The 72,089-nt window shown below is 34.8% G+C and overlaps 3 protein-coding genes, 1 non-coding gene and 1 pseudogene across 5 annotated transcripts; all 5 read left to right on the top strand.

The window, feature by feature from the left end:
- Positions 1–36,978: 36,978 nt before the first annotated feature.
- On the top strand, positions 36,979–43,779 carry LOC141718929 (putative membrane protein At3g27390). 2 transcript variants are annotated; one of them, XM_074521298.1, is made up of 10 exons: positions 36,979–37,257; positions 37,450–37,558; positions 37,813–38,014; positions 38,119–38,249; positions 40,149–40,437; positions 40,607–40,713; positions 40,962–41,100; positions 41,406–41,598; positions 42,134–42,377; positions 42,771–43,779. In XM_074521298.1, exons 1-10 carry the CDS (start codon positions 37,173–37,175, stop codon positions 42,907–42,909), a joined length of 1,638 nt encoding a protein of 545 aa, XP_074377399.1. In that variant the 5' UTR covers positions 36,979–37,172; the 3' UTR covers positions 42,910–43,779. The 2 variants fall into 2 exon arrangements, with proteins under 2 accessions (XP_074377399.1, XP_074377400.1); XM_074521299.1 differs by lacking the exon at positions 36,979–37,257 and having other exon boundaries at positions 37,860–38,014; positions 42,771–43,778.
- A 2,115-nt stretch (positions 43,780–45,894) lies between these two features.
- On the top strand, positions 45,895–48,183 carry LOC141718927 (cytochrome P450 CYP82D47-like). The gene is made up of 2 exons (XM_074521297.1): positions 45,895–46,916; positions 47,098–48,183. Exons 1-2 carry the CDS (start codon positions 45,975–45,977, stop codon positions 47,722–47,724), a joined length of 1,569 nt encoding a protein of 522 aa, XP_074377398.1. The 5' UTR covers positions 45,895–45,974; the 3' UTR covers positions 47,725–48,183.
- A 129-nt stretch (positions 48,184–48,312) lies between these two features.
- LOC141718928 (cytochrome P450 CYP82D47-like) lies at positions 48,313–50,354 on the top strand (annotated as a pseudogene).
- An 800-nt stretch (positions 50,355–51,154) lies between these two features.
- Positions 51,155–51,741, top strand: LOC141718843 (uncharacterized). The gene is made up of 2 exons (XM_074521222.1): positions 51,155–51,407; positions 51,503–51,741. Exons 1-2 carry the CDS (start codon positions 51,155–51,157, stop codon positions 51,739–51,741), a joined length of 492 nt encoding a protein of 163 aa, XP_074377323.1.
- Positions 51,742–68,462: 16,721 nt separating this feature from the next.
- LOC141723233 (small nucleolar RNA R71) lies at positions 68,463–68,569 on the top strand. Its single transcript, XR_012576219.1, has one exon. It is a non-coding gene; the product is annotated as a small nucleolar RNA R71 (small nucleolar RNA).
- The last annotated feature ends 3,520 nt before the right edge of the window (positions 68,570–72,089 follow it).

The following is a 72,089-nucleotide window of genomic DNA, read 5'->3' as shown; positions in this document are numbered from 1 at the left end:
ATCGTCAGGATGAGGGTGATTCACCATGAGTTAAAGTTGATGATTGAAGGAACAGGAGATACATATATTTTATCCCCTGTAAGTTGGGAGGATTCGAGGAAACCTTGAGATAGTTCGAAGGATAAATAATGAGACGCGGATAGACTGAGGAGACAAGGAAGTAAGAAATTAGGAAAATTGGATGAAGGAAGTGACCTTCAAGAATGTGAAGTGTAAGACCGGTGGCTTGATACCCAGAAAGGGAGACGCCAGGTATGAAAGATATCCCAACATTGAGATGACTGTTGAGATAAACAACAAAAGTAAATAAGGAATTATTAAGAAGAAGTTCACGTTGAACACGACCAATATCTTCCAGAACATCCTTGTTATCGTTACCAGATTAGGCAAGAAAAGCGGATAACCGTCGTTATCTTTTGGAGGCCATTTTGATTAAACTCATTTTGTATACAGATGTTATTGTGAAATTAGGCATATACTATCGAGGTGGGAATGATTGAATAAGACACCCTTATCAGGGATATATGACTTGATTTATCCATGGAAGGATGCAGGTACCTTTTAAAGGTGGAATTAAGGATAGAACATCGGTAACTTAAAATGAATCCTAGGGGAATGCATAAAGGTTGGCATTCCACCCTTAATAGGGACAGTATGAGTTTTGACAGTATGATTTGGAAAGGGTTAAGGTAACAACAACCTTTAAGAATCAGTGGAGAAATTTTTCAGAAGTATATAGATAATGGTTTTAGTATTAGTAAATGGTATTTTGATATGGCCTGTATCTAGGGAATACAGGAGGAACGATTCAAGGATAACCTTAGAGGTTTTACAAGGAGAAAGGTAAAATTCAAAATTTTCAAGAATAGAAATGTTGATAAAGGAAATATGACGTAATTATATTGATGCCAAGTGAGGCACGTGTTAAACCACGAGAAGGTATGGATCGAACCAGTAATGGTCGAAATTGTTCAGGACAATTAGGACTTAAGATAAAAGATGTTCTAATTATGATTGAGAGTCAGTCATGACAGTGATTAACCTCTAAAGACTGAGGCAATAACTTATGGAAAAATGGTGATATATTTTTTTACTCATCAGATTTTAAGGAAGACATTTCACATAAGCAGTGATTGAAATGAGGTAGAAAATTTATTTGGAGGTGGTTAAAATGACATTGACTGTAAGGAAATTTTACTATCAGGAAAGGCCAAAGAGGTGGCCGACACTTTAATGGTAAGAGGATAATTATAGGAGCTTGTGCCAGAGGAATACAGTAATAAGGATTAAAGCCATGAAGGTTGTATTATGGTTTGGAAGATTGGCATTCCTTCAGATGACTGTGCAATACCCAACCGTAATAGTAGTTGGTAGAGGTTTAATTCGTGTAATCGCCATGAGCGGGCTATCTATCTCAGAAGATACTATCTTGAGATAAGCCAGAACCATGTTTCAAAAAGGACTAGACGAAACCTTGAGTTAAGTCTTCTATTTAAGGCATACGATTAAGAATGGTATTAACCTGTTATCGTTGCTTTGATTGAAACTCTTCTGCAATTTTATCTGCTTCATGTCATGTATGTATGTCAGGATCAGGAGTGTTCTTCATGAATCATGATTGGTGATTATTTTAACTCCTTAGAAGTATTCTATACGACATGTATGGACTCCGTATGGTTAGATATTAAGATTTCATGGAAAGTGAATGACGACAGTAGGTCAGTGGTGGACCATAGTAATGCAGCAATGATTCTGCGAGTAATGAGTTGATTACAACCGTGAGAGTTGTATTGGAATGGATGTTGAGATTGAGTACCACTAATCTGGTCGTGGTAGTGTATAAGTTATCATTGATAGACTAATTAAGTAGAGTATCTACCTATTGAATATTTATTCCCTCTTATGAAAAGAGAGTTGTATTACTATATGAGGAAGGTTGCGGTGCAAGCATAGAATTCTAGTAACAATGATGTCTAGAATGAGATCCCAGATTCGATTTTCGATATCGAGGGAGTTTCAAAGGTGATTGTGTATAAGCTCGAGGAAGAGCATGGGTCCATAGAATGATGGACGGAATAGCAAAAATATTTAGGCATGTGAAATACGATGCGATAATACTTGATATTGATATAAATACATATATGTTTTGTTCTCCTATGACAAACCTCTATAGTTCAGAGGTAGATTCCAAGCCAGATATTTTATGGCAATATTTTTTACATATATACAATTCTCTTCAGTTCGTTCTTTTCTCTTCTTTTCATTTTGTATAAGCTGAGAAGAACAACCCTTCCAGAAGGGGAGGTATTGCCGAATGACTATTTATCTGTGTGATAGAAGCCTAGTAGGATACCACATGTTGTTTAATTGCTTGTCAAGTACTAAAGGCTGGCCACCTTCTGTACTAACTATGCGATATAACAAGTGTTCATGATCATAGTGATCTCTCAACAAATTCCTTTACTTCTATGTGATTGACCAAATTTTGGAAAATAGAAACAGCTGAAAAAGGAGTAGTAAAGTTATGGTGGTATTCGGAATGGAAACACATTCGTGATACTAAGGTTGACGTGGTTATTAAAAGGTTATAGAACGCTAACGAGCAAAAGTATAACCAGTATAATATTAGGAACGGAAGGTAGTAGCGACTACGAACTGGAAAAGGATGGGTAGTGAGAAGCAAAAGCTATAATGCTAGAAGCTATAATGAGAGTCTGTGCAATAGACTTGAAAGAAATTGGAATGATCACTTAACGCGGATTGAGTTTTCTTATGACAATAGATCATATGTCAGTATTGAGATATCGCCTTATGAGATCCTTTAGGGAAGACAATGTCGATCTCCCTTATGTTAGGATGAAGTTGTAGAGCGCAAGATGCTCGGACCAACAGTGGTCCAAAGGACCAAGGATATGATAGATCTAATCAGAGGATGGCTGGTAGTAGCCCAAGATGGACATAAAAAGTATGTTGATTTGACACGAAAGGACAAAGAATAGGAAGTAGGGGACCTAGTGTTGTTAAAGGTATCCCCTTGGAAACCCTTGGAAAGGAAGGATGAGGTTCGGAAAGAAAGGGAAGCTAAGTCCACGAATTGTTGGACCCTTGGATATATTAAGACGTATTGGGAAGATATCATATGAGCTAGCCCTACCCCCGAATATGTAGCAAGTTCATAACGTGTTCCACGTATCAGTGTTAAGAAAGTGTAATTCGGATGCCAGACAAATAGGGGCATATGAGCACATAAACATGCAACCCGACGTAACCTATATGGAGTGACCAGGAAGGGTTATAGATTGAAAAAGGAACAAGTGCTTAGGAGAAGGGTTATCAAACTATTCAGAGTTTGATGGAAGAACCACAATGTGGGAGAATTTACTTGAGAGTTAGAAAGTGTAATGCTAAGAGAGTATCCCTATTCATTTTCTATCTGATTCCGGGACGGAATCCTTTTAAGGAGGGGAGACTGTAATAACCAACCAATTTTTGAAAATTTTTGAAACCCTTATGAATAGTGTTTTGCTTAATGAGAAAACTTTTCATGCCACACTATGTAGGGGTTCTGTTATTGGTCTTCTAGGATATTATTAGTACTCTATGTGGTATATAAGTTTATGTAAAGATCGTCAGAATCCAATTCCGAACACTTTGATTTTTCCCGAAAATCCACTAGATACGGAAAGAATTGAGTATAAGGTAACAGGATAAAAAGGATTTAAATTAAAGGATTATAAGAGAGGATCATAAAAGGAATATAATGTATTGAGAAAGGTTAAGGAAACCCAAGTAATAAGATCCCGGGTATGATCCCTCAAATGATAAACGAAAACGAAAGTTAAGCGAACCGTATAACAGATTAGCGGTCATTAGGCAAATAATTAGGAAGCTAATCAAAGAGATTAGAGGGGATGATGTCACCCAACCAATGAGAAGAGGGCAAGTAAGGGATGATGACATAACAAATGTGACATAAGCATGACATGAGGGGGAAGGAGGTGTGGTTGATTTTGAACCACACAAAGTTGATGGTTAAAAAGGTAATTAACCAAAAGCAAGCTAAAAACAACCAACCAAAACAAATCAAAGCAAAACACAAAATTTTTTTCATCTTCATCATCTTGCTCTCGGCTTTTGAAAGAAAAACAAGGAGGAGTTTTTCAAAAACTCAAGCTACACACCTTCAAAAATTATAAGGTTTGTTTCTTTAGCTTCCATAATTCATAACTTAGTTATGCTATAAGTTTGGATCCAAGAATCCAAGGTTTACCTAGTTAATAAATTCCTAAAAGTTTAGGGTGAATAGTAACTTTCAAGAACAAATTTTTGATTCTTAATTTTATTTGTAAGGACAAGGTAGCTTAAGCATAGATCAAGGCTTCCATGGGCATTCCAAGGATCTTTCATGGATTAAAAGCTTCAAGGAAGGTATAAACTCCAAACCCTAGCTTTAGTTTTGAGTATTTAGGAATGGTTATGAGTAGTATAGTATATGTGAAGCATGAAACTTGTTTGTTTAAGAGTTTGGGTTGGAATGGTGGTGATTGATTTGTTGAAATCTTAAGATTTGGTTAAAGAATGTAGTATAGTTTAAATTCAAGTTTTAGGAGTAAGTAAATGGATTATAATGAGTTAGTTTGGGGCTGTTATGATGTAGTTTGGATGGAGTTTTGATTGGGTTATGAATTGGGGTTGAATTGTGGTGGATTTGGAATGGTATAAATTTGGGAAATCGCGTAAACATAGCCGTCGTAATGTCCGATTTACTTTAGACTGCTTTTGTTCATAACATTAGGACCCGAGAACTCCCTGCTAGGTTTTGACCATTGCCATGTTTAGATAGTTCATTTTATGAGCTTCGTTTTGATATGTAGTTCGTTTGATTCCGATATACGGTTTAGGAGAAACGACCGTTTTAAGTAACGGCGTTTCGCGAACGAAACTTTTCCCCTCGCCTTACTTTGAAACATAGGTTAAAGACCAAAAAGGGTTAATTAATGTATGAAACAATTATGGTAAGAGTGTTAGGCAGTTGGTAAGACACTCGCGAAGGAATCGCCTTAAAACTCGTAATGGTTAAATTATTAAAAATGGTGGAGCCGAGGGTACTCGAGTGACTTAAGAGAATCAGTAAGCGCAAAACGAGCGTTAGAGTCTGAGTTGGTTAGAGTATAGATTTACAAGTGACTTTGGTTTAATTCCAACTTACTTGTTGCTTATAGGTTACCAGACTCGTCCCGAGCCATTCGTAACCCCCAGTCGCTCAGGCAAGTTTTCTACCCGTTATACTGTTGTTGTGATGTATATGTGTATATGCATGATCTTGCGATAAATGCATATTTGTTATTAGCAAATTCTTGCGATATATTGTAGCATGTGATATGGTATATATGCATGCCTGTCTCATATTCTTGGATTATATATCTATTGGTTAAAATGCTTACAGTTGCATAATACCTATGCTAGAGATAAGCGGTATTGAGTTTACCCTTAGTATAGGGGATCAAAAGGTGAACATATTTCTAAACCGGGAGTCGATGTTCCCGAGTATAATATATATATATATTTTTATATATATATGGTTATAGTTTTCAAAACTATTAATCGAATAAGGTTTATTCGATAACTTTAACTTTATTTTATTATTGAATATTATTTCGAATATTCATCCGAGGACTTATGACTCCTTTATATTATTATTGAATATTAATTCGAATATTCATCCGAGGACTTATGACTCCTTTATATTATTATTGAATATTAATTCGAATATTCATCTGAGGACTTATGACTCCTTTATATTATTATTGAATATTATTTTGAATATTCATCCGATGACTTATGACTCCTTTATATTATTATTGAATATTATTTCGAATATTCATCCGAGGACTATGACTTCTTTATATTATTATTGAATATTATTTCGAATATTCATTCGAGGGCTTATGACTCAGTTTATATTATTTAATGATTATTAATTGGATAGTCATTTGAGGATGTATTGACTCCTTTATTGTATTTAATTAATATTATTTATAATATTCATTCGAGGTATTATGACTCCGCTTATTATTTAATAATATTCTTTATTTTATTAAAGAATAATGTTTCGATAATCAAACTTATTTTCGATTATTCAAATAAAGATAGTACTTTCGTATAAGTATATCTTTGGTTATTTAATACTCATTTCAAGTATAAGTCTTACAACTTCTACTTCAATTATTTGTATAAAGATTATTCTTTATGGGAATATTATTTAAATAATAATATTCAGACATTTTCTAAAAATATTGGGACTGATTTATTTTAATAAATAAGCAGTACTCCAAACATTCTTAAAAATATTTTCGAGTCTTCAAAATGATTTTTAAAGTTAGAGTGGACCCCAAAACTCATTTTTTTATATATTTAAGATCTTCCTTTCAAAGGGGATTTAAATACTCGCTCAAAACCTGGGGGATCCAGCTATGTGGTGCATTTTACATTCGCAACGTGGTTGCTGTTTTGAGAAAAAAAATGAATTGATTACTTACCCAACGTTCGGGAAGTAAGCCCATCTAATTGAGTCGGCATAAGCGACAGGCCGGGGTACGGTCTATCAAAGTGTAAGTGGCTGGGTGGCAGTCCATCAACGCGTAAGAGGCCGGGTGGCGGTCCAGCACAAGGTCCTTATGTGGCCAGGGTGATGACCGGTGGGGGATTCATCCATCTATTAGTAGAAAAGGTTACTTAATGGGTATCTTTGCCTGATCAGCAAGATATCAGGTTTATGCCAAAATTCTTTTCTTTCCAAATTCATTGGATATTACAACTCTGTTCATACTTTACATGACAGAGATTTTCAGGAAATGTATGAGATATATATATATATGGATATATATATATATCAGGACTTAATAAAGTATCTAGTAACTTCATTATTTATAATGGTATTTCAAAGATTGAATCTATTCAAGTCTTATCTTGTAGTCTCATCTGGGTGATGAACTTTGAAACTGATTATAACTTGAACGGTGGTAGTTCAAGTAGTATTTGGATATAAGTATATTGGAGTATCTTGTAACTTCATTTTTTTTAAACTTATATCTAGTAAATGATTATCTTATGCATGACAAAGATTTTCAGAAAAACGTTGAGACAAGGTTAGATATATGAGATCACCTTGCAACGGTATTTTTATACAGTTATACACTGGAACTCTGTGTGTATTATACATGGAAGAGGACTTCCAAGATTTTGAAAAGTATATATGTATATATACTGAATATTTTGCGACTTCATCGCATTAAGATATCAAACTTGGTTCATTTCTTTTGACCAAGACTTTCATGAGTACTATGAGAAGGCTCATATATTGTTAATCATTATACATATTATTTTGGTGGGCTTGCTACTCACCCTTGCTTTCTTCTTTCATCACACAACAACAGATAGAAAAGATGAACAGGACCAAGCTCCCGATTCGCGAGCGGATAGGAAACATTCCACAGTTTCCTATAGGCGTTGATGCCGTCGTAGCTGAGGTAGGAGCTACCAATAGGCTAGGCTTTCAACTTTTGATGGACCAGATTATGTATATGTATGAATTGTAATAATGGCAAAGAAATGTAAATCTATTCAGAAACCCTTTTAAGGTGTAATGGCATATAATTTTGGAATAAAATGATTCGTGTTACTTTTGGATATTCATCTCTGAGACTATAACTTGTGGTGTGTGTGTTTATTGTGGGGTCACAGTACAGAGTAGTTGATTGTTTATTAAGATTGGGTGTTATTAAGGGAAAATGGAACTCGTGACAACCCGGATTCCCGACCCCGAATTTGGGGGTGTTACAACTTCTGACAAATTAAAACAGGATAAACCAACTGAAGTAAATATAGGCTTAATGACAAAGAAACAGCTTAAGCATAAGCTGAAAGAGATTAGAAATGTGAACAAAATAAGGGAAGCTAGGAAAAATAGGAATGGAAAGGAAGGTGTGAATAAAAGCAATAATTATATGCATGTTCCTAATGCTCCTAGAAAGAAATGTTACAACTGTGGAAACTCTAACCATCTTGCTTCTTTTTGCAGGAAAAAGAAAGATATAAACTCTTTACCTGCTAAATCAGGAGTTAAGAGTCAGTCTGTTAGGTTTAAACCACAAAATTCTTATTTTCATTGTGGCAGTTTATGGAATTCCATTTATACTTGTAAGGAATATCATTGTTTGTACAATGACTATTATCAAATAAAACCTTCTTTGAATAAAGTTAGTGTAATTCCTTCTAGTGTAAATTCTGATGCAAAGTCTGATAATCAGCAAGTTAGCACATAAACTCTGAAATTAAATCCGCTGCAAATGCTAACAAACTTAAAAAGGCCAAAGGATCCAAGCAAGTATGGATCTGTAAAACTAACCAATAGTGGTCTTTGTGATTGCAGGGCAACAGAAAAAACATCCTAGTTCTGGACAGTGGATGTTCAGGACATATGACTGGAAATAAAGCCCTACTATCATACTTTATGGAGAAAGCTGGCCCAGAAGTTTCTTATGGAGATGGCAATAAGGGAAAGACTCTGGGATATGGCAATATCAATCTTGGAAATGTCATCATTGAATCAGTAGCTCTTGTCTCTAGACTTAAACACAATCTACTAAGTGTGAGTCAAATCTGTGACAGAGGTTATCATGTGGATTTCTTTGAAGAACACTGTGAAGTTGTAAGTAATTCTACAGGAAAAGTAGTTCTGAAAGGTTACAGGCATGGTAACATATATGAAGCCAGACTTTCAACAAACTCTGATGGCTCTGCAATCTGTCTGTTGAGTAGAGCATCAATTGAAGAAAGCTGGAATTGGCACAAGAGACTCTCTCATTTAAATTTCAACAACATAAATGAGCTAGTAAAGAAAGATCTTGTGAGAGGACTGCCAAAATCAGTATTTGCTCTTGATGGCCTTTGTGATTCATGTCAAAAGGCAAAACAAAGAAAATCTTCATTCAAGAGCAAAACCGAATCCTTAATTCTTGAGCCTTGTCACTTACTGCATGTTGATCTATTTGGTCCAGTAAATGTCATGTCAATTGTAAAGAAGAAATATGCTATGGTTATAGTGGATGAGTTCACAAGATACACTTGGGTGTATTTCTTGCACAAGAAGAATGAAACCACATCTACTCTAACTGATCATGTCAGACAGCTGGATAAGTTGGTCAAAGATTCTGTTAAAATAATAAGAAGTCATAATGGTACTAAGTTCAAGAATTCAATCATGGAAGAGTTCTACAAAGAGTATAGAATTAAGCAGGAATTTTCTGCACCTGGAACTCCACAGCAAAATGGAGTTGTAGAAAGAAAGAACATGACTCTCATTGAAGATACACGAACTATGCTTGATGAAGCAAAGCTGCCAACCTACTTTTGGGCTGAAGCTGTGCAGACTGCTTGTTTTACACAGAATGCTACACTCATAAACAAGCATGGAAAAACACCATATGAGACGGTGAAGAAAAAGAATGCCAAATCTGAAATACTTTCATGTATTTGGATGTAAGTGTTTTGTTCTTAAGACTCATCCTGAACAACTTTCAAAATTTGATCTAAAAGCTGATGACAGAATTTTTATTGGATATCTACTTTCCACAAAAGCCTTCAGAGTCTACAATTTAAGAACAAGAGTTGTCATGGAATCTATCAATGTATCTTTTGATGATAAAAAGATTACTAAACTTGAAGATTTCAATGATCATGATCAGCTGAGATTTGAAAATGAAGATTTAAATTATGATTCTGTAAATTCTGATGGCTTAAATCTTGATCCTGTAAGTTCTGACGGGTTAAATTCTGATGTCATTGAAACTGTGGTAACTACTCCAAGGGAAAATGCACATGTTCAGGGGGAGCAAGCTGAAGATCCTACCACAACTCAAGATTCTCAAGAAGCATCAGAACCTGTCACTGGCTCTTCAAGTTCTGAATCATCAAGTTCTGATGAGCCAAATTCTGATAATTCTGGAACCTCTGATTCTTCAAATCCTGAAGGATCCAAATCAAATTCTGAAGTCTCGGAGAGCATAACTATAGTGGGAGCATCAGAAAATGTTGATGGAGACAACATGGATCATGGGGGAGGATCCAGTTCTAGAAATCAACTTTCATCTGCAAGGAAGTGGACCAAATCATATACACCTGACTTAATAATTGGAGATCCTGAAGCAGGTGTCAGAACTAGAACTGCAACATCAAATGAATGTCTCTATCATTCATTTCTATCTCAGACTGAACCAAAAAAAGTGGAAGAAGCTCTTCAAGATGCTAATTGGGTGCAAGCAATACAGGAAGAGTTAAATGAATTTAAAAGAAATAAAGTCTGGACTCTAGTGCCAAGACCAAAGAACAGATCCATTGTTGGCACAAAATGGGTGTTCAGAAACAAAACTGACAGTGATGGCATAATTACAAGAAATAAAGCAAGGCTGGTTGCTAAAGGTTACTCTCAGCATGAGGGTATTGATTATGATAAAACATTTGCACCAGTTGCCAGATTGGAAGCCATAAGAATCTTTTTGGCTTATGCAGCTCACAATAAGTTTGAAGTCTTTCAAATGGATGTGAAAAGTGCTTTTCTCAATGGAGAATTGGAAGAAGAGGTGTATGTTGAACAACCTCCAGGATTTGTAGATCTAAAATTTCGTAATCATGTCTACAGACTTGATAAAGCACTTTATGGCCTTAAGCAAGCTCCAAGAGCATGGTATGAGAATTTAGCCCAATTCTTTCTGGAAAGTGGATTTAACAGAGGCACAATTGATAAAACATTGTTCTACCTCAGCCATGGAAAGGACTTACTTTTGGTACAGATATATGTTGATGATATCATCTTTGGTTCTACAAATACCAAACTCTGTGAAAGGTTTGCAAAACTAATGCAGTCAAGATATCAAATGAGTATGATGGGAGAACTTAGCTATTTTATGGGACTTCAAGTCAAGCAAAATGAAGAAGGTACTTTCATAAATCAATCCAAGTACATCAAAAATTTGCTGAAGAAATTTGGAATGCAAGACTGTTCAACTGCATCCACTCCTATGGTCACTGCAACCAAGTTAGATAAAGATACTGGAGCATCAGTAGATATTACTAACTACAGAGGTATGATTGGCTCTTTACTCTATTTAACTGCAAGTAGACCTGATATCATGTATGCTACCTGTCTTTGTGCAAGATTTCAGGCTGATCCAAGAGAACCTCATCTAATAGCTGTGAAAAGAATTTTCAAGTACCTTAAGGGTACAGCTGAACTAGGATTGTGGTATCCTAGAGAATCAGATTTTAAGCTAATAGGTTACTCAGATGCAGATTTTGCAGGATGCAAAATAGACAGGAAAAGCACTAGTGAAAGCTGCCAATTTCTTGGAGGCAGATTGGTTTCTTGGTTTAGCAAGAAACAGAAATCAATTTCCACATCAACTGCAGAAGCAGAATATATTACTACAGAAAGCTGTTGTGCATAGATTCTTTGGATGAAGAATCAGTTACTGGACTATGGGTTAGAATTTTATAAAATACCTATTTACTGTGATAATCAAAGTACTATTGCTATGACAAGTAATCCAGTTCAACACTCAATGACAAAGCATATCAGCATAAGGTACCATTTCATAAGGGAACATGTGATGGAAGGTACAGTGGAATTGCATTGTGTTCCAACTGATCAACAACTAGCAGACATCTTCATAAAACCACTATGTGAAGATACTTTTATAAAACTAGTAAATAAACTTGGAATGGTTTCAGGTTCTTTCTCAAAAGCTGCTTAGTTTTTTATCTCATGCATCATATTTTATGATCAGTGTTTACAGATTGTCTTATCTCTGTGTAATATGTGTTTACATTGTTATATATTAAATACTGATTGTTATCTAATATGATTTTATATACTCTGATAGTGTTTTGAATGTTCAGTGGCTATTCATTCCAATGAGGATTACTGTGCTAGATGCTGACCTTGTAGTCTTTAACATACTAGAAATCCCATGGTTGAATTAGTTGTTTATGTGGAAATTCATTAACACAAGCAAATTCTGATTTTGAATTTAGTCAAATTTACTTTGTGTATCTTATTACTAAGTCATAAACTAGATTCTTGCTTCTTATCTGTCAAATTTTGATGTCAGTAAATCTTGAGGATGAACCACATGCTTGATAAGCCTTACTTTTCTGCAGAAAAGAAAAGAAAAGAAAAGAAAAATCAGGTACTCCTTTGAGATCAAGAGTAATATATGTGAAAGAAAAGACCCAAGTGCATTGTTGGTATCAAGTTATATGCATTAGAAAAACAAATAAATTTTTCTTGGTGACTTTTCACATTCTTTGATTACTGGAGAAATACTCTTATAATAGCATAAATTCTTATAGCAGTTGTGACTCACTTACATTGAGAAGCCACTGTAAAAAGAATGTCAAAAGATGCATAAAATGAGCACAAACAGTTGAGGTGGACTCTTGCATAAATTTATTTTATAGTAGACTTCAAAATTAAAGACAGATTTTAAGCATTTTTCTTAGTTATGCCTTATTTCTAAGATATACTGAAGTTTATCAGACTTTAATCTTTATCTGATTATTTGCAAATGCACACACTCTCACTCCATATGAATGATGAAAATTATTGTGGTGATTAAGTTGTTTTTGACAAACAGTTTAGTATTATTTGCATAAATTCTGAGGACAAGTTCTGATGAATGTTCTGATGATTAAACTCTGAAGAAATCAGTCAGTATTTGTATAAAGAATCACAGAAATAGACATTCACTTTTTGAGTACATAAGCCATATTCTGATGACTGTTAAGTTCTGATAATAGTCAAGTTTTGATGTAAACTCTGATGCTTACGTGGCATTATTTATTTACTTGACTTATTTGTGGTTTTACTGTAACTGTCATATTTATCAGAAAATAATTAAGTGAGATAAAAACAGTCATAATCATTTGGTTAGTGGGAGACGTGTTTGCCTTGACAACTACATGTGCACAATAATTACTGCTTATTTCTCGTGCCCACTAACTATTTCTTTAACTATTTACTGGCTGACAGGTGTAAAGTGTCTGTTTCACTTCCAAAGAGAACTGTTGAGTAGAGAGAGTATTTATATGGGAGTTAAAAGATTTTACAATCTTTTACCTACTTTCTAATTCTTTTCTTATCTCTATTATTTTCTCTCCCTTTCTAATATTCTCTGAAGCTCTATCTTTCACAGGCATTTTATCAAACACTTTGCAAACACACATTTTCTCACTTATTTCTTACAGAAATGGTACCAAAGGACATCATTTTCAATGGAGCCAAGTTTGTTCCCAACAACTACATGGCTATTCTTTCTAAGGATGAAGCTCCGTCAGAACTTCACTTCATCCAAGATTTTCTATCTCAAAGTGAGATTGGGTATGCTTTGACCCAACCAGAAGCAATCTCAGGAACTCAAGTGCTGGAATTTTGGAAGAGTGGTGTGTATGATGATGGTGGTACAAATGGGTCCCCAAGTATCATATTTACAACAGGGGAGGATGAGCATGTGGTGACTGTGTCAACTGTTCGACAAGCACTATATTTGCCAGAAAACTGTATTTACAGTTCAACAGTTTAGGTGTCGACCCTTCAGCAAATGATGGCCAATCTGGGCTATGAAAAGACTTTGGAAAAGTTTGGACAATTGAAGAGACCCCGCATCAGGAGGGAGTGGAGTTTCTTCTTTGACTGCATCACCAAGGCCTTTGCAAACAAGTGCTCCAATTTTGCTGCAATCCCAATCCCGAGTCAGCAAATCGGGTATACTTCCATTAATCAAACTCATTTTGATTATGCTAGTGTTGTAATATCCGGGATATATCGTGTAATTATTTTTGCTAATAAATAATTAGTATGTATGTTCAGTATCTATTTTGTGAATTATTTGTTAAGTGTTAAATATGTTTGGATGTTTAAAAATATTATTAATTGAGTATTTCAATTTTTTTATGTCCAAAATAAAATATAGATAATTGTCATATCTTCCCAATTATTTTTATGTTAAGTTATGAATTTATAGGAATCATATAGATTTTTTTTAAACTCTTGTTCCGGGTATTTAAAACCTATTTTATGAAAACAGGAACCAACCACCGTTAACCGTTTTTACGTTTTTAGAACCCGAAATTCTTCCGAGAACTCCTTCCTAACCTAATTGCAATATTCCGAGCATTTTCCGTGTTTCGACTTTTTCGATCCGGCGTACAGTTTGTCCTGTGCGGGTCCCGGCGCAACATTTTCGATACAATATTCATTTCGGTAAATCAATAAAACCCGTATTTTCGATAAACGGGAGCTTTTTATTAAACTATCCCAATTATCACCTCGTAGTACGTGTAACCAGGCGCTGAGACCAAGACCGTAGTACAAATTGTACTGATTTGGATAATTATCCCGAAAACCGCAACCGTTTGGATCAGTTTTTATAAATAAACGTACCGTTTTATATCCGGAATGATCCAACGGGATACTAATTCTCCGTAATTATAAATAGCCTTTTACCGTATTTTATTTCGTATCAAAATCATTTGCAGACAGATAATTATATAATTTTTACAGAGAAAAATCATATATTCATAAACCTTTCTGAGAATCAAACCACAAATTCAAGGTGTTAGTGAAATCCGTTTGGAAAGTTGGAGTAACCAATTTGAAGGTCTCAAGGAGTACTATCAGATTCCAGGACCTGTTTTACTGCAGAATCAAAGGTTGATTTTTTATAAATTTAATTATTTTCGAATTATTTTCATGAAAAATATGAATTTTTGTTCGGATGATTGTTTGTATGATTTGATGATTGCATGTTGTAGAGCTTATTTTCCTGATGATTTTGGTATATTATACATCTGATTTGGAGTCCAATAACATGTTCAAATTTGAGTTTGATTTTCGAATTTCAAAATTAGGGTTTATAACCCGTATGAATGTTCTTAATTGAAATTTGGGGGTTTCTTATTCTGGAATAGATTGATGTTGTGATATAGTGGATTGTGTTCTCTGTACAATTTGCAATCCAGTCGTATAAGTTTCATGAATCAACGAGGTCTGTAGAGAAGGGAGTTGTGTTTTGAATATTTCCGAAGTTCGCCGGAAACTGACAAACTTCACGGCCAAATTCCGGCCAACTCAGGGATTGTTAGATCGATTTGATTGCATGGTTATGTTCCTGGTAATCCGTAGATGTGATCTGGAGCTTGTGGCAAGGTGAGGAGGCCGGAATCGTGTTCTCCGGCCATCCCTGTGTTTTCCGGCGACTGGACTGCAAAATTGCAGTTTAGTCCCTGTAGTTTTGTAGATGATGAAGTTTAGTCCCTGAAGTTTCCAGACTTTGCAAAAATTGGATTCCTGTTTTAAAAATGTTTAAAAATCATATTTCCTATTTATTTTTATTATAAAAATCCGTTTTTAATTTCTGAAAATTCTAAAAATTATTATTTTAATTCCGAAAATTATTTTTAATTCACAAATAAATCTGAATTAATTAGTTAATTAATTTCAGTTAATTTTTAATTGATTAATTAGTCAATTAATTCGAAAATTAATTGATTAATTGATTTAATTAATTATTAATTGATTTTTAATTAATTATTTAATTAGATTTAATTATTTAAAAATGATTTAAAAATTTCGAAAAATAGTTTCGAGCTTTAAAATATTATTCTAAATTATTTTCAAGGCTCGATAATTATTCTAAAATTGTTTCGGAGCCAGAATTGGTCAACCGAACCCTGTTTATTATTCCGAAATTGATCCAACGACCCGTTTTAATTCCGAAAAATGTTTTAAAAATCATTTTAAATACCAGAAAGCCTATTTATGACCCGAAATGTCTTTATAAATGATATGTCATTGATTACGTGATGTATTATGTGTGACGTGTTGATTGACTATCGGTTTATATATTCAATGATTACTGTTTATGGCATAACTTTCAATCCGTTAATCGGATTTGGGTGAAACGAAGGGTAGATAGAAGTATGTGTTGAACAGAATCGTATGAGTGGAATATTGATAGATACTTATGATGCCTAGCAGAGTAAGCAAGGCGTAAGAAAGAGAAGCAGGTGATCAGAAAATAGAATTGACATGTAAAAAATACAGCAAGTGAGCAGAGATTAGAAGCGAGGCATAGGAGAAACAGATGAATGGTGGTTGAATAGAGTCGTAGACAAGTACAAGTGAGGTTGGAATCAATTATGATAAGGCAAGTACTTCTAAACCTTTCTCGAGATTTATTGCAAATATTTCTAAATTCTCTTGTAACCTATTGTTAATATTCAAAATAGCTCTCTTTTATATTGGAAATACTTTGAATCCTCCAGCCTTGAACCTGAGCCACATCATTTGATCTTTGAGCCGTAAGCCTTATTCTTTGTGAACCATTTCTTGTGGATTTACCAAATATTAAACCACACAAATACGATACTACTCCACAAATATATATCCATCATATACCAAACACTGGAATAAAATTATTTATATATACAAAAACTTTTATACTTAACCATACCTTGTGATATCAAAGCACTAAAACTTTGGAAAAACACTATTCATCTAATACCCGATTATCCTACCGGCTGGAGGCCACTTCTTTTATGTATTTTGACATACCCTTTTTGGTAACTATGAACTTTTACCATGCTCTTGTACAAATGTTTTATGGTTATTGATTATGATCTGGTTTTATTGAACTCTATTGTTTATCATATTAAAATGCTTTAGAATTGGATAGTTTTCTTTGTATGGACCAGATTCGTAGTCAGACCATATCGATGGTCAAGTTAGGCCAATGTGTGCCTTGGATCCAGTAGTTAGAGCAGTGCTGTGTGCTTTGCTCAGGGTTAGTGCGTGACTGATCAGCAGCCTAACCTTGGTTTTAAAAAAAAACTTAAAATGAATATCCAATTCTATTGGTTGTTTAACAAGAAACTTGATTCCTTTGAATCATCTCATTTATTATTGTCTAACCTCAGTTATTGATAATATGACTTGCTGAGCTAGTTAGCTCACTCTTGCGAATCTTTTTATATATTCTACAGTTAAGAAGGATACGGTTGATAGCAAGGTTTCCCAGTTCAATGTTCGAGCTAGGATTCCAGATTATGATTGATCGAGCTAGCAGGAGCTTATGGCAGTAGTGAGATAGCAAGGTTGTAAGAATGATTTTATTATCAATTGTAAGTTAAATTAGTTGGGATTTGGTACGATGTAATAATTAAGGTTGTGGCTTGTTTTCATACTTTAACCTGTTGCGATCCGTGGTTTTGTGAAGCAGGGTCATTATAAATAATATTTCTTATACAGGTTGATATATTGTGTTTGTGTTGTGGACCCCAAACTTCTGACCCGGGTTTGGAGGGCGCCACAGGTTGGTATCAGAGCTACAGGTTATAAGTCACTGAAACAAGCTTAGATTGTCGGGATCGGGTAGAGGGTTAGGATTAGGAATAGGAAATAGAAAGATAAGCCATCGTGAGGTTGAGTGCGACTGTATAGTAGGTCTCCGGTATGGTTCGTGTTGCGATTCGGGATTCTTAACTCGCGACGTGATATCCAGGCAACGGCAATGGCAGATCCTTATTTCCCTGCATCAACTGATCATTTGGAGCCTTCCGTTTAAGGATCGTTATCTTCTCCCAGATTCGATTTGCGCCTTGTTCTCCATCAGTATTAATGGTATTACTTTCTGTTATGACAGTTGCGCCTCTCCAAGTTATTCAACGTTATTCTATCATCTCTCGATATGAGACTACCTATTCAAGAACCTTCATTTGCTTATTCTTGTTCTTTTGAACATTCAACTATGAAAGTATCTTTTCTGTCTATTATACACCATATTCTACATCCTTAGTTTAAAAACCTTTCTACCGAAACAACAGCGTTTGCGAGAAGGGACGCGATAGCGGCAGTAAACGGTGAGTATTGAGATATAAATTAAGGTGAGAAGGAGTTTAGAAAGAAGATTCAAGTGTTCTGGAGGATGGCTGTATCCGGTTGAAAGAAGCTATTAGTAATTAGGCCACTCATGACTAGCTTGTGGAATGGAGTAGATAAGTGTTGAAGAAAGAGGGTTAGAGGAGATTAGGGATCTGAAGATTTCTTGAAATTAATGATGTTGTAATGAGATGATATTAGCTGACTTGTTGACTATGGGATAGTCTGTTCCACTTAATGATTGCAAAGTGGTTAACGGGGGTACTACCAGTATGGGAGCCTTAATGTGAAGCTACAAATAAGATAACGTGCAACGACAGCGGAAGTTTTAATTGATTACGGAAAGTAATAGACCCCAATGAAGGAGAGAAGATAAATGGAAGTGAATGGACCTTTGAGTGATCGTTCTTTAACTTGGTATTTGGTCATAAGAAGGACAACAACCAACTCATATAGTGAGGACAACCAGAGGTGTGATTTTCAAAATTTTCAAAAATTTTAACAAGTTTTCGAAAAAGATTTTTCCTCACAACATTTTTAAAAGCCTTTTCGAATAAAATAAGTTTTAAACATCGGTTGTCAAGTTACTACTTGAGTTTCTTGTTTGTCAAAAGACTCGGATTAGCTGGAAGGATATTATTTTAGATTTAGTATTGTTAATTCAGAGGACGAAGTAATCTGCGATTATGAGGAAGTTGGTTATTCCTAACAAGAAGGTACAAATATTGTTTGATAAGATTAACAACAAAACCAGCGTATGAAATAACTATTCATCCAATTACTGGGATTATCAGAGTTCGAAGAATTCATTGATTAAACGGAAGCCTGAGTATGACCGAAGAAGATTGGGAAAATTTCCAGACTCTTCTAAAGGAAGAATATTATTAATAAAATGATAGTTATGTTGAATGATTTACGGTTATTCCAAATTAGAAAGAGGAAACTCAAGGTTATCTGATAAGAACGCCATTATGATCAAATTGTTAAAGTATTATACGTGTAGGTACGACGTTACAGATGCGAGACTTAACAAGTAAGAATCTGCCATAATGCTTAGTTACGAAGGCATTTTAGCATACTTCTAAAGTTATTATATGATTCAATTGGGATATGATTAATTAAACTCGAAAGATGAATACAAGTGAAATGTGGATGGTGATCAATGGTATCATTCTTGTCCTCAACATTACAGCGTATATTCCTTTTTAATTCCTAAAAATGTATGAACTCCTTTTCTTAATAAATTCTTTCTGATAACATCAAAACGGAGAATTTTGCATTCCTTTCAAATTTAATTGTTCCCCTCGGGTTTTGCTTTCTGATTGGGACAAACAGTGTTATGATGAAACACTTTATCGGAATGACAAAGAATCGGGTGGGACGCCACCTAATCATGTGCTGTATACCACACGGTATGAAAGACTGGCCATCTTCAGTACTAATGTGGTTGTCTCATTCATATTCAAATTATTACTTCTTCTTTCTCTTCAACTCTAAGTTTATTAAAATTGTGAATCCTTCTATTTGTTTTGTTGTACCGTTGTTCCTTGCGAGAGTTTTTCAAACAAAAGTTAACGTATTATACACTCAGCGGGCAAAGTCTCATCTACCTCGCATGCATGGGAAGGAAACAAGGGCATATGGTGAAAATTACAAATCACTGTCCCTAGCCCGGGATGCATTAACAGTTAAGGGAATCTACTTCAATAAGGGATATGTCTCCGAGAACGAGAATTTGCGATATGTTATTTAGAATATGGATGTGATGACGTGGAAGATTATTGCGGATGCCTTATGCGTTAAAGTATTAAAAGATATGGAAGCAACTTGATCATATATTTCTCAAGGTTTTATTGATAAGATGAATTATCCTGTCGAATCAATAAGTTTAGGACTAAATGACTAGCAAATTAAGAACGTGCAGTCATTAAATATGTAAGTACCAATGACGGAATCGATATTTCTGGCATTAAGATGTGAAGAATTGATATCATTTGAGATAAGAAGATTTGATATTATTATAAGGAGTGGATTAACTATTCAAGTGTGATGCCCAGGTAAACCGTCGTGACGGAAGATAGTTCTGGAGACGCCAAAGGAGAACATGAAAAAGTTTAAAGGACAAAGGAAAGTAAAGAATTTGTTAAAAATAATTTAAGATTACAGTGACCAAAATATAAGTGCTATGGCGATTATAAATAAGAGTTAGGAGCAGACCGAACTTGAAGATTTTACAGTATCAAGACATATTTCCATATGAGTTACCAATATTTCCTTTAGATAAAAAAAATGTGTTTATAATTGATTTAGTACGTGAAATGAAGCCAGTGTTCAAAGCCCCGCGCAGAATGGCACCAGATAAAATGAAGAAGTTGCCAGAGCAAACGCATGAGATGATTAAAAGAAAAAGCAACTGGACCTAGCGTACCCCCTTAAAGTGCACCGGCACGATGTGTTAATAAGAAAGATGGAAGGGTGAGATTATGTGTTAGCGAAAGCTCAACAAGTTTACTCTCAAGAGCAGATATCTGTTACCTCGAAACCAATGATTTGTTTAACTAAATGAACGAAGCAAGGTATTTTTATAAGATTGATTTAAGACTGGGTATATTACCAAGTGAAGATTGAACTTATGGACATATCAAAGATGATTTTCAGAACTCAGTACTGTTGTTATAAAATTCTAGAAATGTTAGTGGGATGAACTGATATACCAGTGATATTTAAATTTGATGAGTAGAATTTTGAAGGAAGAATTTGGATAAGATATACTTGCGTTAATTAAGAAGAACCATACAACCTATACAATGATAGCTTAGGAGTAAAAGAAGAAAGAAGCGGTATAAAAAGAGTTTACCAGATGAAAACTTTAATGGCAGGAGGTATAATTCTTAGTATAGACAGTCAGTAAGGAGGAGACAAAAGGGGATTCAGCAAAAAAAAAAAAATTAAAGATAGTATGAATGAAGAAAGACCAGAAGCACCAACAAAAGTAAGAAGTTTTATCATGGGCCAGTTATTATTGGAAATTGTGCAAGATTTCTTGAAAGTTGTAATATTAAAGATGAAGTTAACCAGGAAAAGCAAGAAGGTTATATGAAATGGAGGAGGGTGAAGAAAGCTTTGCAGAGTTAAATGAAAGAATGGTTACAACACCTATTTTATCACTTTGAAAGCATCAGGGGGATTTGGTAGTTTATAGTGATACTTCTCGTAAGGGAATAGGATGTGTGTTGACGCAAAACAATAAAGTTATTGCATATGCATCCAGACAACCGAAACCTTATGAGCAGAAGTACCCTACTCATAACTGGGAATTAAAAGCAACAATAATATTCATTTTAAAAGATTGGGAAATATTATAAGTATAGAGAAAGATGTGATATATACACGGACCACAAAAGTTGAAGTATGAACTTTCTAGGAAAAGCAAATGTAGTGGCAAGAGATGAGCAAGAAGGAGAGAGAATGAACATAGAGACTGTACCAGAAGAATTATCTATGGAATTCTAGAAGTTGGAATTGGAAGTCAGAGTGCATGATCCAAAAAGGAGTGAGAATATATAAGTATAACCTTTCAGTCGGGATTGTTAGAAAAGATAAAGAAGTGTCAGGAAGAGGTAGTAGATCAGGATATAAATCATTTAGTATGGGAAGAATAGTGCACGCAAAAAGGACGATCAAGGTATTCTTAGGATTTCTTCTAGAATTTGGATTCCACCAGTGATGGAACTGAAGAATGAAATTTTACAGGCAGCTCATAATTTGAGGTATTCAATCCATTCAGGGAGTACCAAGATGTATAGAGATTTAAAGGAAATTATAGGTGGTTAGATATGAAGTGAGGAATTGTGGAATGAATTAGCAGATGTTATATATGTCAACAGAGTTAAAGTAGAGTATCAGAGATCAAGTGGATTGCTACAGTCACTGGAAGTTTGGAAGTGGGAGCATATCACCATGGATTTCATAGTTGGGGTTACCAAGCACAAAAACTAATCATGATGCCATTTGGCTTATAGTGGATAGATTTACCAAGTCAGCTCATTTTCTGCCTATAAACGAAAGATTTTCGCTCGATAAGTTGAACCATAGGTGCCTGAAGGAAATTGTAGTTCATCATGAAATTCTTGTGTCTATCGTATCTGATCGAGATCCAAGATGTAATTCGAGATTTTGGAAGAGTTTTCAAGAATGCTTAGGAACAAGATTGAATATGAGTACGACCTACCACCCGCAGACGGACAGCTAGAGTGAAGGAACGATCCAAACAATCGAGGACATGCTACGTGTTTGTGTTATTGATTTCAAAGGAAGTTGGGACGAGCATTTATCCCTGGTAGAGTTTGCTTATAACAACAGTTATCACGCCAGTATTGGGATGCCACCTTATGAAGCCCTTTATGGACGCAAATGTAGATCTCCAGTATATTGGGATGAAGTAGGAGAACGCAAAATACTCGGACCTGAATTGGTGCAGCAGACAAAGGAAGTTGTTGAAATTATCCAGAAGAGATTAATAGCCGCACAAGATCGTCAGAGGAAATATGCAAACCAGTCAAGAAAAGACATGGAATTTGAAGAAGGAAGCTTGGTATTATTGAAAGTATCACCGTGGAAAGGACTAACGAGGTTTAGGAAGAAAGGGAAGCTAAGCCCAAGATATGTCAGACCTTTTGAAATCCTAAAGCGCATTGGTAAAGTAGTTGACGAGTTGGCGTTACCCCCGCACATGGAGCACATTCACAATGTTTTTCACGTATCGATGCTCAAGAAATATAATCCAGACTCCAGGCATGTAATAGAATATGAGCCAATAGAGCTTCAGGCAGATTTATCATATGTAGAGAGTCCGATAGAGATTCTAGAGGAAAGAGAGAAAGTATTGAGAAATAAAGTGGTAAAGTTAGTAAGAGTATTGTAGAGAAACCCAAAGGTTGAAGAGTCAACCTGGGAGTTAGAAAGTGATATGAGAGAAAAGTACCCTTATTTGTTTTCTTAGGAGATTCTGAGGATAGAATCCTTTTAAGGGGGAAGGATGTAATATCCGGGATATATCGTGTAATTATTTTTGCTAATAAATAATTAGTATGTATGTTCAGTATCTATTTTGTGAATTATTTGTTAAGTGTTAAATATGTTTGGATGTTTAAAAATATTATTAATTGAGTATTTCAATTTTTTTATGTCCAAAATAAAATATAGATAATTGTCATATCTTCCTAATTATTTTTATGTTAATTTATGAATTTATAGGAATTATATGGATTTTTTTTAAACTCTTGTTCCGGGTATTTAAAACCTATTTTATGAAAACGGGAACCAACCACCGTTAACCCTTTTTTACGTTTTTAGAACCCGAAACTCTTCCGAGAACTCCTTCCTAACCTAATTGCAATATTCCGAGCATTTTCCGTGTTTCGACTTTTTCGATCCGGCGTACGGTTTGTCCTGTGCGGGTCCCAGCGCAACATTTTCGATACAATATTCATTTCGGTAAATCAATAAAACCCGTATTTTTGATAAACGGGAGATTTTTATTAAACTATCCCAATTATCACCTCGTAGTACGTGTAACCAGGTGCTGAGACCAAGACCGCAGTACAAATTGTACTGATTTGGATAATTATCCCGAAAACCGCAACCGTTTGGATCAGTTTTTATAAATAAACGTACTGTTTTATATCCGGAATGATCCAACGGGATACTAATTCTCCGTAATTATAAATAGCCTTTTACCGTATTTTATTTCGTATCAAAATCATTTACAGACAGATAATTATATAATTTTTACAGAGAAAAATCATATATTCATAAACCTTTCTGAGAATCAAACTACAAATTCAAGGTGTTAGTGAAATCCGTTTGGATAGTTGGAGTAACCAATTTGAAGGTCTCAAGGAGTACTATCAGATTCTAGGACCTGTTTTACTGCAGAATCAAAGGTTGATTTTTTATAAATTTAATTATTTTCGAATTATTTTCATGAAAAATATGATTTTTTGTTCGGATGATTGTTTGTATGATTTGATGATTGCATGTTGTAGAGCTTGTTTTCCTAATGATTTTGGTATATTATACATCTGATTTGGAGTCCAATAACATGTTCAAATTTGAGTTTGATTTTAGAATTTCAAAATTAGGGTTTATAACCCGTATGAATGTTCTTAATTGAAATTTGGGGGTTTCTTATTCTGGAATAGATTGATGTTGTGATATAGTGGATTGTGTTCTCTGTAAAATTTGTAATCCAGTCGTATAAGTTTCATGAATCAACGAGGTCTGTAGAGAAGGGAGTTGTGTTTTGAATATTTCCGAAGTTCGCCGGAACTTGGCAAACTTCACGGCCAAATTCCGGCCAACTCAAGGATTGTTAGATCGATTTGATTGCATGGTTATGTTCCTGGTAATCCGTAGATGTGATCTGGAGCTTGTGGCAAGGTGAGGAGGCTGGAATCGTGTTCTCCGGCCACCCCTGTGTTTTCCGGCGACTGGACTGCAAAATTGCAGTTTAGTCCCTGTAGTTTTGTAGATGATGAAGTTTAGTCCCTGAAGTTTCCAGACTTTGCAAAAATTGGATTCCTGTTTTAAAAATGTTTAAAAATCATATTTCCTATTTATTTTTATTATAAAAATCCGTTTTTAATTTCTGAAAATTCTAAAAATTATTATTTTAATTCCGAAAATTATTTTTAATTCACAAATAAATCTGAATTAATTAGTTAATTAATTTCAGTTAATTTTTAATTGATTAATTAATCAATTAATTCGAAAATTAATTGATTAATTGATTTAATTAATTATTAATTGATTTTTAATTAATTATTTAATTAGATTTAATTATTTAAAAATGATTTAAAAATTTTGAAAAATAGTTTCGAGCTTTAAAATATTATTCTAAATTATTTTCAAGGCTCGATAATTATTCTAAAATTGTTTCGGAACCAGAATTGGCCAACCGAACCCTGTTTATTATTCCGAAATTGATCCAACGACCCGTTTTAATTCCGAAAAATGTTTTAAAAATCATTTTAAATACCAGAAAGCCTATTTATGACCCGAAATGTCTTTATAAATGATATGTCATTGATTACGTGATGTATTATGTGTGACTTGTTGATTGACTGTCGGTTTATATATTCGATGATTACTGTTTATGGCATAACTTTCAATCCGTTAATCGGATTTGGGTGAAACGAAGGGTAGATAGAAGTATGTGTTGAACAGAATCGTATGAGTGGAATATTGATAGATACTTATGATGCCTAGCAGAATAAGCAAGGCATAAGAAAGAGAAGCAGGTGATCAGAAAATAGAATTGACATGTAGAAAATACAGCAAGTGAGCAGAGATTAGAAGCGAGGCATAGGAGAAACAGATGAATGGTGGTTGAATAGAGTCGTAGACAAGTACAAGTGAGGTTGGAATCAATTATGATAAGGCAAGTACTTTTAAACCTTTCTCGAGATTTATTGCAAATATTTCTAAATTCTCTTGTAACCTATTGTTAATATTCAAAATAGCTCTCTTTTATATTGGAAATACTTTGAATCCTCCAGCCTTGAACCTGAGCCACATCATTTGATCTTTGAGCCGTAAGCCTTATTCTTTGTGAACCATTTCTTGTGGATTTACCAAATATTAAACCACACAAATACGATACTACTCCACAAATATATATCCATCATATACCAAACACTGGAACAAAATTGTTTATATATATAAAAAAATTTATACTTAACCATACCTTGTGATATCAAAGCACTAAAACTTTGGAAAAATACTATTCATCTAATACCCGATTATCCTACCGGCTGGAGGCCACTTCTTTTATGTATTTTGACATACCCTTTTTGGTAACTATGAACTTTTACCATGCTCTTGTACAAATGTTTTATGGTTATTGATTATGATCTGGTTTTATTGAACTCTATTGTTTATCATATTGAAATGCTTTAGAATTGGATAGTTTTCTTTGTATGGACCAGATTCGTGGTCAGACCATATTGATGGTCAAGTTAGGCCAATGTGTGCCTTGGATCCAGTAGTTAGAGCAGTGTTGTGTGCTTTGCTCAGGGTTAGTGCGTGACTGATCAGCAGCCTAACCTTAGTTTTAAAAAAAAAAACTTAAAATGAATATCCAATTCTATTGGTTGTTTAACAAGAAACTTGATTCCTTTGAATCATCTCATTTATTATTGTCTAACCTCAGTTATTGATAATATGACTTGCTGAGCTAGTTAGCTCACTCTTGCGAATCTTTTTATATATTCTACAGTTAAGAAGGATACGGTTGATAGCAAGGTTTCCCAGTTCAATGTTCGAGCTAGGATTCCAGATTATGATTGATCGAGCTAGCAGGAGCTTATGGTAGTAGTGAGATAGCAAGGTTGTAAGAATGATTTTATTATCAATTGTAAGTTAAATTAGTTGGGATTTGGTACGATGTAATAATTAAGGTTGTGGCTTGTTTTCATACTTTAACCTGTTGCGATCCGTGGTTTTGTGAAGCAGGGTCATTATAAATAATATTTCTTATACAGGTTGATATATTGTGTTTGTGTTGTGGACCCCAAACTTCTGACCGGGTTTGGAGGGGGCCACAAGTGTTGTGCTAGGATTCATTGGGGATAGGATGTAAGAGGACAGAAACACTGTATATTTTGCTAGATTTTGCCAACTTATTTACAGTTTCTGTAGTTCTGATAAGGCCCAACTAGCTAGTGAGTTGATTGAAGCCCTTAAACTTGCTAAAAGGGCCTTCACTGACTTATTATCTACTGATAATAAGAAGGTTGTACTAAGACCCCTCCAAATTCCACAGTCAGTCAAACAAGTCTTAGTAAATTCTGATCCAGCCACCTATGCTGCTATATATCCTGATGTACAACCATCCCAGCCTCCATCAGCACCTACAACCAATCAACCACCTACCACTTCTCAACCTCAATCATCAACACAACTACAACCCACCATCAAAACATATTTCCAGCCAGCTCAATCATCTCAACCTCAACCATCAGTACCTACCAGCAGAACTTCATCCTCCAGGCCTAAGAGAGCAAAGTCTATTCCTAAATCTCCACCAAGGAGAAGAAGGATGATTCTTAGGGATGAATCTGATGATGAAGGTGAGCAAGTCCAGGTTCATGCATCAGAACCTGTGAGAATTGAAGCTGAAAATGTCATTTTTCAGAAGGAAGTAACAGCTGAAATGGAAACTTCTCAGAAAGAAACTGAAGCTGAGGGTTCTGATAAGTTGAAGAGAAAAAGAACCTCAAGTTCTGATGCTAATCAAGCAACTCCTACACCATCCAGGAGATCAAAGAAACAGAGAGAAGGAAGGTATCTCAACCTCCATCTGAGGATACTAATAAAGCTGAGGAAGGGGATCAGGAATCTCTGATCTCAAAGCCAATAGTAATTGAATCTTTGCCACCTCCAACTCAGGCTGCAGACACTGTTCAGGAAACAGTGATCACACCTCCTGTCTCTCTAGTTAAAGCAACAACAGTTGAAGATTCAGGATTAAGTCCTGAAATTGACATCCACAGGCTGATCATTCCAACTGTGTTCCATCTTGAAGCTCCAACTGCAGCTCAACCAACTACTGTTAATTCTCCTATCTTACAGGCTGAGATACCAACAACTCCAATTCTGGAGATAAATCATGATGCTCAGAATTTAGATGAAGTTACTGCAGAATCCCCTTCTATTACACACACTCTTGTGTTGTCAGAAGATGAGGAGATGTTAGCAAGTTCTGGAGATAGTGCTCCAGTAAATGCTCCTATTCTTGGAAAGGAGGCACTGATTGAAAATTTTTTTGAACAAGCTGCTCCTATTCCTTGGGAAGAAACTTACAGAGGAGTGGAGTGGACCAAGAAGTGGAATGAATCTGATTTCATTCCAAGCTCCAAAGTTCTGACAAAGCATATTACAAAAGCTGATGAGTTGCTGACAAACTCTGATTTCAAGACATAACTCAAAGTCACAGCTCTAAGTATCAAGTCTCTTCAAGGTCAACACTCCATCACTCATAAAAAAGTTGACAAACTTTTGGAAAAATCTGATAAACTGGATATGGAGATCAAGCTGGACAAAAAGAGGTTTATCAGACCTATTTCTGAGAAAGTTGAAGCTATTGAGAAGATTCAAGAACAGCAACAGGCCCAAATTTCTGAGGTCCCGCATAATCAAGCTTCTCAACAAGCTCAACTTAATGAAATTCAATCTTTAGTAGATTTTCTTCTCTCTCTCCTACTACCAGATGATGCCAAAAAGAGGGAGAAGGTAATTAAGTCCAAATGCTCTAATACTCAAGTACTGAAGAAAAAGGATGATAAAGGTGATAACAGGGAAACCCTAGCAAGGGTCAAGGTCAAGGTCAAGGCCCAACAGCAAAGTTTCTTCAAGGAAACTAATTTCTGATTCAAGCAAATCTTCTACTTAAAAGAAGACAAATTATGATGTTGTATATGCTCAAGCTCTGATAGCAAGTTCTGATAATCAAAATCTGATATCAAGTTCTGATGTTCTGATTCAAGGAGGAAGTAAAGACTCTCAGAAGTTTTTGCAAACTTTGAAGCTCAAAGGAAAGCAGACTACTGTCTACTACAAAGATCCTAAAATCCAGACACTTGATGAAGAGATTGCTAGAAGACTATTTCTCAAGCATAATCCTGGTATGGATTTATAGAATCTCAAGGAGGAAGAAGCTAGATTTGCAGCTGAGAAGACAAATCTAAAGTCTAAAGCTTCTAATGCTAAGAAACCTCCAAGGCCTAAGGAAAAAGGCATTGTGATCAAGGAAAAGTAAAATTCTGAGGCTTCAAATCCCATGACAAGATCACTGATTGATCCCAAAGATAAAGGGAAAGGAAAAGTTGATGAACCAACAAAGCCACAGGAGATGAAGATTCCTCAAATCCTGATGAAACCTGTGTGCAAAATGGTTTAAGTTTATGATGATACTGTTGTTGAAGATGAAACTGTTCAAATTCTGAAAAGAAGGAAGATAACTGAAGAATCCAAGACAACCTCTGACAAAGCTCAAGTTGTTCAGAATAAAGAACAGCAAGCAATAGAAGAAACATCAAATTCTGGTCAAGACATCAAGAAATCAACCTCTGACAATGCTCAAGTTGATTTAGACAAGATTAAAGTTGCTGATAAGAAGAAACTCCTATGGAAGAATGTCAAACCATCAGATCCAAAGAAAAGCTAATTGTTATCTGATTTCATGACTGTTGGATTGAAATCCAGAGAAGCAAGAGACAGAGTTGGACTAGGTTTTGATGAAGCTAAGATCAAGACAAGAGTTGAAGTGCTTACAAGAGATCCATTCTTATTGACTGATAAACCTCTTAAAGATATTACACAGAAACACCTTGATAAGGTTATCTCTGTTCAAGTGGTACTGGATGCTCATGATAAGCATAATGTCAAAGAAAATCTGATTCTATTTCTTGAAGATGGAAGAACATATCAAATGTCGGAATCAGATGTGTTGAATAAATCTCTGAAAGAACTTCAATTCTTTCATTATCTTTTAGAGATAAAGTCTGAGATTACCAGGAGATGGTCAAATTTCATTATGAAGACTATAAGAGATAAAGCAAGAATTTCTGGTTCAAGGGTTACAGAATTTATTCCAAACATAGTTGAAGATGATGGAAGTGAAATTCCAATGAAGAAGGATTCTGCTAAACTTGAAGTGATTCTGAAAGAGAAATGTCTATGCTACAATGAAAACTCTTCTCATCCAAGGGTGATCAGACTTGGTGATGGTTTGGAAAGAAACCATATCTCAGCACTTAGGACTGCAATCTACCATATTGGAAGTCAGAATGAAGAATTGAAGGAAGTCAAAGCTACAATGGCTCAAGTCTTGAGGAATAAAGAAGAAAAGCTGATATCAAACTTTGTCAAGAATCACTTTGGATTCAGATTGACTCAGTGAGATTGGTAAAAGCTACAAGGACTGTAAGTTGTAGTTAGTTGTCTTATTAAACTCTTATTGCATTTGTACTTAAAATGTTTTTGACATCATCAAATCTATTAACTTGTATATTTTTCATAATTTACAAGTTGGGGGAGATTGTTAGATATATTTGAGATGTCATGTCTAATCTGATTTTTGTTTAGTTTTCAGAACTTAACAACAGGACATATCAGGACTTACTGAAATCAGAACTTACTGAAGTCAGAACTGAATATCAGAACTTAAGGCGTCAGAAGATATATATCAAGACTTAAGTGCGGGAGGACTTCAGATAAGGAATGTGGTTGATTTACAGGAAAAGATCTGGACTAAAGAAAAAGAAGATATGCATGAATAGTTAGAGGACTAGAAGACTTGTAAAAGATATCTGATTGATATATTTTAGGAGATAGAATTACCATATCAATTAGAATATATCTTGTAATTGTGTACTATATAAACACAGCTTAGGGTTTACACTAAATATGTTATCATTATCTAGAAGATTATACATTGTAACCTAGCAGCTCTTAGTGATATTTTTTATCACTGAGAGAGAACAACAGTTCTATTGTAACAAAGTTTATTTGAATATACTTGATCTTTGTTACATACTTGTGTTGAAATCGATTTGATTGTATAAACATTATATTCAACCCCCTTCTATAGTGTTGTGTGACCTAACAATTATTCATATATATATATATATTCACAATATATATCTCCCACTATTTTTATCAAATCAATAGCCCTAACTATTAATTCAGAAACAATATTATCTATATCCTTTATAGTGAGCCAAGATCCATATTTCACCATGCGTTAGGTCATTTTTGGCTTTTCTCCTAAAACATGACTATTTAGGTAGACAACATTTGTCAATTATATCAATTATATATCTCTTGAATAGCTTGGTGGAATAACATTTGTTCATATTTATCTAATAAATCTCGTCAAACTCCATGTCTCTAAGTTCACAATCCTATGTGGTAACTTAGTTAAGTCAAACCCAATAGTCAAAAAGTATCAATATACTTCAACACATCTCCCACGATAGATGGAAGTACTTCGTTTTGGCGAACCCACTCCTTATCGATCTAGAGGTTAATGCATTGGACTCATTGGAAGGCATCTGATCAACTTAATATTAACTTTAGGATTTTCTTAATTTTAAAACGATCATGATCCCATCATAAAGAGATTACCAATTTTTCCTTGAATAAAATACTTCAAATCAATATTCGTCAATGGTTTGATTTCCAGGTAGTGAGGGAGTCACAACGGTCTCGCTTAAAACCCACAACCTTACAAGTTCAATGAACTCGCTTTTGACAAAATTGCCCCATGTCAGAAATAAAGAAAATTTGTATTTTATTCCGTGTTTCATAAACACGAGAATCTCATAATCGTTTGTTCATTTTAAAATCTTGAGTCATTACAGATTTTATCTTGTTTAACAAGCATGGGTGTCGTATCTAATACATACATCCTTAATCTAATTAAGCATACATCTTTATAAACTACTCTACACATACATTCATCATATACGCATATATATGTAAAGTGCAATAAATAAATGTGGTTGATTATGGTTTCATCCTATGTGATCTTCATCAAGCTAATGATAAAGATCTAGGTCAATCTAAGGTGAAAATAAATACAAGTTAACTATCACATGTCTTCTTTCTTGTATTGCTTCCTTGGATGGCCTCCATGTGAGATTACCCTTCCTTGATCTTTAAATCTTCATTTCTTAATGTACATTACACTAATGAAAAATAAAAACTGATATAATGTACTTACAATACGAACTCGAGTTACATTCGAGATTTAATAACTACAAGATCAAATGATATGCAAGTCGTATTTAAAAAAAACAAAACCATTAACCTACGGTCATAAGCCATAACTATCCATCATGCTCAATTAACACATAAGAACATGTTAAAATACATTATATGATCTTAACATATCATACCCATCATGATCTAATCATAAAAACCAAATATGGCAAAAATCATAAAATTCGAAATTAAATCTGATAACATTAAATCACAGATTACAGGGCCTAAACGACGTCAAACGCCTTACAGATCAGTCTATGATAGCTATTTCTATCAGTTTCATTCAGACGCTCGATTTCATATGAAATAGCGTATTCGTTCGCCAAATCGGATACCAGACACAGATTTCAGCAAATCCGTGACATCTGATTTAAAATCGTATCAAATATGATTCTTATAATATGAATAACCACAAAACATGTATATAGCAGTATATATACAGATTATATAATCATCATATGATTATACAACTCTCATGAATATCATATATTCAAGACATATACATACATACGTATATATAAACATAACAACATGCAAAATATACAAAATCACATACATAACAGTCATGAAATATTGTATACATTCTATTATCGTAAAACCATTAAACACATAAACGAATTAAATACTTTTCCTAAGTAACTCTGATACCATTGAAGGATTTCGAGCACATAACGCAACAGGAACAGTAATTAAAAACGTGAAAAAACAAAATTTTCGAAACTCGCCGCATGATCCATGCAAAAAATAGATATTTAATTCGTAGATCAGATTATTTACCTTAAGAAGCTTTATAAATTGGTTGAATAATGGAGATCCAAAGATTGTTCAGTCACCACGCATCCCGTTCTCGCGATCTAGGCTCTATCGGTATCCACATGAATGCTTGAACTCAAGGATTGGATGTGTAATAGCACAAACTCGTTTCTTCTGCTCTCTCCATCTTCTCTCTTGGTGGCTAGGGTTTTAGTAAAAGTTTTGCACACAAAATCGGCCACACAAGAGATATTATATAGAGAGTGGAAAAAGAATTATAACTCTTAACTAATTAGGAGTTATTATTAATTTGAAATTCCTAGTTGTATAATAATTAAGTCACACTTAATTATTTAACAACTGAATTTCATAATTGATATTAGTAAATTTGAATATCATTATTTAACTAATTTATTAAGTCATACTTAATTAATATTATAAATAATTCAAACTACTTTAATTTAATTTAAATCCAATTTAAATTAAATAATCCTCCAAGCATTCTTTGTGTGTGACCCTATAGATTATTATTATGTTGGCAACGAATTTTAAATCTAATATAAAATCGTAAACAATGAGCAGCATCTAGTAATACATCATTGCTACCCAAGTAATAATAATTGAATCGGTGATCGATTAAACCTTTCATGAATAATGTACAATGTAATATAATCCCTTTAACCAAATATTATAGATTAAACTAGAGGCATGTAATGTGTCATCCTCATCATAGTTTAATCCAAGTTTTCTTGATCAATGAGTAGACTATCATATCAAATCAACATTTGAGCGTGACCACGCATTTCATAGTCTAGCTCACACAAGAGGCCAAAAATATCACTCCTAAAATAGGAGGGTTAAATCCCATCTAGATCATTCATATTTCTCATACGATTCATAATATACTCAATGTCCACTTTTATCATTACTCGGTCAAGGATAACTTTTAATGGAATTAATGTATATTAATTCTCGTATAGAAATATAATGATTTCAGGTCTAAGGACCATTACATCATTATCACTGTGAGAATTACTTATGACACAACAGACATGTAGAATCATACATCGGGTCTGTCCAGCACCACATTTAGGAATATTGATATTATTCTCATAATCTCATTTTCAATAATCTCATTTTCTAAGTCACGTACTTAGAGATATAGAATTGCATATCATATTCCAAGGACATTTATTAATCTAACATTTATATCGCAGTAAATTAAGAATTAATAAATTATAAAGGGAATAATCGATAGAACATAAAATTGATAATCCAAATGTCTTAAACTAAAACATCACAGTGTTGTCTCTAGGGTACAAACACTAACACAAAAGAATCTAACTTCAGATTTATCGATGCAATGGAGTATGAACCAGGTATCTCAGTGGAGGGATGTAAATCAGAAGAAAAAGTTGTTGCTTCATGGAATGTCTCGGGCTCCATTGGGAGTTGATATTAGACGGAAAGCTCTAGTAGAGGGAAGGTTTAAGCTGAATGTAGATGCTTCTATAGTCCCTAGTACATCTTCGTTTAGTTTGGGGATAGTGATTCGAAATCATTCTGGAAATTTTATTCAAGCAAAGACTATGGTGAAAGAAGGGTGTGTAACTGTGCTAGAAGCTGAAGTCTGGGGTTTATCCGAAGTTATCGACTGGGTGCAGTCGTTGAGATTGGATGATGTGGATATTGAGAGTGATTCCTGAAGGGTTTTTAGCACATAAACGCAACAAAAACGTAAATTTAATCTTAAAAAACCCGAAACCCTCCGCAGGATCCATGCGAAAAATAATATTTAATTCGTAGTTCAGTATGTTTACCTTAAGAAGCTTTACGTTAATGGAAAGATGGAGGTCTTTAATAGCGATCCAAGAACGATGAACGGAGATCCTTAGCAGCTGCTCCTCAAGTGTGAAGCACTCCACCGGTATCCACCAATAAAATGATGTAATGAAGGAGGAGGAGATGGAGAGAATTAGGGTTTTGTAAATCTTTTTAGTTGAGGCAAAAATAGGGTTTATAATAGTATATTTATAGGCAAAATTTTCAGCTGAAAATTTTCCCATAAAATATTATTATTATTAACCCTTTATTATTCTCACTAATAATTAAAATACCTTTTAATTATTAATCTTTTTTCTTAACTCTTTAGAAATAATTCTCTCAATTTATTTAATTTCCAAAAATTAAATTCTTAATTAATAATCTTAAGAACCTTTTCTTAATTAATTTATAATCAATTAAATCTCATTTAATCAATTATTAAATTTTGCCAATTAATTATTTATTTCATAAATAAATAATTATCAGCCATTATTAATTAATTCCTCCACCATTAAATCATTCTCTTTTATGGTGTGACCCTGTAGGTTCAATATTAAGTCGGTAGTAGAAATAAATAATAATAAAACTATTTTATCATTATTTATATAAATTCTCTAATTCATTAAATATGATTAATTAATTAATCATATATATTCTACATCGTGAGGGATACTTCTCAGCATATCACGACTATCCGGATAATACGAATTCACCGCTTAGAATACCAAGAACCTATTCAGTGAGTAGTTACCGTACAATTAATTCCTTTTACCCTGCAATGTCACGATTAAATACAAGGCATGGAACTTGTGTCAAGCCTATCTTATTTAATCACTTGTTTTCCCATTCACTATGCTTAGTTCTATTTAATGTAAATTAGAAACTCCTTTCTAATTTCATTCACTGTGGCCAGAGATTCCTAAACTAACATAAGTGGATCAGCATTGAACATTCTCTTCCTACACTGGAAGGGGTAGATCCTTTATTGATCATACACTATCTTCGTGTACAAATTTCTATACCCAGTAGAGCCCTTATAATTGTCCCTTGAGACTAAGAATTAAACCAAAGCATAGTTCAGTGTACACAAGATGACTATGATGACCTCAAGTCTAAGGATACTTGTACAACTATCACTATGTGAATAACTGCTGACACGTGAGTGAACTCCATCAGTTGTTCAGCTGTGTGAGTCATGTTCAGTGAACTTATTCTATAATAAGCACCTACATATTAGCTATAGTGTCACCACACAAATGTCTATAAGAACAGACATCCTTCATAATGAAGCAAGCATAGTATGTACCGATCTTTGCGGATTATTAATTACCAGTTAGTAATCCTACGACCAGGAACTATTTAAGTTTAGAGTTATCATCTTTTAGGTTTCATTATTATGATCTCATCACAATCCATAAAAAGCTTTACTCTAAACTGTGGTATATCTTATTTAAACATTTAAATAGATAGAGTCCGCAATAAAAATAAAACAAGTCTTTTATTAATATCAATGAAATCAAAACAGATTACATAAAAGTTATTCCTAAATCCTCATACATGATTGGACTTAGGACATATCTCTTTCAATTCCTTGATAGCTGTTAATGCGTTGTTAAAAGGTGTAGAACATTTCAGTGAAGTGGGGAACATTCTGAATGAGTATCGAAGTGGTCTTTATAGGCGCCCAGCTTTATCTATTTCTTTTGTTAAAAAACAAGCCAATAAGGTTACTCACTTGTTTTCTAGAGTACCTTGTATGGTAGGTTGCTTTAAGATTTTTCAGTCTCCTCTGTCTTATATGTTGGAGAGACTTGTGTATGACTCTTTGATTTAATGAGATCGTTACTTGCTTTCAAAAAAAATAAACATTTGAAATTCAAATTATACGAGACAACCAGACTCCAGTTAGGTATGTAAAAAATGAGATGCACGATTCTCATTCATAAATGAGTAATCTTATGTATCCCAGTTTTTCCCCCAAAAATTCCTCAAATACTCGGTGGCGGATCTAGGAAGTTTTGTGGCAGGGGGCACAAAAATATTTTAACATACAAGTTAACGTAAGAAGAAGATGAAATCAAGTTCATTAACAAACAAGCAGTTTATGTCTTAACACAGTTATTACAGTGAACACTTATAATATGGATTCACGTATACACTAACTCATTTACCACTCTTTTTTTAGTAATATTCATGGGGTATATGCAGATATTTATACAAAAAAGATATAAAAAAATTAAGATGGGATCATGTGCCCCATGGGCCTTAAGGTAGATCCGTCTCTGCAAATACTGATATATCACTTGAATAATTAATAAGTTTATTTATAATGATGTAGACCCTACTTGTATATATATATACCCATAAATTAAATGTTACATATGTCATGTCAAGTTATTTGTTGAAAATTTGGGAATATTATTTAAAAAATTTAGCACTACTCATAAATATCTTTTCAAAAAGGAATAAACAAAGTAGAATAAAACCAATATTACACAAACAGAATCTCTCTTTTTAATTTGTAGGCCCCGTCAATTACTATTAATACCAAACAAAGGTCAATTTAGGAACGGAAGTGTACATTATTACATTGAGATCCAAGATTGAAACAGGATGGGGTGTACAATACTTGCCCGGGCGGTGGTCAACTAAACATGTGTTTACATTATATACGAGAATCACAGTGCTGTAGCATACTGGAAAAACAACAATATACTGCATATTTTCATATATGCAGTGAGCTTAACAGTTGATACATTCATCATACTTTAACAAAATGAACCCCTACTGGACTTATTTCTGTTATTGTATCTTCTTCCCTCCCATTTTCTCTTTTCTTTTTGTTCTTGGTATCATCAAAGGTACTCTCTCTCCCCCTGTCTCTCTCCATCTCTCTCTCTCTCTCTCTCCCCCTGTCTCTCTCCATCTCTCTCTCTCTCTCTCCCCGTCTCTCTCTCCCTCTCTCTCCCCGTCTCTCTCTCTCTCTCTCTCTCCCCCACACACATAAATATTTTCATGGGTAGGAATTTAATGATTCGATGTATTTTATGCAGGTGCTATATTCAGTCCATTTGTATTTCTTGTTATTGCTTTTGGAGATGCTGGTGTTGTTATTGGTCTATGGCCCCTTCATTTGTTTTGGAGTATCTACTGCCTCATAAGGTGAATCATCTTCCCCTTTTCAATTTTATTTATTAAGCATCTGTTTTTGTGCATTATATAATTCTCAACTGATTAAATTTTAATGTTATATAGCAGTGGAAGAGTCTGACCAAAATTACACTGTAATTTATTAATTGTTAACCTTGTAGATGGCAAAAAAGTGATTTAAAAAGGCTTATTTTGTTGGCATCTTTTAATGTTGTGGTGCTACTAACTTAATAAAATTGTTCCTTGTTAATTTGTTGTTGATGCAGAACAAACAAATTTGGTGTTTACATGAAATTACTACTTATTTGTACAGTTCCGATCCCAATAGCAATTTGGACAATTGTTGGGGTCGTCGGAAGCGCCATCATGGGAATTGGATATGGTTTTGTTTGGCCTGTTATGGAGACATTCAGGGCTATTAGCAAGAAAGATATGCCACTTAATATGAGGTTGATTAAATGTTTCACGGTATGTTCAACTTGCATTCTGCATCAGTTTTGTTTTTGAAAATGTTGTTTTCAGACATGTTTTGTGAGATGACTTTTTTAAGGTGTATTCAACATTATCTATAGGATGGTACTTGGACCCAAGTTCAGGGTGCCTGCACTATTGTTCGCGATTTTGCTGATTTTTCCTTCCACACATACTTCTCATTTATGGATGACCTGCTAGATTCCAAGGGGGAGAATCCCATTGAACTCAAGTATGCGACTTCTTATTTTTTTAAACTGATATCGTTGTCCTAGTAAAAGATTAAGTTTGTCAAAAGTATCCTAATTTTTACTGCTTCCATTGTTATTACGCATACTCTGCAAGTGCATTTGTAACAGTCAGTTGGGTGTCTTGAGGATGAATTTGGTAGCTTTTGAATGAATTCCGAGTTCGTAATTTACAGTTAACAGAACCACATGCAGACTTGCAAAAATTTAAACACTAAAAATTAGATCAATCTGTTTTTATGACTTTTTTTGTCAGTTTTGAACGTAATATATTTAATCAGATGTGTGTATAGTTTTTATGTAAGTGCTAATTTTGATTTCAATCTTCCATAATTGCTGATATAATAGTTTGTACGGGAACACTTTCAGAAATGCATACAAAAACAGGTCGCCATATATAATCCCAAATATATATTAGCTACTACTAACTACTAAATTTGGTACTTTTGATCTAAAACGTGAGTAGAAGAAAGAACTGGTACAGCGAAAAATTGTATTGATGCAAATGAATGTGATTAATAATGTTAGAATAATAATATAAGATCCCGGAAAGGGTTTTACTCTAACACCTTGAGATTTTGGAGCGACCGGTTCCTTGACATGGTATCGGAGCTCGGGTTAGGACTTAGGTTTATTTTTCTCACAATTTATTATGAACACTAAAGGCAAATTAATTCTCCAAAGATGAGTGCCCGTGATCCACTCTTCGACCCGTAAATGAGCGACTCAGGTTCGATCTCTGCCACCCCCAATGTGTTAGAATAATAATATAAAATCCTAAAAAGTGTCTTCCTCTAATAGCTTGAAGTTTTATAGCAACTAGTTCCTTGACAAATAAACATCACATGACATGTCTAGTATTGCCTAGTTTACTCCATTTATTGATGATCATCCGTATTGAAAACACATTCAGAATCAGAAATATATTCATATAATCTTTTGTAATATCCAAGTTTAATTGCTCAGTAATTGATTTATGGGAATTTGTATAATATATCCCATATTAATAGGTTACTTTACAAATGTGTCCCATTTTAGTTACTCCCTCCGTCCCAAAAAAACGTTTTCCCGTTTTGACTTTTTACACTATTCATGATAAGCGATTGATTCCTAATTTACGTCTAATCTATAAGATCAAATATAGTCATGAGTGATTTTGTTAGGTTCGTATTTATGAGTACCTAAATACAATGAAATTTTTATATTTAATATTAATATGAAATTAAAGATATTAACAATCAAAAGTGTGTATCGGCAAACGTGTACAACACAAATGAAAAAGTATTTAGGGACGGAGGGAGTAGTAATTATGAATATGTTCTGCACTTCTATGAGGAGACTATATGTACAGGAGAAACCATTGTTATAAAGCTAAAACAAAATCATGATCAAAAGATAGTCACATTAGAAATGATGGTATGCAAAAATTATTCAAAAAAATAAAATACCAGACCATAGCAATCTAAATGATTAAAAATTCAGCTGATAACATTAGAAATATACTAAAATAATTGGAGATGCACTAAAATTCACTGGAAAAATTACAAGGTAAGAGAAGAGTAATTTATAAAATTGTGTTAAAGTAATTAATTATTTTAGATAATAAAATAGTAACATATGATATTTAAGTAGTTAAGTATAGAAGGTTATGCATGTCATACAAGAATGTGAAATTGTAAAATTAACCATGGTTAAGTTAAAAATTTCAAAAAAATTAAAAATGGGATATGTTTATAAATTAAATTATAAATGGGATAAATTTGTAAATAAGTTTTTTAAATGGGTCATAATAATAAAAAAAACCTTGATTTATTTAGTTTCAAATAGTATCACCTTGTATCTATAGTATCTGACATGTAATTTCATTCCTATCATCCTTGTAGGGTTTTGCAGTTGCCTGGATGCCTTTTGGTTGCAATTCTAGGGATTGTAGTTAATATACCTCTAATCTCTTTAATAAGTTTGTATAAAGGTCCAATACTGCTGTTCAAAGGATGGCAACAGTTGATACGTGATCTTATAGGGAGGGAAGGTCCATTTCTCGAAACTGTTTGTGTTCCCTTTGCTGGGTTTTGGATCTTGCTGTGGCCTCTTGTAGTGCTTTTTGCGATTATTGCCGGAATTTTATCGAGTTTCCCTATTGGACTTTATTCTGCAGTTGTTGCATATCAGGTTAGTCTTGGCCGTCAAATTTGTTTTTTCTTGCCATTACCTCTACCCTGTCACATACATCGCACCTCACAATTGTACCAGCTGTTTTATCTTATTGATGATTTCTTTACATCTTTATCCTAATATTTCGTTTTAAAAAATTAGTAATTCTTTGTGCTTTAACATTCAGGAAAGTTCTACCAAAAGGGGCTTTAACTTTGTAGTTGCTGCAGCATCTGTGTATGATGAATATACCAACGATTTACTTTACCTACGTGAAGGCTCCTGCTTTCCAAGGTTAGAATGCTTACACATTACACTTTATTTTTGTGTGTGATATTTTATCATTATTGCATAATTTATATATTCAATCTTCTTGATTAATGTTTGCTTGCTCTGAGCATTTATTTTATTTAACGTACTCAAATGCAGAGGAAGTGCCCTACTATTCGCGAAGTGTGTATCTGTTTTCTATTTCTTTTTTGGTATAAAATTTGCAATTTTCATCATTGAGCTATGTTATAATCTCACTTTATGGAAGCCAGGCCTCAATATCGTGAGCGGGCTGATTCAACGGCTTCACTGCTTCCTGTACTGAGATTGCGTCAACAGATGGAATTTTTTTATGCTGATGAACCTTTGGTAAATTCTTCTGCAAACGTACAGAAACTGACGGCTGCTGTGGTAATAACAAATTTTTTTCAGGCACTTTATAAATTAATTGATTATATTATCCCCCAATTGGTTAGACTCTGTTGCTTGCCATCATCAAAACATAATATAAATTTTTCCAATTTAATAATAACTACATATGCGAGAGTAGAACAGTAAGAGGAAGAACCTTGTTGACATGATGACATCACCACCATTCCATGCATTAAGTGGAAATACCATCAAACTAAACCCTGCCAATCCGTAGGAGTGTCTTTTCTTTTTTCTCTTACAACTTTTTATTATTGTACCTGAATATTAATCATAATACGGTGTAGATATGGGACGAAATCTTCAGAGCGTGTGAGAGTATTGGAAAGGAGCTGCTCAATATTGGAGCCATCCACAGCAATGATATTGATGGATGGAAAAAGTCAAAGAACAAGATAGTAAATATTGGGATTCCTGCATATGCATTTCTTGACTGCTTTCTCAGATCTATTAAGGAAGAGTCCGTTGGCTTTCTCTTAAGTAAGCACTACCTAGTTAACCATGTCAACATTAACAGTGGTGATTTGCTTTTCTGCTAAATATTGTTGATCCTTTTTACATAAAACAGGAAAGAAAAAGTCTGAGCCTTTTGGTACATCTTAAAAGTGTTGAGCTCTACAAAAGTTTTTATCATGAAATATATATCACATAGTGTAATGGATCCAACCTTGCTAATATTCTTTCTTTGTTTTGTTAATTATATTGTTAATTTTGTGTTAAATTTTCTTTTTATTACTGAGTATTGGAAAACTTGACCACCTTTGCTTTTACCTCTTCTTTTATGTTAGAAATTTTGTTGCAGATATTACAGTTATGAAACCCCAGACAACAGTTTACATGGTACAATAAGCAATTAATTCTTTCTAAACTTTTTTTTCTTCAAGAAAAACTATTGAAATTACTAAAATGAAATCAATTTAAGAGACTAGGAGGTAATAATTTTGTTGACTTTTTGGTGATGTTGTGTTATGCTGTATGGGGAAGTATTATACTTATGTGTTTGTAATTATGACAGGAAATAATATCGAAATAACCAGTGTGAATAGACCTGAAGGGAGGATCTTGGACTGGCTTTATGAACCTATGAGTGTCATGAAGAAGCAAATCAAGAATCTTAATCTACAAGAGTCAGAGGAATTATATTTCTACAAGCTCTGTTTGTACGGTGGTGATACGGCAAGAGTTGAATATTGGCAAAATGGTGGAATCGCTCCTCAAGACGAAATTAGAAGAGCCCAGTTGGAGGGTCTAAGCAGGAGGTATTCTGTATGACTCATTTTTTTCTTCAATTCCATGACTATTATAAGAAGTTATCCCAAGTGTTATAAGTAGCCTTTAGATATGCTTTTTATTATGGTTCAAATATGATGTTAACTATCCTTGTTCAAATATTGTAACCCTTGTGCATTTAAGGTTTAGAGAGTTAAAAGTACAAGCTATTCGGGCTGCTTGACAATTTTGTTTTAAGAGATTGATGACAAGTATATAGCAATTTTAGGACAGCTGATGATTGTTATCTATCTCTTTGTTATTGCATTTTATCACTTTTCTTTACACAGGTGACGTAATTATCGTATACTTCAAGAAAAAGTAATTAGTTGAACTCTTTTTCGGTAAAGCTTGACAATTTAACCTCTAAATCATCATTCTAGGTTACGAGGGTTTTGTCTGACAATATCAAGGCTGCCAACATCTTACCGTAAATTCGATGAAGTAGTAAAAGCAATTGAGCAATCAAAACAGACAGAGGGCTATGGTGTAGAAGATAATGATATAGAAGCAAACCGTTGAAGAAGCTAATACTTTTTGGTAGAGTTGAAGATTATGCTAATTTGAGTTGCTATTGGTTGAAATATTTCACACTTGTATGTTTGATTAAAGAAGCTGGATTCTAGGATTAAAAATTAGTATTTTCCTCGGCCGCCTCCCGTCTTTCATCCTCTCTGTTAGGGTTTATCTATTTTCAAGTAAATCGAGGGGCTTCCACTGGTTTTCTCCGGTGGAAAGCCCCAACCCCTTCATTATCTGTTATTCTCGTTTATTTCCTTTCAATAAAACCCAATTTTTTGGGTGTTTGTGTGTCTCTCCTTTTGGAGTGTGTGTTTTGTCTCTCCTTTTGGAGTGTTTGATATGTTTTTATTTAGTCATGCTTGAGTTTATCTGGTGATGGATCTGTTGAGGACGAATTTATTGATATTTTTGATGATCTGTAAAGCCTACATCGGATCTGGGACGGTGGTGATTATTGTAAGAGCTCACCTTTCCCAACTAAAGATTGTTCATCTTTCATGGGTTTATACTTTCGGCATGTCTATAGCTGGTATCCGGCATGTAGATAGCTGGGGTGCCTTCGGCATGTCTATAGTTGGTGTCCGACATGTAGATAGCTGGGGTGCCGTTTGTGCAATCTCATTTTATGCGATTGGTGTTTCTGAACACTGGGTTAACCATAGTTTTTATGTGATATGGTCAATTGCGATGTTGTTATTTTCAGAGATGTTGCTGCAATTTGGATCGCTTGGGATGTTTTTGATTTCGTTTTTAATTTCAAGAATTTTTAAATTCTATGTGTTAAACGATCAGGAAACAAATCATCTAATTGTTTTTAATATGTTATTTGTTTTATCACCTGCTTGTATCGACAGTTGGGGATTTGTCCCGACTATACTATATTCAATTTAATGAGAATTTTCTGCATTTATCAAAGAATCCAAACTATAATTTAGAAATGTTCTTTGCCTCCCCATGAAAGAAGATAAGAGAGCTTGGGAGGTGTTACGAACTCACAGAAAGATGTTCCAAATTTCATCCTGGATGGAAATTTTGTTACTGATGTCTGCTCCTACGTTTATCGGGGACAGTAACGTGATAAACTATGAATTATGTAATTATCAATGTTTACGGAAAGGGTCTCTTTACTCGTAGGAATAGAGTTCGGTATTGTTTTTTTGGTTTAGATAGATTATTGTCTGATATTTAACAAACACAAAAATTATGATGAAATGATACCTACTAAATTATACTTCCCCAAGTCCCAATAAATATAAGTTTGATTTGAGTACGGAGATTAGGAAAAAATGAAATATTAGGAAAAAGAAAATAAGAAAAGTAGGTAAAATAATTGGGTCAATCAAAATTTAATGTATAAAAATTAGTGTATTGAAAGAAAGTAGCTTGAATGTGAGTGGGTGTAGTTAATTTGTACTCCCTCAGTCCCACATCAGATTATATATATTCACTTTTCGAGAATTCTAAATAACATAGTTTTATAATATTTTTTTTAAAAAAAATTGAATAAATGTTTAAACATAAAATTTTTATTCAGGAAAAAAAATATATTATAGAATTATGCTTTAAAGAAGTATTGAAAAGCATGCCAAAAAGTAATATATAGAATAAAGGGAGTATACTATAAAATTTTTACTATTTTTAGTAAATTTTGAAATATATAAATTAAATGGAACATTTAAAAAAAGTGTATAAAAATTAATGGGTCAGCGGAGCAGATCTATAATTAATTTTAGGGATAGAAGTATAGAAGAAGTAGATTGTAAAAAGCAGGAATCAGAATTAGACTTTATTTGGGAGTGCTGTTAAAAAAAATACTGTCAGAAAAATTAGATAAGTGTTTGGTATTTTTTTTATTTATACATATTTTGAGATATTATATATAAAAATAATGTTTTTGAAAAAGTTTGATGGTGAAACTGATAGTTACTTTTTACAAAAGCTGAAAACAGCTTTTTCCAAAAGTATGGAGGGAAATACTTTTGCTAACAACAATTTTTAAACCAAAAGCGTTTTCAAAGACAACAGTTTTTAGAATTTACCAAACACTTTTCTGAAAAAAAAACTGTTGGGCCTCGGGGCCTTAGTCGATGAAGGCACTGTCATTTAGGGGTAACCGGGGATTAATCGGAAATGATTAATAGGGTTATTAAAACTATTTTATTGTTATTTTTATTTATAAATAATATTACATGTAATTATTTTTCTTTTTTTTTGGTAAATAATTATTTTACTATTTTGATTATACATATATAATTTTTATAAATATTTATACAAATAAATTTAAAATATGAAATATTAATAAATTAAATATAATTATTTGATCTAACTTATTAATTGAGATCAATTTGAGATGAAAAATGAAAAATGAAGAATGTTTATTATTTAATCATTAAAAATAGTAAATATGCATACAAAATTATTTTTTTTCTTAAATTATTTACAAATTTATATATAAATATTTATTTTTCTAAATAATTTTTTCAAATTTTGACCAATGAGGCCGATTTTTGCATGATTAATTCGATTTTTAAACGATTAATCTAATTTTTTCAGATTTTTAACCGATTTTCGTAAAAAATGAGTTTTGAGCCAATTTTCACTTAATCAGTTTAATTATCCACCGAATATCGATTAACCACAAACTTTTAGAATAGAAGTAGATCGATATTCCCTCTATCCCATTAAATTATATAAATTATTTTTTGGCACACTTTTTAGTGTTTTTTTAAAATATAATTTTATAATATATTTTTTTATTTTTTCTGAATAAAAAATTTATATTTAAATTTTTATTAAAAAACAAAATTAAAAAAATATATTATAAAATTATATTTTATAGAAGTATGGAAATACTGAAAATAGTAAAGATCTGTGGGCAAGGAGGGAGTAATTCAACGTCATAAATTCGTAAGCTAAAGTCTCTGACATCAGTTGATGTCATCTATCTAATTGAATACGAAAAATATTAAGAAAAATACTAAAAGTAAAAGTCAAAGTTATCCGAGTTATCGAACTTGAAACTATTCTCTATCTAATCTCTATAATTTCTGAGATGGAGCAAGTCCATGGATGATGTTCTTGAATTAGTCTCTGGTCTACTTGCTCTGTTAGTCTTTATCTACTTTACAGTGAAAAGATCAGGTAGACAAAGAAGACAGAACGTAGTCTTGCCTGAAGCTGGTGGTGCTTGGCCTTTCATAGGCCACATGCATCTTCTTGGTCCAAACCAGCTGACACATTATACACTTGGAACCATGGCTGATAAGTATGGACCAGCTTTCTCCATCAAGCTTGGATCACACAAAGTTATAGTGTTGAGTAGTTGGGAAATGGCCAAAGAGTGTTTTCTTACCCATGACAAGAATTTTATAGGAAAGCCAATTGTTTTGGCCTCAAAGCTACTGGGATACAACTTGGCTATGTTTGCTTTTGCTCCTTATGGTTCTTATTGGCGCCGGATACGCAAGATTGTTTCCCTTGAACTTTTATCTGTTCGAAGAATTGAAATGTTGAAGGGCTTAAGAGTTTCGGAGGTGCAGACATCGATAAAAGAAGTATATAAGCTATGGATTGAGAGTGGTTGTGATAGAGATGGAGTTGTAGTGGATATGAAGAAATGGTTTGCTAATATCACGCATAATTTGATCATGGGTATGGTGGCTGGAAAAAGATACTATGGAGGTAGTGCTAATGGTAAGGAAGGAGAGGTACAGAAGTTTGAGAAGATGGTTAGGAAGTTTGGGTTTTTATTTGGAGCATTTTTGTTCTCTGATTTTATACCTTTTTTAAAATGGCTGGATTCGAAAGCACATGAGAGGGATATGAAGAAGGCTGCGCAAGAATTGGATGATTTTATCCAAGTTTGGTTGGAAGAGCATAAACAGAGAAGACTAGTGAGAGGAGAAGAACAAGGAGATGAGGATTTTATGGATGTGATGCTAACCATTCTTAAAGATGCTGAAATAGCTGGTTTTGATGCTGATACCATAAATAAAGCTACATCTTTGGTAAGCAACTGGTTACTTAAACTATGCATCTAATTTGTTTTACACTTGTGAAGGAATTAATCAATATGTATGTTTTATGTGTGTTAAGATATGAGAAATGATCCTGGTAAGCCCAATTTCTAATACCTTGAGGTTTTAGGAGAACTCGTAACTTAACAATATGTCGTACGTGGTTTTGCAGAACCTTATTTTAGCAGGATCTGACTCCACAACTGTGGCTCTTATATGGGCCGTGTCTCTCCTCCTCAACAACCGCCGCATATTAGAGAAGGCACAAGCAGAGCTTGACACAGTTGTTGGCAAAGATAGACATGTTGATGAATCAGACATCAAGAACCTTGTTTATCTCCAAGCAATTGTCAAGGAAACCTTGAGGCTCTACTCACCTAGCCCACTAATTCCTTTCCGTGCTGCAATTGAGGATTGCACCATCTCTCCTGGATACAACATTACTGCTGGTACGCGTCTAATGGTTAATGTTTGGAAGATTCACCGGGATGAGCGTGTGTGGCCCGAACCAAACGAATTTAAGCCAGAGAGATTCTTGACAACCCACAAGGACATTGATTTGAAAGGACAAAATTTCGAGTTCATTCCATTTGGATCGGGAAGGAGAGCTTGCCCAGGTGTGGCACTTGCCCTGCAATCAGTTCATCTGGCTCTGGCTAGTTTGTTGCACAGTTTCGATATAACCAATTTATCGGAAGAATATGTAGACATGACTGAGAGCTTTGGTTTGACAAATTTCAAAGCAACTCCTCTTCAAGCTTATCTTTCACCAAGACTTCAGCCTAGCTTGTATTTGTAATTCCTGGCCTGGCTGGCATAGTCTCGGGGGCAAATAACAGTTTGACTATTATCTTGCTGCCTTGGAAATTTATGAATTAAATTGCACCATGTACAGTTGAAGGCTGAAAACTATCATGCTACAGGAACAATTTAAGGATTGAATGAGAAAACATGCATACAAATTCTCACTTCCTAAATTTTTCTTGAAGTATAATGTATGATGCTTCCACAACTCTAGGAAAGGTTGAAAAGCTGTCAGGTCTGCTGTTTATGGATGTTTTGCAATGAAATTTCTGCAAAGGCGCAGGTTCTGTATTCTTTCTCAGTCAAGGCACTTGTATCATTTTTATGCTATGCTCGTCGCTATGGTTATCCTCGTATGTGACTTGAAATTAGCCATATTTGTAGAAGTGATTATTCTGTTCGATATTTCAAGCTGTAGTTGCGTGGTTCTCGATGAAAATGTTTAATTCTTGAATTGTTGATTCATAGTATTAGCTTTCTGATGCTTTATAAATCACAGTCACAGTAGTAACAAATTTTTACTGACAGTGGCAAAATCTAAATCAAAATTACAGAAAACAATATTGCTGATGTAGTAATACATTCTTACGCAATCATTGTATAAATTTAGTGCAATAATTTCAAAAGGCTCATAATTAGTGGTTTATTAAACTCAACACTGATAACCTATCATGCTGGCTGCTACATTATTTTACATCAATTGTTGATCACTGATGACAGCACTCGAATTAAAAAGAAGTGAGAATGGTAGTCAAAAGAATACTGCTTGAACTTATATTAATATCTTCCACTCTCTTCACTCTTTATACATCAACCCCAGCCAGCTTCTGAGGCCAAGTTCACCACCTTACTGTTAATTTATGGATCCTTTTCTGCATTCCCCGTATTATTCAGTCCCCGTTCTCTTGCTTTGTTGGTATTTATCTATTTTGTGGTGAAAATATCAAGTATATAGGGAAGACGGGGCATAGTCTTGCCTGAAGCTGGCAGCGCTTGGCCTTTCATAGGCCATATGCATCTTCTGGGTCCAAACCAGCTGACCCATTATACACTTGGAACCATGGCTGATAAGTATGGACCATCTTTATCCATCAAGCTTGGTTCTCACAAAGTTATAGTCTTTTTATAGTCTTGAGTAATTGGGAAATGGCTAAAGAGTGTTTTCACACCCATGACAAGAACTTTGCGGAAAAGCCAACCTTTTTGGCCTCTAACCTACTGGCATACAACTCGGCAATGTTTGCTGTTCCTCGGTATGGTTCTATTGGCGCAAGATACGAAAGATTGTTTCCCTTGAACTTTCTATCTATACGAAGAATTGAAATGTTAAAGGGGCTAAGAATTTTGGAGGTGCAGACATTGATAAGAAAAGTGTACAAGTTATGGGTGGAGAGTGGTTGTAACAGAGATGGAGTTTTAGTAGTTATGAAGCAATTGCTTGCAAATATAATACATAATGTGATAATGGCTATGGTGGCGGGGAAAAGGTACTACGGAGATAGTGCTTAATGGTAAGGAAGGGGGTAGTAACAAGGAAGTTTGGATATCTATTTGGCGTCTTTTTATTTTCTGATTCTATACCCTTTTTGAAATGGCTGGATTTTAAAGCGCATGAGAAGGAAATGAAGAGAACTGCGCAAGAATTGGATGATTTTATTCAAGGGTGGTTGGAAGAGCATAAACAGAAATGGTTGCTGACAGGAGAGGGACAAAAATGAGATGAAGATTTTATGGATGTGATGCTAACAATTTTTAAAGATGCTGAAATAGCTGGTTTTGATGCTGATACTGTTAACCAGGCTACATTTTTAGTGAGCAATGGTTGCTCATCTTATTTGTTGTACACTTAAGTAAGCATTACTGTATATTGTTTTGATATAGCTTGTGATTTGCAGAACCTTATTTAGCAGACTCTGACTCCACAACTGTGGCTCTTATATGGGCCGTGTGTCTCCTGCTCCACAATCGTCATGTTTTAGACAGTGCACAAGCAGAGCTTGACAAGGATGTCGGTAAAGATAGACATGTCAATGAATCAGACATCAATAACCTTGTTTATCTCCAAGCAATTGATAAGGAAACCTTGAGGCTCTACGCACCTAGTCCAGTTATTCCTCTCCGTTCTGCACTTGAAGATTGCATCATCAAGCCTGGATACCATATTTCTGCTGGTACGCTTATTATGGTGAACATTTGGAAAATTCACATAGATCATAGTGTATGGTCTGAACACGAGTACAAGCCAGAGAGATTCTTTACAACTCACAAGGACATTGATGTGAAAGGACATAATTTTGAGCTCATTCCTTTCAGCTCTGGAAGGAGATCCTGTCAGGGTTCGGTGCCTGCACTACAATGGTTGCATCTTGCTCTGGCTAGTTTCATACATTCTCTTGAAATGACTAATATATCAACTGAAGATGTGGACATGACTGAGAGCTTTGGCTTGACAAACTTCAAATTAACTCCGCTTCAAGTTAATCTATTGCCAAGACTGCAGCCTAGCATGTATCTGTAATTTTCGAGTCTGGTTCCATAGTATCACAATTTGTGTTATGGTCTTTGCTTTCAATAAAATGTTCTGTTAATAATTCATTGTCTCCTAGAATCTAAGGCCTTGTTTGGATTGGGGGTTGAGGAGGAAGGGGTTGGGTCGGGTGGGGCTAGGTTGGTCTAGGTTAGGTTGGGTTGGGTTCAGTTGAACCCTTACCTCGTTTGTATTAGAGCATCTACAAGGGTAGTAGCTAAAATGGTTAATTAAAATAATATATAATAATTGTTAGGTAAAATTTGTTGAATCTGTAAGGGTTGTACTCCAATCGTGTTAGCTATAATGGTTAGCTATAATTCAAATATAGTATTTTAGTATTATTTCAAATTCCGACGGCTAGATTTGCAACGGTTATATTCCAACGGCTATATTTGCAACGACTATATTTTATAACGGTCATATTTATAAATAGATAACAAAAATGAAAACTGGCCAGAACATAACTTCCAAACATAACTCAAATTCAATCCCACTTTTAAACCATTCATTTGTAATGGACAACACCACACGAATGATTTTTGATATTATGCAAGTTGAAGAAGAACATGAAGCAAAAATGAGAATGAGTGTTGTTTACCTTCATCATCGACGACAAAGATCGAATTCTGTCTCGCATCATGGTGGTTCCACTATGAATCATCGTGTACTTGATCGAAATAGAGAAGAAGGTCATGATAGACTATATTGTGATTATTTTTCTACTACACCTACATACACAGAAACACAGTTTCGTCGACGATTTCGGATACGACGGTCACTATTTTTACGAATTGAAGAAGCAGTTTCAACTCACGATAATTATTTTACGCAAGGAATTGATGTTGTGGGAGTTCGTGGATAATCATCTCTTCAGAAAGTGACAGCTGCACTTAGGATGCTTGCATACAGAACGGTAGCTGATGTTATCGATGATTACGTTCGAATTGGTGAGAGTACAACAATAGAGAGTCTAAGAAGATATGTTAAAGCAATCGTTGAAGTGTTTGGAGCTGAATATTTGAGAATACCAAATCCTGAAGATGTGTCTCGAATATTAAATGAAAATGAACGACGAGGCTTTCCTGGGATGCTTGGTAGTATTGATTATATGTACTGGAAGTGGAAAAATTGTCCAACTGCTTGGCAAGGTATGTATACAGGTCATGTTCATGAACCAACTATTATATTAGAAGCAATAGCTTCAAAATGTTTATGAATTTGACATGCTTTTTTGGACTACCAGGATCGTTAAATGATATTAATGTGTTAGATATATCTCATCTATTAGAAGATTTGACAGAAGGTCGTGGACCAGAAGTGAGGTATACCATCAATGGTGATGAATATAACATGGGATATTATCTTGCGGATGATATATATCCTTCTTGGCCTACATTTGTCAAAACTATTTCAAATCCTTTAGCTAACAAAAAAAAATATTTTGCAACCGCGCAAGAATCTGTAACAAAAGATGTTGAGTGAGCATTTGGAGTTTCACAATCTCGGTCTGCAATGGTACGTGGACCATCACGATTTTAGGATGTGCACACAATGAAATATATTATGACTGCTTGCATCATCTTGCACAACATGATCATTGAAGATGAAAGGGAATTATATATGGAGGAAGAACACTTTGATACAGATGTTGCAATACCAATTATTACTCCAAATCGTAGTCGTTCAAGTACCCTCAGAGAATTCATACAAGTGCATAAACAAATTTGAGACAAACAAGTCCATTTGGCAGATGCATGGCGGTGACATGAACTAAATATTTATTTGTTATGTAATTTCTGTTTAAATGTTTTATGTAATTTCTATTTAAATTTTTTATGTAATTTATTTTTACATTTTTATGTATCTCTCCTATTTGCAAAAAAGAGTCAAAATAAGTATAACAGATAAACTTCACATATAAAACAAATTAAAATTTAATACATAACAGTTACAAAATAGTGTCAAGTACACATAAATATTAAAATATGTTTCTCATGATCCTTACTTTGAGCGCATCGTAATATTTTACTTGATCTGGTAGCATCTTACTAGTGTCTACTGCCATGATAGATGCTTCGTAAACCTGTCTTTCTTGTTCCTCTTTCTGTCTTTCCCTCTCCTCCTTTGCTAAGCGGAGCTGTAACTTTTCTTTCTGTAACTGCACAATTTCCTTTTGCCTTTCTTGCTCCTCCTTATGTAACTGCATCATCACATGTTGCAACTACAAGTAGAGCCGGCCACACGGTCGGGCCGACCGTGCCGGGCCGAATTTCCGGTGGTCCGGTTCACCAGCAGCTTAAGTCGTGAACGGACCGTATAGCTACACGAATCGTTTCGTGCCGTGCCAATTTGATAGAATTGGAAGCCGTGAACGGCTCACAAATTAAACGATTTTAACGGTTTCGGCGAGTCTGACGGTTCGGGACGGTTACCAAATAAAACTACTAAGCAGTTGCCGAATAACTGCGAATAACGATCCGGGCCTCCTTGATTTTACAAGTTGATTTCTAGGTCCTTTGATTTGACACCTCCCAGCTAGCCACCTCCCACCCACCTTCCGTTTATCTTTTTTTTTCTTTTCTTTTGTTTTATTTTTAATTTGTACAAACAGACTTTGTTTGCAAATAAGTAATACATAATTTGTACAAATAAGTAAAATAGAATAATTTGTTCTATTACTCGTATTTTTATTTGATGAAATAATCAAAACAATTTTGTTTTTTTAAAACAAAGTTAGTTTTTCAAATTAGTTACAGAAGGTTCAAATGAGTTACTTTGTCATTTATCAAAATTATGTTTTTTTAGAATTTATAAAACTAACATGTTAATAATGAAAAGAGGACGGTACCTCTATAAATTTATTAATTAAAAAAATGTTACAATTGATTTGAGAGGACTCCTCTCTAAAAAACGGAACAAACCGTGTTTACATTTTAAATAAGATACAAAACATAACAAATTTTAAAAATACAAGGCAAAAATATGTTATCAACTATTCAAATTCTTCTTCTTCTTGTGGATCGTTCGCGGACGTGCCCGATTTCGATGAAGTGTCCATCGTCATCCAAGTATCTTCTTCGCCGTCCGAGTTATCTTTTTTCCTCCCTTGTTGTCTCTTTGCCGCTTGATCCCAATCCTTTTTGCAAACACATATCTTGACCACATCTGGTGCAAGACATGATCTTTTCTCGTCCAACACTCTTCTACCGGCACTAAAAGCAGACTCGGAAGCAATTGTAGAGGAGGGAACTACTAAAATATCCCTTGCAATTTTAGCTAATACCGGAAATTGCTTCTCATGATTCTTCCACCATGTTAGTATTGAAAAATCCTCATCGAACTCATAGTTATATGAAAAAAACTCTCTAAGCATGCTAAATGAAGTTTGAGGTGTAGATGCATTTTTGGAAATTCTACCCTTTTATTTTTTAGTTAGGATACCAAGCAATGTGGTATTAAACCTACTAGACTGACTAGTCTTAGGTGGTATAATATTTTGAGTTCTAGGAGTATATAGATCTATAAGACGGTGTAATAAATCTAAACAATATTGCACATAAAGCACGTGATTATATGAAACTCCTAATACCGAGTAATAATGTTCTAACATATTTTCTAAACCTTCTTTTCTAACACCGGGATCAATAAGACATGCAACACCATAAATAAAAGGAAATTCAGTAAAATATTCTATCCACTTTTTTTTTCATATCAACAATAATTGTACCAAAATAATTATCTTTTTCATATACTTTTAAAGTAGTAATAATATTAACACACTCAATAATAACAAGATGTACAATTGGCTCGTAAACGTAAGAAAATATCTTAGTACCACATGCATAACAATCAAGCAAATCACGTACCCTAATTGCCAAGTCCCAATCATTTTCGGTAATAAGTCTATCCTCCACTTGATTTATTGGGTCGGAATTATATAACTCGGTGATAACTACCTTATATTCAATTGCCTCGCATTGTAATTTATAAGTCGAACTCCATCTCGTGGGACAATCAATTCCCCACTTTTTGGGTATTAATCTTTTTTCTCTATACAATTTTTTATATTGTCTCTTTAATGTGTGTGTGATACGTAAATACTTAATTATTTTTCTAATAGGTGCTAAAATTTCGGTTATTTGTTGAATACTCTTTTGAGCCGATAAGTTGACAAAGTGTGCACAACATCCAACATGCAAAAAAATACCGTCTAAAGTAGTAGGAATATCTTGTGCAATATAATAAATAGCTTTATCATTTTCCGAAGCATCATCTAAAGAAATAGTAAACACCTTGTGTTGCAAATTAAATTCGTTAATAGTTTCAACAATTCTCGTCTTTATATTATAACCTATGTGTGACTCGTCCATAACATCAAAAATAATTATTCGTTTTTGTAAAAAATAATCAGAATCAATCCAATGCACGGTAACACAAATATATGGCTCACCGCAACTCGAACTCCAACAATCACTAGTTAAAGAAACCATGCCATCATAATCACGAAAAAATTCAATTAATTGCGCACGTTGACTATAATATTATTTTTGTGTGTGACGTTTAAGCGTGTTTCTAGGAATTCTTTTAAAAGCCGGGTTTATTGATTCTCTCATCATGTGTTCTAAATTCGGACTCTCACCATGAGAAAAAGGCAACTCGTCTAGTGTAACATAAGTAGCAAAAGATTCGATCATTTTATCTCTACTATAGTGGAAAGGCATACCTCCACTGGGAGACGATGTCACGAAACCACCAATTTGTGTTTGTTGCGGTGATTCTCCTCGTGCCGCTCCACTTTCGTGACTTTGTTTCGAGATTCCGTGATGTAATTTCAAGCGCCGATCAAGTGTACCGGTACCGGCCCCTTTAGAGTGAAGAAAAAGGGGATTGATTTCTGCCACTTTGAATACAGAACAAAGAGAAGTATTTGAATTTATTCGGATCTTCCGGTATTGCCAGTCTCGAAAAATAATTCCAAACGTGTGAGGAATGTCTCGTAGACGTACAAGAGGGCCCTGTAAACTTCAAACATATACAAAATTAATAATATACATCATTCGAAAATATACAAAATTAATAATATATATAAATTAATAATATACATATTCGAACATGTACAAAATTAACAATATATATAAATTAACAATATACATATTTGAAGTCGAACATGTACAAAAATTAACAGGAAGATGCTGATTCGAATAATAATACAAAAGCAAGTCTTGGTTAATCAGATTAAAAATGCATAACATAAAACGTGAATATGAACATAAAAATACAAAAAAATTTAAAACACACAAAATTAAATTTAACGAAAACAAAAATATAAGAACGCGAATATGAACATAAAAACACAAAAAAACGAGGAAGAACTTTACCAGTTTCCGGTCGAGGAGGTCTAATAAAATTTGCTTGACTCGATCCCTGAGAAGACATCGTACCCCTTCCTTCTTCCATTGTTTGAAAATACTTGCCTGAAAAAATTGAAGTCGCCGGAATTTTTTATAGTGTTGCCGGATTTGTTCGAAAAAATCGTGTAACTTCGCCTGAATTTCTTTCCAACTCGTGAATTGTAATCGTAAACCTATGAGCTTGAGTGAACATAGAGCTTGAGTGAACAGAGAGAATTCGAGTGAGTGAGAGAGATTGAGAGATTGATTAAGAGTGAGATAGGGGGAGATTATTTATAGAGAATTCGAGTGCAGAAGAAAAGAGGGAGATTGAGAGATTTGTGAAAGATATTAACACTCAGGAATATTATTTATAGATGAAATCAGGTGAACGTTGTAGGTGTTGCAGACTTGCAGGTGAACGTTGGGGGAGAACAGACTTGCAGTTGCAGGTGAACGTTGGGAGAAGATAACCGTTGCAACTTGCAAGCCGTTGGCGCGTGGCTGCACTCGCTGATTCGCGGGCCGAATAATTCGCTACGTGTCGGGCCGGTTCACGAATTACAGCACCCCATGTTCGTTGGCGAGTTACACGGGCCGGTTACGTGTCGTGCCGGTTTTTCTACGAATTCTGAAAAGCTTATTCGTATTCGGTTCGTGTCTTCAGCCGGTTAGTGCCGAATTATTAACCGGCACGCATCGAGCCGACTCAGACGAATATTTGGCGAGCCGATTAATGTCCGTGCCGAGCTAAACCGGCCGTCTGGCCATCTCTAACTGCAAGCTCCTGTTAATCGATTCACTCCTTGAAGAAGCAATGGCCAGTGCATTTTTTTGCATTGTTCTGAGAAGTTCCAGGCTTTCCTCGTCCGTTGCTTCATTTGCTGCTCTTTTTAACTATTTTGCAGTTTTCCTTCCTATTGGACATTCCATCATTTCATCGGATTCTAGACTGGGAATTTGACTGTCAACGGATTGTGAAGAGGCATCTTTGTCCTTAGTTGACTTATTTTTCTTTTTGAAACAAGATTGAAATTTTGGAGCAAATCGCAGTGCATTCCAGTGACGCATGATGTTAGGTCTCAATATGTTTGTAGAAGGGGGGTTGAATATAAACAATACCGTTTAATCGAATAAAATGCGGAATAAAAAAGTGAAACAAAATTCAAGTTAAATAAAATTATTATTAAACTTGAAAGGTGTTACAACAACGGTATCGTTTACAAGGGATTAATCTCAAATCAATTATCACAAATCTAGAATAAATTCAACATGAACTTTTTCTATTTTTGCAATAAAAAAGATCAAATGCTATAAGCGATTTGAGATTAAGTTCTAGGGATTTTGATCCGCTAGATTGTTACACAAGAACAAGATAAATAATTCTAGTGGTTTGGATTTAACTTTACAATCTAGAATTTTGATCTTGAATAAAGCAAATGAAAAATGAAATGATTTTCTTTTGTTTCTGCTGTGTTCTTGACTTGTGTGTTCTGTGTAAAAATAGAATGAATGTCTTCTGCTTCTTTTATCAAAACAGCCGAATGGAAATGAACTGCAATGACAATCCCTTGGCTCAGCAAGACAATCGGTAAAACTATCTTTAGAGCTAGCAAGACAATCAGAATGAACTAGCAAGACTTTCGGTAGGACAATCAGATTGTTTTTGCTGAAAATAAATAGATTTAAATCCTATAATAATTCTGGTAAGATAATCCTTTTGAATTAACATGACTTTCGGTATGACTATTGATTGTCATACCGATTGTCATACTAATACAATCAGTTGTCTTGTTGAATTAAAACAGATTATTAAACCAATTTAAATTCTGAAAATTCTTAATATTAATTCAGAATTAATTAATCAATTAATTCAATTAATCAAATAAATTAATCTTTGAAGATATAATTTATTTTCTTAATTAAATTATATGACTTAATTAATTAATAGAGAATTAATACTAATCTTGAGCAGCATCCATTCTTCTGTATATTTTCTGAAAATCACTGAAATATATGAATCAATTCCACCACTTCAATGTTGACACTCGATGTACTGTCTGGTTCATGAGTGACTAACTTCCGTGACGTTTCTTCATGCCTTGACCTTGATACTCTTGATTTTCTTCAGACTAAATCCTTGTAATTAATTGATATCCTGACGAGATCTCTGTCACTTGATTAAATCCACAATCTTGATTTATATCACTGAGGCTTGATCAACTGCTTGAGCTTCTTCCAGTGAATTAAGTCATCAAGTCAGTAGATGAACAATGCTTCTTAATCCTTTGACATATGTTACTCTGTGAGATCTCTCTGACGATAGATCCACTATTTACTTATTACTTTCTTATTTGAGTTGAGTTAAATCCTCGAATAAACAAATAGGCTATGACATATGCCTTTCAATCTCCCCCTATTTGCTTGTTAGACAATAACAACAAATACCTAGAGGATAACTCAACTAACAAATAAGAAAAAGATATAAACAGTAATGCAAAGTAAATAGCAGAAAAGTTCTGGATTATATTTAACATTTTCCAGATTCCAAAAGAAATTTACAAGTGAATACAAGATAGATGTTCCTCTAGCCTGAACATATAACTACATTAGTCTATCTTGATTCATAAAGCTCTAATCATATTACATTGAGTTTTGAGCTAATTGACTTCAGCTGTCTTCTCTTCTGACTTCACCTTCTTCTAAATCTTGAAGCAACTTCTTGTCAAAGACACGATCCTTTTCTGAAGTGAAGCTTGCTGGTCTGACTGGTTGAACTCCAACTGACTTCAGCTTATTCTTGAACTGATTGTACCTTTTAATATTCTTTTCACAATAAGCCTGAATCAAATCAGCAGTTTGAGTCTTCAACATGGATGAGTATCCAGCAGTTCTTAAATGATGTTCCATCCAGACCAGATGCTTAGCTGAGTAGTCTTTAAGAGATTGTGCATCTAGCTGACAGATTTGAAGACAATCAGACTTAAAGAATCTCACCTGATGAGGATTATTGACCACTTGAGGACTAGCCCTGCTGGCAAACTCTTTAAGCCTTTCTCGAAGAACTTCATTCAATTCTGAACTTCTTTTTACTTTGTTGAGAAGAACCCAAATCTCTGACAAAGAACGATTCTCAAACAGATGAAGTGACACCTTGAAAGATCCTTCGCTTTGACAATATACAAATATGCTCATTTCATTTAGAGATCTGTCAAAAGCAGCTGTGATCCTTGGGACTTCAGTCTTTATAGCATTCATGTACATGTCATTGTTAGGATTTGAGATTTCCAGCTTGTCAAGAAGATGTAGGAACTGCCTATCATTGTTAGTGCTCAGCTGAGGCATATCAAGTACTTTCCTAGCCTCATCCCATTTTTCACCAATCTTCAGCCTTACATCTCTTCTCCTTTCTTTGGCTTTAATGTCATGAAGACGTTGTTTTTCAAGAGTTTCTGTTCGTTCAATGCTTTTCCTCATGTCAATGATCTGGGATACCTTTTTGAGTTCAGCTTCTTTTCTTTTCAAGTCTGACTGCTGTTGCTGAAACTCTTTCTCAAAGATAGGATCCACTATAGCTTCCTCTTCCCATTCTCTAAAATCACTTTCCTCTTCAGCTTCAAATAAACCATCTTTATCTTCCAAGACTGGTTCAGTGGGAATGTCAAAAATATCAAAGTCATCCTGTTCTCCACTGTAGTAGACATCATCAGCCTTTCCTTTGTCTCCAGCAGAGGTATCTTTTTCTTTTCCCTTTCCACTACTCCCTTTCTTCTCCCCCTTAGTTGAGGGATCCTCTACTGACTTTCCTTTAGAACCTCCATGTCCTCCATTACCTCCAGAGCCTGAGCCTCCACCAGACGGCCCTTCAAAGTAAGTTCTTTGTTCTTCATTAGGGCAGTGAGAATTCTTGATCATGAAATACAAGTGTTTCATCCCTTCATTGAGATGTTCCATGCCCGTTTCTATCTTTAGAAATCTGGAGGAGTCCAGTGAATGATTCATTTCAACCAGGTCTTCAAGAGAAGTCATTCTTGTATGTAGAGGGCAGAAGTTAGAAATGTCATCAGCTGATAAAGTTGGAGTTTCCTGAATGGAATTGAGCTTTGGTATGACAGTGGTCTTGAGATCTGAGATATCATTCCTGATGAGTGCCAGCTGATTGTGGACAGAGGTGGAAAAAGAAGACCGTTCAACCACTTGTGCTTTGAATGATTTAGCTTCAGCTTGGCTTTTAGCAAGTTCTTCTTTTAAAGCAGCAATTTGAGCTAACAGGTTTTCAGTGTCTGTGTCTGTGTGTGCTCTCACCTGAATTTCACTCGCGTTTGGTTCACTCACCTCACGTGCTTGTGTTTCTCTCAATATAATTGCTCGTGAGGAGTCTTCCTGTTGCTGTTCTTCTGTACCTGCAATTAAAATCACCCTAGCCTCTTCAAGAGAGGTCAGTGGTGGTGCAATGGGAATTCGCGAGTCCCGATCCTCAATGAAACCTATCATTTCATGTGAAATAGATGTCTAAATTGCTTCAGGGATAGATTGACCGAGTTGCCCTCCACTTTCTCCAGATAAATCTGCGAGTGGAGAATCCCGTGAGGGAGCCAGAGGTGTTGGATCTGGGAGGGGAGAAAATGACTCTATTAAAGGTGGCTGAGAGTCAGATTTTCCCTCAGAAGCATGTAACTGCTTTTCTGCCGTAACTATGGCAGGCACTGTAACCGACTCTATGTGCACTCCTCGCTCTGTGTCCTGAGTAACATCTGTGTGTATGTATGGTTCCATTGTGAGTAATGGAATTGTGCTTGACTCAGTACAGGATGCCATGGCCCTATGGCGAATTTCAATAGATTCATTCTGTTGAGAGGATGTTTCTAGTAACTGTTCAGTGGCCATTTCAAAGTCCATGTCCTGTTGGGAGGACAAGGATGGGCTTTCAGATGCCTCAGTAAATGTTCTTCTTTTCTTCGAAGGAGGCAGAGCTGAGGGTTCATTCACATCCACCAATACACTACTTCCTATTAACCTTCTGGGTAACATTTTAGACAGTGGGGGAGAGGTTGAGATAGGTTGTGACTCTGTGATTGGCTCTATGACCTGGGATTGAAGCTGTGGTTCTACAACTTCATGGTCAGTCTTATCAACCACTGGGGGTCTTTCAACAGAAGTAGGAATGGAGTGAGAGTGAGGAATTACTACCTGTAATGGAAGAGCATCTGATGTTGGAGGAGCCTGGGTGGCTTGAACCACTGGAGGTTGAGCTTGTTGTTCATGACCGGGAAGATTGAAAATAGGTAAGGGAATATAAGTGGCCATGAAAGCAGATACAAGTACTGGAACTTGCATGAATTTGAAGATTGTGTCTTGGCGGGTGTAAATCTTTTTGCTTACAGGAGGGGGTTCGGTTACTGCGGAGTTAGCAAAAAGGGCTTTGTGCTCAAGTGTGAGAAGATGATCTGCTATAAGCATGAGAAAATGAGCATAGTAACACGAGACCCTACGATTTGTAGAATGATCACGTAAAGCAGTAGTGAGACGTCTCAAGAGAATGGGTAAAAATAGTTTGCCAAAATTGATCCTTTGATTGAAAACAACCGCAAGACCAATATACTGCAGAGTGGAAGTGATGTTGTGAAAGTTTGATTTAGTGCAGTTGGCAAACACTTTAGAAAGTGTATCGAAGAAAATGTCCCATTCAGACACCAAATTGGGTTTTGAAAGTTTGGTTAAATTGATCACCCCCTGATAGTGAATAGCATGGAAAAAGTTTGAAATATCATTTTCAGAGGGCAAATTATAGAAATTGTCCATAGGAAAATTTAAAGCTCGATTGACGACTGTTTCATCAACCACATACTGTGTGTTTGCCACGGTGAATGAAAACGATTTAAAATCATCGGCCACAGTAGAGGTTGTGCAAATCAGTCTTAGCAGATCAACATTTAAAATCACATTTGATTTAATAGCAGAGCTAACAATCGAATGGTCATTTAAAAATCTAATCCACGGCTTAAATTTTTCTACATCACATTTATCCGGATTAAAATAACCAACAAGATTATGCGAAATAATTTGGAAATTGAGAGCCATTTAAAAATAATAATAAGACACACACTTTCAGAATTTTAAGAATAATATTAAGAAAATTCGAATTAATTAAATTAATTTAATAATTCGAATTAAATTAATTATAATCGAAAAATTTAGACAGAAATGTATCTCGTTAAAATTCTTAACTCACAAACGCAGATTTGAAAAGCCAAAAGACACAAATTAGAAATTAAAATTAAAAATACCCAAAATCAACAAACCCAACCCGATTTTGAGGGGAACAAAACGAAGTGCAAAAGATTTTAAAAAAATTGGCAGCACTCCTGTACGTATATACGTGTATGTATATAACACAGGAGTGAAGTTTTAGTATGTTGAGTAAAAACTCGAGCAAGGAAGACACAGAGAACAATGGCGGTTGAGCTTGATCGAATAGAGAAAGAGAGAGAGAGAAATAAGAGAGAGATTGATAGACTGTTGGAATTTTTTTAACAAAAACTGAATGACTGACTTAACAAAACAAAAAAACTTATAAGTAGACAACTGGTATGACAATTCGGGATAGTCTTACCGATTGTCATACCGATAGTCATACAAGGCAAACCTGAAAAAAACAAAAAACAAAACAAACAAGGAAAACAATTAATAATATATAACTGGTATGACAATCTGATAGTCATACCGATTGTCATACCAGTACAAAATAAAACATAATATGTCTGATATTAATTTTATTACTGGCATGACAATCAATAGTCATACCGATTGTCTTGCCAGTTATAAAATTAATCTGATTTAAAAATAAACAAGTATTAGTACTGGAATGACTTTCAGCAAGACAATTTCAATTGTCTTGCCGATTGTCATTCTAGTATAACATAAAATAAGTATTTAAATATACTGAATAATTAACATAAAAACTGTTAAAAACACAACACAAAAAAATAGAATATATAAAATATTACAATTACAGAAAACTGAAATGAATATGGCAGAAAATATTTACATAATTAAAATAATTAAAATATTTCAGAGATAATAATATTTTCAGTCCAAAAATAGATTTCTTTTGAATTTTAACAAATTAAATTCATAGAAAAATATTTTTAGAGAAAATAAAATATTCTGAGACATTAAAATTAACAAGTTGAGTAAATAAAACAGATGAGATAATAAAAATTACATAGAAATAAGCAAAAAATATTGGAAAATGATAAAATAAATTTGCAAATGAATTTTTTTCATTTATGAAAAATTTATTTGTAAATTCACTCAAGAACAGATTTCAGATATTCACAAGTTTAATCACTAAAGCTATTCAACATACCCAATTTACCAACTAATTTGGTAAATGTGGATTCATCAAGAGGTTTAGTGAAAATATCTGCTATTTGTTCTTCTGTTGGAACAAAAAATAGTTCAACAGTACCATTCATGATGTGCTCTCTAATAAAATGATACCTGATGTCGATGTGCTTTGTCCTCGAGTGTTGCACAGGGTTGTTGGTGATGGCTATTGCACTTGTATTGTCACATAAAATAGGAATTTTGTTTAATACAGAGCCATAGTCTCGTAGCTGGTTCCTAATCCACAAGATCTGAGCACAGCAGCTTTTAGCAGCAATATATTCAGCCTCGGCCGTTGAGTTGGAAACTGTTTGTTGTTTCTTGCTGTACCATGAGACTAGCATGCTACCTAGGAATTGACAACTCCCTGAGGTGCTTTTCCTATCAACAACACTTCCTGCGTAATCTGAATCTGTATATCCAACAAGGTTAAAACCAGATTCTTTAGGGTACCAAATACCAAGATTTGGTGTTCCCTTAAGATATCTTAAGATTCGTTTAACAGCAACGAGATGAATATCTCTAGGATCCGCTTGGAACCTTGCACATAAGCATGTAGCATACATAATATCTGGTCTACTTGCAGTAAGATAGAGTAATGAGCCAATCATACCTCTGTAGCTTGTGACATCTACCTTAATGGAGTTTTCACATGGTCCAAGCTTGACAGCTGTAGTTGACGGAGTCCTTGCTGATGCAGAATCCTCTAGATTGTACTTTTTGAGGAGTTCCTTGAGATACTTGGATTGACAAATAAAAGTTCCATCTAACCTTTGATTTACTTGTAATCCAAGAAAGAACTTCAGCTCTCCCATCATGCTCATTTCAAATTTGATGTGCATTAACTTAGCAAATCTCTTACAGAGATTATCATTAGTAGACCCAAATATTATATCATCCACATAGACTTGGACTAATATTGTATCATTCTTATGTATTTTAGAAAAGAGAGTTTTGTCTATGACACCTCTAATAAAACTATTTTCAATAAGAAATTCAGAGAGAGTGTCATACCATTTTCTCGGAGACTGTTTGAGTCCATAGATAGCCTTGAAAAGAAAATAGACAAAATCCAAATGATCTGGATCTTCAAAACCAGGAGGTTGCTCTACATATACCTCTTCATCCAGCTTTCCATTCAGAAAGGCGCTCTTGACATCCATTTGATAAACTTTAAAGTTAGAGAATGCTGCAAATGCCAAAAATATCCTGATGGCCTCTAGTCTAGCCACTGGAGCATAGGTTTCATCATAATCAATGCCTTCAGCTTAAGAATACCCTTTAGCTACCAGTCTTGCTTTGTTTCTTGTAACCACACCATCTTCATCTAGTTTATTCCTGAATACCCACCTAGTACCAACAGCTTTCTTATGTGTAGGTCTAGGTACCAGTTTCCAGACTTGTTGATGTTCAAACTGATTGAGTTCATCTTGCATAGCAATCACCCAATCTGGATCAGTCAGTGCTTCCTCAATTTTCTTAGGTTCCATCTCAGAAAGAAATCCTGAGAACAGACACTCATTTTGAGTAGCACGTCTAGTTCTGACTCCAACATCTGGATCACCAATAATCAACTCAAAAGGATGAGCTTTATTCCAGACAGTCTATCTTGGAAGATTTGATCTTGATGATTCGCCTTAAAATTCATTGGGATGTTGTGTCCTACTAGTTGATCCTTCAGCATCTCCCCCTGAGTTGTTGCCATGTTGACTTGAAGATTCTCCATCAGTAGCAGTGGTATCTCCATTGTTGCCAAAGTTTCCATCACCATTACCTTGAGTATCATCATGATTAACAGGTTCTTCACCAGCAACAATCTCAGGTTCTTGACCATGTTCTGATTCTGAATCTGACATATCATCAAACTTCAGTTTCTCAGAAGGATCTTCAGTTTGGATACTAGGGAGTTTAGTGTCATCAAATGTAACATTGACACTTTCAGTTACTTTGTGTTGATCAATGATATACACTCTGTATGATCTTCTTCCATATCCAACAAAAATAACCTCATATGCCTTTGCCTCGAATTTACCACGACGATCATCTCCATCCTTGAGCACGAAGCATCTGGCACCAAATACATGAAAGTATTTGATAGAAGGTTTCTGTTCATTCAAAATCTCATAAGGAGTTTTCATGAAGTCTTTGTTGATTAGAGTTCGATTCTGAGTATAACATGCAGTATTGACAGCTTCAGCCCAAAAGTACATTGGAAGACCTGATTCACTTAACATCGTTCTTGCAGCTTCAATCAATGTACGATTCTTCCTTTTTACCACTCCATTTTGCTGAGGGGTTCTAGGAGCTGAAAATTGTCTGATAATCCCTTTGTCTATACAGAATCCATTGAGAAGTGAATTCTTGAATTCTGTTCCATTATCTGACCTTATTGCTCTAATAGGGACATTAGAATCTAACTCAATCATCTTGATATGATCAATCACAACTTGTGGTGTTTCATCCTTAGAGTGAAGAAATAAAACCCACGTATACTTGGAATAGTCATCAACTATCACAAGACAGTAACACTTCTTTGACATCGAAAGGACATTAACTGGTCCAAATAAATCCATGTGCAATAATTGCAAAACACCAGTTATGGAAGATGTGTCAGTGCCTCTGTGACTTGCTTTCTTTGACTTTCCTTTCTGGCAAGCCTCACATAGTCCTTCTGGGGAGAATTCCAGCTGAGGCAGACCTCTGACCAATTCTCTTTTGACAAGAGAATTCATTGTTTTGAAATTGAGATGAGAAAGTCTCTTGTGCCATAGCCAACTCTCATCTGACGATGCCTTTGCATAGAAATAATTGACTTCAGGATTGCTTCCAGAGTTCATGTCGGCTACGAACAGATTTCCTTTCCGGATTCCCATCAAGGAGGGTTTTTCACTTTTCTTGTGCAGAATCTGACACTTCAGCTTGTCGAATAAAACATTGTAGCCGTTGTCACAGAACTGACTAATGCTAAGCAGATTGTGTTCAAGTCCTTGCACAACATACACATTTTCAATGATAACATTTCCAGCTAGCAAACAGCCATATCCCTCCGTTAAACCTTTGCTGTTATCTCCAAAGGTAACCACTGGGCCAACTTTCTCAACCACATTTGATAGCAGGGCTCTATCTCCCGTCATATGTCTTGACGATTCGCTGTCAAGAATCCACACTACCGGTTGTACCTGTTTAATGCCCTGCAATATAAATGGATTAGACCTTCTTCGGAACCCAAGCTTGGCTGGGTCCAACATATTTGTAAAATTGGCCTTTATCAGGCAAAACAACATTCTTAATTTTAATATTCTCAACTTTCTCAATGACTGGACATTTGACCTTGTGAACAACCTTGACAAATTTCTGTTTAGGCTTAGGCACAAGTCTTAGACCTATCATGCTTTCTATTATTCACATGCTGACGAGGAGTAGTCTTATCATTAGAAACATGCTTACCATTAAAATAAGCATACATCAGATTAAAAGCACAAGACATACAATCAGGAACACCACATGCTTTATGAGAGGGATTAACAATAGGCAACTTATGCATTGTAGACATGGCATTTGTGTTATCCAACTCATATGTGTCTGAGTTAGTCTCAGTTGCTTTCACAACCTTGACTGGAACTTTTGACACACTTGACTTGGAGATAGCTTTCTCATTAGCATTATCTTCAGCACGGATTTTTTCTTGAATGATAAATGAGGTCTCATCAAATGGTTCAGCAATTGATTCTTTATAGAGGGGTTCATCAACACCCTTAAGCACATGTGGTACTTCCCTGCCTTTAGCACAGACATGAGGAGGGGAGTTTATGCCTAATTTTCCAATAGCAGCATTGTAATCATAACCTATTCCAGATGTTTGATTAATAGCTTGCTTATTGTAAAACTTTTTGGACTTCGAACAAGAATTAAAGTAAGCTTTAACCTTAGCCTCAAGACCGGTGATCTTGTCTATGAGAATAGTTTCAAGTTTTCTATAACAGTCAACTCTATTTTCTAGAAAAGATACTTGTTCTTTTAATTTATCTTGATTAATGTGCACAAGTCTTAATTCATTGACCTCTTTCTCAAGGTCTTTGATTTGTTGATTTAACAATTCATTATCACGACGAGCACAATCTAAGGAACCTCCTAGATGATAAACTAATTCAGCATCAGTAAATTTTACCTCTTTTCTTGACGATGAGGTATTTGCATCACTAGCCATGAGAGCAAGATTCCCAACTTCTTCGTCTTCACTGTCAGTATCATCCCAGCTTCTTCCCTTTGCCAGGTAAGCCCTTTCAGATTTACTCTTCTGATTAGAATCATAAGAGTTCTTCCTAAATTGTTTTGGCTTCCTGCATTCTGTGACAAAGTGTCCCAACTCATTACAGTTGAAGCATCGAATGGTGCTTCGATCAACCATCCCTGTTTTGTACCCACCACTGCTGGTGTTAGAGGATGAAGATCCACCTTTCTGGAATCTGTTGTAGTTGGACTTGTACTTGAACTTGGGATTCCTTTTGAATCTGACATTTGAGAATCTCTTGATAATCAGGGCCATTGACTCATCCTCCAATTGCTCCAGTTCTTCCAAGGAATAAAAATCATCTCCTGATTCATTTGTAGTAGGAGGATCAAATTCTGCTACTATCACATTTTCTTTAACCTTGGAAAACTGTACCATTCTTTCTGACTGTTAAGATTACATGCTCCTTAGCTTCCTTCCTTCCTGGCACTTCAGTGTCACTAGGTAGTGTACCAGGCTGACGATGTAGCAAGGCATTGGCAATTTGCCCAATTTGATTTTCCAAGGTCTTGATAGAAACAGCTTGACTCTTGCACATAAGCTTCAACTCCTCTAATTCTGATTTTTCATTAGCTTGTTGCAGCTGAAGTTGCTGTCCTGTTGCATATTGCGGTTGCTAAAAACCAGGATGGTTGTACTACTTAGCTGGATACTCCTGATAAGGCTGTTGAACCGCATTCTGAGCATTGCTCTAACTGAACTTAGGATGATTGCGGTTGTTGGGATGATAAGTGGCTGGCACAGGTTGCTGCGAACGCTGAAAGTTGCTCACGAACTGAGCTGATTCACTAAAAATTGTGCACTGATCATACTCATGGGCACCAGCACAAAGCTTACAGACACTAGCGATTTGATTAACCCCATGATTAGCCAAAGTGTCCACCTTAATCGTCAAAGCCTTAAGTTGGGCAGCTATAGCAGTTGCTGCATCCAACTCCTGAATTCCTGTTATTTTTCCCTGAGTCGGTCTCTGGGAAGGATTTTGGTACTCATTAGCAGCCATCAGTTCAATCAATTCATAAGCTTTACCGTAACTCTTAGCCCACAAGGCTCCTCTTGATGCTGCATCGAGCATGGGTCTAGAAGTAGCACCCAATCCATTATAGAAATAGTTAATAATCATCCAATCAGGCATGCCATGGTGTGGGAACTTCCTTAGCATCTCCTTATATCGATCCCAAGCCTCACACAGAGATTCTCCAGGTTGCTGAGCAAACTGAGTAAGAGCATTCCTGATTGCAGCAGTCTTCGTCATAGGGAAGAATTTAGTGAGAAACTTTTGAGCAAGATCTTCCCAAATGGTGATAGACCCTGCTGGTAGAGAATGTAATCAGCACTTAGCTTTATCCCTCAGAGAGAATGGGAAGAGTCGCAGCTTGATAGCATCTTCAGTCACATCATTGAACTTGAACGTGTCACATATATCGATGAAATCCCTGATGTACATGTTAGGGTCTTCTGTATGAGAACCACCAAACTAAACTGAGTTATGTATCATCTGAATCGTGCTTGACTTGATCTCAAAAGTGTTAGCCCTGATGGCTGGCCTGATGATGCTTGACTAAATGTCATTGATTTTAGGCTGAGAATAGTCCATCAAAGCCTTAGGATTTTCTGCTTAATCACCCATCTCTACTAAAACTGGTTCCTCGACTTTCTCTTCTTCTTCTTCTACCTTCTTTTCTTCTTCAAAAACTTCCTTTCGAACCACCACAACTTCTTCATCGGCTTATCCAGAGTTCTCTTACGAGTACGCGAACGTGTATGCATACACCCTCGCTAGAGTACCTGAAATAAGACAAGAAAATAGATAAGTAACAATGTCCGAGTCAATGAACTTTAACGACCACTGATGAAAATTACATAAACTAAAAATTAACACTACAGTCCCCGGCAGCGGCGCCAAAAACTTGTTAGTCCCTAAACACGCGCTAATAATTCACGCAAGTATACGCGTTCACAAGTAGTATAAAATATAAATCAGATTCGTTCCCACAGAGACTGGCTTTGGTCACTAATTAATTTATGCACTTAAACAACAATGTATGGTTATTATTCAATGCTAAGACGATAACAAATTGAGGTTGTTTATAAATAAGAATTAAAATAACAATTATAACTAAGAGAATAAAGAGGGTTGTATATTATATGAGACAAATATGGGATTCTAACTTCATTAAATACTTCATTTAATAGCCTCATTGTTCTTAACCTTAGCATCTAATAGTGATGACACTAATCAGATAACACGGAACTGCTAAACGCCAACTTTCGTTGCACGAATAACATACTATCAGACATCCACAAAAGAGATAGAAGTTGAATAGACACCAATTATATTGAGACCCTATATGTCTATAGAATTTGACAACATAAAGGTTTATAGCACAAGTTATCTATCATGATTGCACAGGGCAAGAAGATGGTTAAAATTACCTATGAATCATGCATAACAATAACACATGAACCTATGCTAGCATGGCAAGTTCTAAATCCTTAAATTCACTGTCGCTTAATTAAAGATTAACACGCTATCTTATAAGTTCGCGACACTCATAAGACAAATATGCACAACCAGTACTAGGTTATCATACAATCACGACACACTAAGGCATCCAAATAAATTAACTAAAGAAATCCATAAATAAATCCGTTAGAACCCCACGATAACGATTAGCCCATAATCGGACTCATCATCAATGTGGGTTCCGATGAATGCATGGTATAATAAATGTAATCTTTATAACGAATAATCAAACAAAGTTAACACAAGAGTATAGGTTCAACAAAATAAGAAACGAGCATCAAAGATTACAACTCAAAACAAATATTCATAAGAATAAACTAGATCGTCTTCGCCTTTGTTGAATTGTGCTATAGGTCTCTTGCCGTCTTCTTCTTAGCTCTGATATGTCTCTCCCTTGAAAACGTCCTTTATTTGAATATATATAGCAGCCCCATGCAATCCAGAAGTCCTCCAATTATAATTATAATAGAATCAGGATTCTTTGATTTCGCACCGGCGCGGACGCGCTGACATCCTGGCGCAGCCGCACGCTTGACCAGCACGGGCGCGCCATACCTCTGGAAAAAACTTCCGGTTTATGATTTTCTTTGCAGCTTCGATTCGGCTTTCCACGAGCTTTTATTCCAACACCACCTTGACACCAAATTAGCACCAAAATAATGCTAATTCACCTGCTTACCTAGATAATGCCTGAAATGTAAAAACACTAGAAAACACGTTAAAACACTTAACAACTTGAGTACAAACGCATCAATTCAAAGCTTAATAGAGAATTATAAAGTGTCATAAATGCCACTCAACAATGACACCCGCTATAAGATTTTGCAATTTGCATTGGACCTCTAACTATATCCTTGAACTTCTTGTGAAGGTCAGCATCAGTTTTTATCTACACGCATTATTAAGAGAGCATCGGGTAACTTAGTAGTTTATTATGTTAAGACATACTTAGTACACACGTACCCTTCTTTCAAACCAACTGATAAAATGTTTCTCTGCATATCTTTCACAGATGGCCGGATCGAGACCTGGCTTCTTCGCATATGCTAAATCTTCAAATTCCCAAAATTTAGTGAAGTTACAAGTTTAGATGATCAGATTGCATAGTAAATATTTCAAATGAAAATTCAAAAAAACATTAAATTCTTACTCTAAGTATTTAGAAACTTCTGGCATGTTGATAAGACCATAATATCTCACAATTTCGTGTTCTTGATCAGTCATGATCCTTTGTTTCTCTCTACCAACTTTGCTAGTTGGATGTGTATAAGATTGAAGCAAGCCTGGATTACTATTCTGCCTTGGTGCCTGAAATTAATACTTGTAACATATGTAAATTGGTCTGAAGACTTGAATCCAAATAAGGTAAAATCAAGAATTCCTAAAAATCGGTGAACAAGATTTGAAAGGATGACAAAAGAAAAAAAGTAATATAAAACTACAATATACTTATAAGATAACAATTTAAAGATAAAAAAATATTTACTAGTTACTACTAAAGAACCCAAACGACGAGTAAAATATCTAATACTTTGTACATCGAAACAAGTATAAAAATTATACCTCATTACGTTTAGTCGATTATGTATAGTTTCCATGTCTGATTCGAAATATAAAGAACAAAAGTTATTCAGCTCCTCCTCGATATAGCGTTCTGCCATTGAACCCTCTACCCGGGCTTTATTTTTTACAGTTAACTTCAACTTACCCAAGTATCTTTCAAAAGGATACATCCAACGATATTGGACTGGACCACCAAGCTTGCACAATGTTGCCAAGTGAATAGGCAAATGCTCCATTGTGTCAAAAAAACGAGGTGGAAAAATAAGCTCCAGTTTACACAATATATGCACTATATCCGCCTCCATTTTATCAAGATCTTCTCTTGTCAATGTTGTAGAACATAAACTTTTGAACAAATTACACAACTCTATAATCCCCTCACTGACTTTGCTAGGCAATAAGTCATGAGCCAAAATGGGCATTAGTTTTTGGAGAAACACATGACCATCGTGGGATTTTAAACCTTTAAATTGCCCTTTTTTAAATTCAACAGACTGTGATAGGTTTGAGTTCCATCCATCTGGAAGTTTCAATTCATCCACCCATTTACACAATTTTTTAACATTTTCTTGTGTAAGAACATATGGTGCAACTGGCTTTGAATCATCATCACGAATCCATAACTCCTTCCGTACGCCTAAATGCTTACAATCCTTTCTTGATTTTGCAT

The sequence above is a fragment of the Apium graveolens genome, chromosome 4, assembly GCF_009905375.1.
Source record: "Apium graveolens cultivar Ventura chromosome 4, ASM990537v1, whole genome shotgun sequence".
Taxonomy (NCBI): Eukaryota; Viridiplantae; Streptophyta; class Magnoliopsida; order Apiales; family Apiaceae; genus Apium; species Apium graveolens.
The sequence above is the reverse complement of the archived record's forward strand: the minus strand, read 5'-3'. Positions and strand labels throughout refer to the sequence as shown.

Bases quoted from the DNA above. Each gene is read 5' to 3' on its own strand.
- LOC141718929 (XM_074521298.1), top strand. From the start codon at position 37,173: ATGAACCCCTACTGGACTTATTTCTGTTATTGTATCTTCTTCCCTCCC. The intron at 38,250-40,148 runs GTATGCGACTTC...TCATCCTTGTAG, and splicing joins GAGAATCCCATTGAACTCAA to GGTTTTGCAGTTGCCTGGAT. The intron at 41,599-42,133 runs GTAAGCACTACC...TAATTATGACAG, and splicing joins GTCCGTTGGCTTTCTCTTAA to GAAATAATATCGAAATAACC.
- LOC141718927 (XM_074521297.1), top strand. From the start codon at position 45,975: ATGGATGATGTTCTTGAATTAGTCTCTGGTCTACTTGCTCTGTTAGTC. The intron at 46,917-47,097 runs GTAAGCAACTGG...GTGGTTTTGCAG, and splicing joins TAAATAAAGCTACATCTTTG to AACCTTATTTTAGCAGGATC.
- LOC141718843 (XM_074521222.1), top strand. From the start codon at position 51,155: ATGCTTGCATACAGAACGGTAGCTGATGTTATCGATGATTACGTTCGA. The intron at 51,408-51,502 runs GTATGTATACAG...TTGGACTACCAG, and splicing joins TTGTCCAACTGCTTGGCAAG to GATCGTTAAATGATATTAAT.